This window comes from Eucalyptus grandis, chromosome 6 (assembly GCF_016545825.1).
Source record: "Eucalyptus grandis isolate ANBG69807.140 chromosome 6, ASM1654582v1, whole genome shotgun sequence".
NCBI lineage: Eukaryota > Viridiplantae > Streptophyta > Magnoliopsida > Myrtales > Myrtaceae > Eucalyptus > Eucalyptus grandis.
Genome location: NC_052617.1, coordinates 57,510,916 through 57,571,863, shown reverse-complemented (window position 1 = coordinate 57,571,863; position 60,948 = coordinate 57,510,916). Strand labels below are relative to the sequence as shown.

At 39.8% G+C, this 60,948-nt stretch overlaps 8 protein-coding genes across 10 annotated transcripts in view; 4 read left to right on the top strand and 4 right to left on the bottom strand.

Moving 5' to 3' along the window:
* The first annotated feature begins 423 nt into the window (after positions 1-423).
* On the top strand, positions 424-7,744 carry LOC104451055 (ABC transporter D family member 2, chloroplastic). Of its 2 annotated transcripts, XR_005552161.1 has the most exons (11): positions 424-940; positions 1,030-1,225; positions 1,390-1,457; positions 1,861-2,187; positions 2,294-2,458; positions 3,309-3,537; positions 4,107-4,342; positions 4,429-4,753; positions 5,968-6,239; positions 6,628-6,920; positions 7,077-7,744. XR_005552161.1 is itself a non-coding variant. In XM_018876406.2 (10 exons), the coding sequence occupies exons 1-10, from the start codon at positions 614-616 to the stop codon at positions 6,814-6,816; spliced, it is 2,334 nt and encodes a 777-aa protein (XP_018731951.2). In that variant the 5' UTR covers positions 424-613; the 3' UTR covers positions 6,817-7,744. The 2 variants fall into 2 exon arrangements, 1 of the variants encoding a protein (XP_018731951.2); XM_018876406.2 differs by having other exon boundaries at positions 6,628-7,744.
* A 2,503-nt stretch (positions 7,745-10,247) lies between these two features.
* Positions 10,248-13,383, top strand: LOC104451054 (NAC domain-containing protein 76). The gene is made up of 4 exons (XM_010065807.3): positions 10,248-10,404; positions 11,315-11,496; positions 12,190-12,464; positions 12,637-13,383. The coding sequence occupies exons 2-4, from the start codon at positions 11,328-11,330 to the stop codon at positions 13,234-13,236; spliced, it is 1,044 nt and encodes a 347-aa protein (XP_010064109.2). The 5' UTR covers positions 10,248-10,404; positions 11,315-11,327; the 3' UTR covers positions 13,237-13,383.
* Positions 13,384-15,816: 2,433 nt separating this feature from the next.
* On the bottom strand, positions 15,817-16,587 carry LOC120294942. The gene has a single exon (XM_039316060.1). It carries the CDS (start codon positions 16,304-16,306, stop codon positions 16,037-16,039), a length of 270 nt encoding a protein of 89 aa, XP_039171994.1. The 5' UTR covers positions 16,307-16,587; the 3' UTR covers positions 15,817-16,036.
* Positions 16,588-16,710: 123 nt separating this feature from the next.
* On the bottom strand, positions 16,711-20,881 carry LOC104451052 (uncharacterized membrane protein YuiD). Its single transcript, XM_010065805.3, has 5 exons — positions 20,442-20,881; positions 20,221-20,355; positions 20,086-20,123; positions 19,702-19,768; positions 16,711-17,217 (listed from the first exon to the last, which is right to left on the bottom strand). The coding sequence occupies exons 1-5, from the start codon at positions 20,577-20,579 to the stop codon at positions 16,903-16,905; spliced, it is 693 nt and encodes a 230-aa protein (XP_010064107.1). The 5' UTR covers positions 20,580-20,881; the 3' UTR covers positions 16,711-16,902.
* A 949-nt stretch (positions 20,882-21,830) lies between these two features.
* LOC104451051 (serine/threonine-protein kinase RHS3) lies at positions 21,831-25,044 on the bottom strand. Its single transcript, XM_039316059.1, has 3 exons — positions 24,192-25,044; positions 23,232-24,074; positions 21,831-22,837 (listed from the first exon to the last, which is right to left on the bottom strand). The coding sequence occupies exons 2-3, from the start codon at positions 24,041-24,043 to the stop codon at positions 21,913-21,915; spliced, it is 1,737 nt and encodes a 578-aa protein (XP_039171993.1). The 5' UTR covers positions 24,044-24,074; positions 24,192-25,044; the 3' UTR covers positions 21,831-21,912.
* A 1,193-nt stretch (positions 25,045-26,237) lies between these two features.
* On the top strand, positions 26,238-27,397 carry LOC104451050 (UPF0678 fatty acid-binding protein-like protein At1g79260). Its single transcript, XM_010065803.3, has 3 exons — positions 26,238-26,626; positions 26,716-26,784; positions 27,046-27,397. Exons 1-3 carry the CDS (start codon positions 26,354-26,356, stop codon positions 27,163-27,165), a joined length of 462 nt encoding a protein of 153 aa, XP_010064105.1. The 5' UTR covers positions 26,238-26,353; the 3' UTR covers positions 27,166-27,397.
* Positions 27,398-34,950: 7,553 nt separating this feature from the next.
* On the top strand, positions 34,951-37,022 carry LOC104451049 (aspartic proteinase NANA, chloroplast). 2 transcript variants are annotated; one of them, XM_018875250.2, is made up of 3 exons: positions 34,966-34,981; positions 35,127-35,740; positions 35,879-37,022. In XM_018875250.2, the coding sequence occupies exons 2-3, from the start codon at positions 35,163-35,165 to the stop codon at positions 36,732-36,734; spliced, it is 1,434 nt and encodes a 477-aa protein (XP_018730795.2). In that variant the 5' UTR covers positions 34,966-34,981; positions 35,127-35,162; the 3' UTR covers positions 36,735-37,022. The 2 variants fall into 2 exon arrangements, with proteins under 2 accessions (XP_039170713.1, XP_018730795.2); XM_039314779.1 differs by having other exon boundaries at positions 34,951-35,740.
* A 2,705-nt stretch (positions 37,023-39,727) lies between these two features.
* Positions 39,728-60,948, bottom strand: part of LOC104451048 (nuclear-pore anchor) — a 22,480-nt gene continuing 1,259 nt past the window's right edge. Inside the window, exons 4-49 of the mRNA XM_010065799.3 lie at positions 60,873-60,948; positions 60,695-60,787; positions 60,526-60,591; positions 59,717-59,806; positions 59,561-59,638; positions 59,014-59,123; positions 58,486-58,606; positions 58,315-58,407; positions 57,946-57,994; positions 56,633-56,736; positions 56,489-56,557; positions 55,849-55,992; positions 55,638-55,742; positions 55,430-55,543; positions 55,254-55,332; positions 54,107-54,150; positions 53,950-54,023; positions 53,608-53,710; positions 53,106-53,240; positions 52,918-53,016; positions 52,424-52,465; positions 52,281-52,334; positions 51,191-51,370; positions 51,049-51,096; positions 50,790-50,840; positions 50,583-50,666; positions 50,425-50,499; positions 50,152-50,336; positions 49,743-49,845; positions 48,842-48,958; positions 46,616-46,708; positions 46,228-46,365; positions 46,092-46,145; positions 45,651-45,764; positions 45,280-45,357; positions 45,022-45,171; positions 44,877-44,948; positions 44,651-44,806; positions 44,528-44,560; positions 44,263-44,350; positions 44,115-44,185; positions 43,935-44,042; positions 42,530-42,634; positions 42,086-42,251; positions 40,434-41,765; positions 39,728-40,248 (exon numbers count right to left, since the gene is read on the bottom strand). The exon at positions 60,873-60,948 is cut by the window's right edge and continues 53 nt beyond it. Coding sequence (XP_010064101.2) covers positions 40,435-41,765; positions 42,086-42,251; positions 42,530-42,634; positions 43,935-44,042; positions 44,115-44,185; positions 44,263-44,350; positions 44,528-44,560; positions 44,651-44,806; positions 44,877-44,948; positions 45,022-45,171; positions 45,280-45,357; positions 45,651-45,764; positions 46,092-46,145; positions 46,228-46,365; positions 46,616-46,708; positions 48,842-48,958; positions 49,743-49,845; positions 50,152-50,336; positions 50,425-50,499; positions 50,583-50,666; positions 50,790-50,840; positions 51,049-51,096; positions 51,191-51,370; positions 52,281-52,334; positions 52,424-52,465; positions 52,918-53,016; positions 53,106-53,240; positions 53,608-53,710; positions 53,950-54,023; positions 54,107-54,150; positions 55,254-55,332; positions 55,430-55,543; positions 55,638-55,742; positions 55,849-55,992; positions 56,489-56,557; positions 56,633-56,736; positions 57,946-57,994; positions 58,315-58,407; positions 58,486-58,606; positions 59,014-59,123; positions 59,561-59,638; positions 59,717-59,806; positions 60,526-60,591; positions 60,695-60,787; positions 60,873-60,948 — 5,542 coding nt within the window. The 3' untranslated portion in view covers positions 39,728-40,248; position 40,434. The remainder of the gene's footprint in view (positions 40,249-40,433; positions 41,766-42,085; positions 42,252-42,529; positions 42,635-43,934; positions 44,043-44,114; positions 44,186-44,262; positions 44,351-44,527; positions 44,561-44,650; positions 44,807-44,876; positions 44,949-45,021; positions 45,172-45,279; positions 45,358-45,650; positions 45,765-46,091; positions 46,146-46,227; positions 46,366-46,615; positions 46,709-48,841; positions 48,959-49,742; positions 49,846-50,151; positions 50,337-50,424; positions 50,500-50,582; positions 50,667-50,789; positions 50,841-51,048; positions 51,097-51,190; positions 51,371-52,280; positions 52,335-52,423; positions 52,466-52,917; positions 53,017-53,105; positions 53,241-53,607; positions 53,711-53,949; positions 54,024-54,106; positions 54,151-55,253; positions 55,333-55,429; positions 55,544-55,637; positions 55,743-55,848; positions 55,993-56,488; positions 56,558-56,632; positions 56,737-57,945; positions 57,995-58,314; positions 58,408-58,485; positions 58,607-59,013; positions 59,124-59,560; positions 59,639-59,716; positions 59,807-60,525; positions 60,592-60,694; positions 60,788-60,872) is intronic.

Below are 60,948 nucleotides of genomic sequence, written 5' to 3'. Positions count from 1 at the left end.
TAACTTGTTGTGTCATAGAATTTCACAGAGGTGAGAAGATCATTCAATAAAATCTAACCAGAATTGCTAATGTTGCTTGTTTGCTCAATAATAATCACGTCATTCATAATTAAATGATTGGATAACGAGGAGAAAGAGATCGGTGGTTTAGACAATCCTAATCGTGACGTGACATTAATATCCACATTGGCACTTTCTAGTCCACGTTTTCACAGAATAATTTTGATGAGTCGTTTAAAGAAGTAAAGGGTATTTGGTTAGAGGGAAAAAAAGAAGAAGATGGTTTGGAAGCTCCTCGATGATAAAATTATGTAAAAAGCCGTACAAAAAAAAAAAGAAAAAGAAAAAATGTATGGCGATAGCGACTCGACTGGGAGTGGTGGTGGCAACCGGAAGATTTTGTGGGGAGGCTCGGCCTAAGCTAAGCGGATAATGTTGTCCCCAACTCCAACCGTGGGTGGAGCTTTGGCGAGCGAGAGCTTTTGTGGGGGGGGTGGGCAAACGAGAGATCCTCCGTCGCCGCCGCTCGCGTGCCCCCCTGAGATTTGGGAGAATTGGGATGGTGGGTTTGGACAGCAAATTCGTTTCTTGGTAATTTGGTGAGGAGGGGAATATGCAAGCGCACACCCTATCCTCCACCGTGGGCACTCGGCGCTACTTGAGTTGTCATGATGGAGGAGGAGGAGGAGCAGGAGGAGGAGGCCATAAGGATACCCCACTCCTTCATATTCTTCGCTTCCCGAGTGCCTTCCTCGGTGATTCGCTCTCCATGGCCTCCATCGGATATCCAACAAGAAGAAGAAGAACCGCCACCAACAACACGAATGCCACCCCACCACCACGACCCTCCTCTTCCAACAGCAAGTCCCTCTCCAAATCTTCCCCAGTAGCAGCGGCAGCATCCTCCTCCACCTCCTCGCCCCAATCAGATGATGACCAGGTTACTTTCTTCTTCTTCTTCTTCTTCTTCTTCTTCTTCTTCTTGTCGTATATGAAGTTTATAACAGGGTGTGGGGTTTGGCTTCGTAGGAGGGACAGAGCAAGGGACTCGGTCCCCGGAGGCTATGGAAGAGATTCTGGAAGGTGGCCGCTCCCTATTGGCGGTCCGAGGACAAAACCCAAGCCCGACTTCAGCTGGCCGCTGTTTTCGCACTCACTCTGGGCACCACTGGCATCAGCGTCGGCTTCAACTTTCTTGGCCGCGACTTCTACAACGCTCTAGCCAGTAGGGACATACGCCCCCCCACCACGCATTCATCGCATACCTCGTCTCACTTCTCTTCTCCTCTCTTCTCTTCTCTGAATGCGCTGACTTTGAATATGTGACGATCGCTAATTTTGCTGATCTCGATCTGCTTCTGTCCTCCCTCTTCCCCACCTAAACGCAAGACAAGGACGCCGAGCAGTTCACCAAGCAACTCCTCTATTATCTCGGCGCTTTCGCTTTTGGCATTCCGGTGAGCACCATCGCCATCTTGCATTGCTCTCAATCTTACAAATTTCTCAGGCTTAGTATAGCACCACTCTCTCTTCTTGTCGCCCCCGCACTAATAAGCTTTCTTCCCCTCTGCGTTTATAGTCCTGTATAAGCCGATGGGGAGGATTGGCTTCAACTCGTTATCTTTGAATGGCCTCTGTCCGTATCTCCTCCTTCCTTACTTACCCTTTTGTCACTTGGGCCAAAAAGTCGACTCAGTCGAGTGGCCTCTTTTTAAACAAGGATATTAGGACCCAGTGAACTGAGGTCGCTATCTCCTTTCTGTAGTATTTTCTTTTGTTATCGACTTGAATTAAGAGACGAAAAAGCTCCTAGTTCGCCAATTTCTGGACATAACTGCTCCTACCTACTCATTTTTGCAGTTCTTTGTGCTAAGAGATTATGCAAGAGAAACTCTCTCTCTTAGATGGAGATCTTGGATGACCAAATACTACATGGAGCGCTATCTGAAGGACAGAACCTTCTACAAAATCCAATCCCAGTCAATCATTGATAATCCAGACCAGCGAATTGTTGATGATCTAAGTTCGTTCACAGGCACAGCCCTTTCTTTCTCTTTGACATTTTTCAATGCTGCAGTTGACTTAATATCATTCAGCAATATCCTGTATGGTATCTATCCTCCTCTCTTTGTTGTTCTTCTGGTATATTCAATTGGTGGAACAGCCATCAGTGTGCTTCTCGGGAAGGTAACCTCCTGAGTCCTGGCTACTTCCTTTTCTCAAGTGATTTATAGAGGTGATAGAAGATGGTGTAAGTTTCTGTAAATAATAGCTCTCTTAATGTTTGACATAGGGTCTGGCGTCTCTAAATTTCCTGCAAGAGAAGAAAGAAGCCGATTTCCGTTATGGGCTTGTACGAGTTCGAGAAAATGCCGAATCCATTGCTTTCTATGGTGGTGAGGAAAATGAATTGCACCTTCTGCTGCAGCGCTTCAGTAGCGCTTTTGAGAATTTAACTGTATGGAGACTTCCAATTGACTCTCATTTCTCTTTTCATGAAACTGCATCAACCAAATTCTTGAACTCTCTGCCACTTTGCCCTTCCTCTGTTTTTAACAACGAATCATCTAACTACTTGAGCTTCCATAAAATCATTTACTTGTTAAATGTATTGGCAGATAGTGACTGATATAGCTATGTGAGATTGAACAAGATCGAGAGTTGATTGTTGTTGGGCCGGATTATCTCTTTTAATCATATCAGGCGGTAAGAAAAATGCATAAGGTGAAATATGGCTGAATTAGGATGCTTCATTGACCAATCACTATTAAGTCTTGAAAAGAAAGACTGACAATTGACTGTATCAGGATGAGGTGGAGTGTGTATCGTAGGATAAAGGAGAGAAATCTCATTAAGATGATCTGCTGATCTTGTAGAGGTTGTAAGTGTACAAGCATAATAGCTGAGATAATGTGGACTGGTAGCATGCAGTTTTAGTCTCCATATATGTTGTTGATGTATTTGACTCATTGTAGATCATATATAGGGCTTATGTATTAAATTGGGGGATGATGTCCTAAAAGAACCGCCAAACCTCAAAGCTGTGGCAATTCATCGGCTACCATATGGGATTTTTTTTTTTTTTTTTTTTTGGTCAGATACCACATGGGAGTTGAAAGCTCCTGAATTGTAACTAGGATTGACTTCAGTAACTTTGGAAAAAAAAAGAAGAAAAAACCATCCTCAAATGTCTGTATTTTCAATAAGAGAATGTTTTGGTCATTTTTCTATAGTGATATGAACAACTGCTCGAATTATTTGCTGGATCATTTTCCCGCTTCCGACCTTTACCTTTTTGCCTTTTGCAGCAATTGTTGATATCATCTCGTAACCTGGAGTTCTTTACAAGTGGCTACAGATACCTCATCCAGATTCTTCCAGCTGCTGTAGTTGCTCCTATGTACTTTTCTGGGAAAATTGAGTTTGGAGTTATAAATCAGTCTGTATCTGCTTTTAATCATATCCTTGGAGATTTCTCTCTGATCGTGTACCAATTTCAAGCTATTAGTGCGTTTTCAGCTGTCATTGACCGACTAGGTACTCCACTAGCACTTTCTCCTGCCTACTTCCTTGTCGTGGATTTACAATTTCAAATGAATCTCAAATACTAAGTCTTGGTCCATTAACATTGAGGACCGACTATTACAACGCAAAGTCATTTTTGGAATATCAGATCATTTTGAGAAAATAGTATCATTCTCATCTATTCACACTTCACCAGTCTAGACTCTATACCATTGATGATTTAGTGAAGCTCCTCTTTCTCTGGGCCATTCTTAAACCAAGTTTCAGGTCTGACTAATGATGCAATCTCTTTGTGTCCCACATCTTCTAATACAGACCAGATATTGTTATTCACGTTTCTTGTTAAAACCTGATTTTTGCTGCTTCTCTTGTATTCCCTTGGGAATATCTAAATTATGATCTCATGTAAAATGCAGCATGTTCTGAAAACAAGCTCCTTCTGTTGTTTTCTGGGCTAGACTCCTAGTCATCTGCCTTGATGTTTAACAACTATATTGAAAAGATCAGAGACTCTTTGCAGGATATATTTTCTTAGTTGCTTTCTGGATAGTGTTATCCTGAGGTGTGAATTTCTGTGATAGGTGAATTTGATGATATCCTGGATAGAAGTACTAGTAAATATCCTGATGACTCCACTCAGCACATACATCTCATTTGTTGCAATGTGTGTCCTGGTTTTGAGGGCAACGGGCCTGTAACTATGCACAAGTTCCAAAAGTTATTACACATTGAAAATTTGACCCTGCAGACGCCTACTAGTAAAACAACTCTAATCAAGGAGTTATCGTTACAGATCAACTGCAACGACAGTTTGTTGGTAAGTTCACATTTTCTTATCTAATTATTTGAGTTCATATACTGTGTTATGATACAGGTGCACTAAAATTCTATGGGTAAAACCAGGTAACGGGACCTAGTGGCTGTGGCAAGACTTCATTTTTAAGAGCTATAGCTGGCCTATGGAATAGCGGGAGTGGAACAATCACATTCTATGTTCATGATGTGGAATTTACCCAGTCACTCATTTCAAAGGATGTGACTTCTCTCGAAGTAAACACAGCAATTTCAAATCTTAGGGAACTTGAGGAGACACCTAGTCAGATTCCTAGAGGCGTATTTTTCCTCCCTCAGAGGCCATATATGAATCTGGGAACGTTACGTGAACAGTTGCTGTATCCAACATGGGTTGAAGGAGCAACTCCTGATTCAAGTGGCAATTCATCAACTGGTATGTAATGTGAAGTACTTGTATCTTTACATCTTAAAATTATTACTGCACACCCTTCTCCATGAATTTGGCACCTCCTTGTGGCTTGTGTTAGATAAGTGTGAGGGCATAATATTAATGGTTTTTCTTAATAATGAGCCCGTTCAGGGTGTAAAACTTGACCATGACCAGAGAAAGAATGGGTACCGCCATTGATGAACTGATTCCACCAATATACATTTTCCAACTACGTCTCATAATTTCACAAGAACAAATTCTTCATGAGCACCCAACAAATGAAGTTGCAATTTTTGTTGGAAGTATTTCGAAAAATCTTAGTTGACATTAGTTTGTGCTGCATTAAAAGTGAAACTTCTATCTGACTTGAACTCATAAATGTTGAAAGAAATAGGAACGGATAAGACAATCATTCAGGTTAGTTTATGGTAAAATGAAAAAATTTAGAAGTCCCTTAAGTAGGCTATTTACTGAATCAGTGAATATATTAGTTTTATATGATGCCTGTATGATTATACCGAGTTTTATGTGGATGGCAAGTGCAGTGGCTCATATTGGCTTCGCTCCTCTACATCACTTCAGGAGTTCACAGTGCTTTTCTTGTGTAGTCTATTTTTTCGTTTTTCTTTCATCTTCCTATTTTTCTACACTCAAGCGGAGCTTCAGTGAAAGTTCTGGTGATAAGGGGTGTAATATCTGATCATCACATACTGATACAAAGAAATTATGCAATCATGTGGCCAGCTTGCTTTATTAACAAATTTTCTTTTTAAGCATAAGGAATGCATCCTCCTGTGGGCAAAAGATATTGTTTACATTTTGGAATGCAACAGACTTGACTGTCTGGTCTGTCCAGAGCAATTCAGCGCTGCTTGGCAAGATGTCGGTTTTTACTTTATTAACTAGAAGACTTTCTCCTTCTCCCTAGAAAAATACTTCCATACCTGTTTCCTTTGATTCTGTCGATGTTGTTTTAGTCGAGTTTGTAATTTTCTCATCTGCAAATGATAGATAATAAAACAAATACTTAGTTTTCTCTGTGTATTTTGTATTACCTGTTCAGAGATGTGATACATATGATCGCTATCCTCTGCTTGAGTCAAGGCAAACCGACTTACTTTTCTTCTGCTGACATCTAATATGTATTGTTATCAGCTACCTTAAAATACGACCGTTGAACTTTTAATTGACTTAGAGAGTTTATGATTTCCTGTCAGGTATGCCACAATTCTTGGTACAGACACCGATTTCAGGAGATGGGAGTAAAAGGTCTAGGATGCCCTCAACTGATGATCTGGTAAAGGTTTTGGAAGATGTTCGTCTGGATTATTTGTTAGCTCGTTTTAACAGTCTGGACTTAACATATGAATGGTCAAGTGTTCTTTCCCTTGGCGAGCAGCAACGCCTTGCTTTTGCTCGTCTATTGCTTTCAAAACCAAAGTTGGCTTTACTGGATGAGTCAACGAGTGCCTTGGATGAGGACAATGAGGTACTTAAATCGTAGTTCATTTTAAATTCCTTTACTCTGTGAAGTCTAGTATCCTGGGGAAGGAAAAAGTGTTATGGAGTCATGGACGCTACTGTTTCTTCACAACAAGCTGTAGGTGATAGTCAGCTGCTTGATTTCGGAATTTTATTGCCCCAGGGCTTAATTTTTTAGCAAATAAGTTCGAAAAGTATCGCATGTTCAATAGCTAGATGGGTTTAGATATCAGTTCTGGTGCTTTGTTATTTATAGCTAGATGGGAAAACGCGCGTGTGTGTGAGAGAGAGGGAGTGAGGGGGGGGGGGGGAGAGAGAGAGAGAGAGAGAGAGCTTGCATCAACATGAGGGTGGTTCCTCTGATGCTAGTTTGTTATTCTTTGCTATTTTGCCAGGCTCATTTGTACCAGCTTATTAAAGCTGCTGGCATCACATATGTGAGCATTGGTCATCGGCAAACCCTATTCAACCACCATAATGCGGTTCTGCATATATCAAAGATGGATGCTGATAGTACTCTTTGCAACTGGCGCTTAGGATCCATTGATGAAAACTCTCCGTCTCATTTGTCAAAGCTACAATAGTAGCTCTACCAAGTCTAGAATGTCGAAAGGTGCCTTCTTTTCTTGAAGATTGTTATTTCAGAGGAGAAAAAATCAAGATGGAAATCATGCTTCATTTTCTTCAGGTATGCACCATATATTTTTGGGCAACGAGCAAAGTACTGTTGATGGGATTTATTTTAACACTCGGACGTCCTTACCTGGATTGACTGACTGATAAGCACAGATATCTTGCATGCTTCTTTACAACTAAAGAAGTTCCCTCTGACCGAGATTCCCAGGTGGAAATTTGACTGGACAAATGCAATATCCAATATCGTGTCACTCCTTCGAAGCAATTGTCTCTTACCATTCATTGCCCCTATTGAGACCCATGCAGCATTCTGCTGTACATGTGCAGGGACATCTGCTTGCCTGCGTGTGAGCACAAGGCAATTCGTGCATTATAAGATGTGCATGATTGGAAATTTGTGTTAAAGGGGCAAGGACTTCTACTACAGCTTTTAGCCATTTCAATTTGCACAATGAAGGCCTTATCAATGAGGATCAGGTGGTCAGCCATATGTATTAAATGGCACTGGAATTGCTAAATGTAGTAGCCATTTAGATTAGCTCTTTGCAAGTAGGGCCTTACCGATGGAGGACTAGTGGATAGCCATATGGATCAACAAGATATGCCGGCTCCATGGGGCAAGAGTGGAATTCTGCTGGTTTTGCTTCTTAGCTGCTATTATTCTGGTTATCTGATTGGGTACCTTACTGAGGTCTTATTTTGCGCATTGTAAAGGGGTCGGTGGAATCGCGTCCAGTGTTGTGTATCTGACATTTACTCTGTCAACCAAACTTCTGTTCATTTCAAAATTATTTCTACCAAAGCCAAATTGCCCCACGCACTTCGTCGACCCCTGTACAGATGTTTGAAAGGCATAATAAATCAGGTCCACTTTCATGCCAGCGAGTGAAATTGAACTTTAATTTGTTACGTTGGTGATCAAATAGACATATTTAGCTAAAAAATTTGTCACTTGTTAAATATTTTCTAGCATATTCAAATAATTACAATCAAGTGCCATATTTTACCAAGATTGAGCATTTTAGATCATAATAGCTCAGATCGGATCATTGGGATTTGGCATTGCACTAAATCCATTGAAGGTGAACATCTGCACTGAAGTGATGTACAATAACGTCATGTAGAGAAAGACTGATTTATAAAAGAGATGTACAGAGTGATGACTAGAAAATCTTATTTAGTGTTAATAAAGGATATATTTGTTTGAATGCCTACTTTCAATTTGTTGCATCATTTTGAACATTTTTATAAATCGGTGTGAGTATGGTGTTAGCATTATAATTCTGTAAATTTGGATAGCAATCAATCTCTGCAAGGGAAAAAAAAGGAAACAAAATTGAACTTTGTTTTTGAGATAGTCCCCTTTTTCCTCGTAAATGAAAGGATGAGAAAAGGTAATTAGCATAAAATTCCATGGGTGCTAATAAACGTTTAGATACAATTATGACTACAAAGGAAATGGGCTTTTTCACCGTGTTGATACTTAATAGAGCGCATGAGCCGTACAAAAATTCGCCCGTGAAATGGATCATGATCTCGGAAGAGACAGGCGAGCACTTTAGCTCTAAACCGTCATGATCCGTAGCTAAATTATCCATATTTTTTTTTTTCACGGGGGTTTCCCATGAAACAATTAAAGGTAACATGCCGGTCTGGTAGGATTGTAAGCGGGGAAGCAGTACGACCACCTAAGATTCGAAGCTTGCAAGAGAAATGAGTGGAGATGGCCCTAGGATTCCCATTGATAACTCATTTGCTAAGACTATTAATGGCGTTATGCAGTGTTCGTGAAGGCAACGGCACACGGTCACGCAGGTTTAAAAGAGTTTGTGGCCTGGCGACGGTGTTGAAGTTGCGGGGCTTTGATTAATCAAATGGGGAAATGATGGGTAATGACCATAATAATGGCAAAAGGTTCAGCCCTTATTCTGGGGTGGTCTCCGTAATTGACCGGGAATTGGTGTAGAGAGAGAGAGAGAGAGAGGTAGCGTGGGAATCCCTTTGGTGGTAGTCTAGCGAAGAGATGAATGAATGAAGCCAATCCCAACAACAACCACAAAACTACACATAAATTAATCAAACCGAGACATTGGTTTGTGTAGTATGTGTTGGATCAGCACGTGTATATTCCACGGACTTTCAGGGGATTTGCTTTCTCACCCTTGTACCCCTCCTCACGTGCCCATCTCCCCTCAACCTTTTTGCTTTTTCTTTTGTGGAAAAAGGGCAAATCCGACATAAGTTAGCCATGAAAATGTCGAGGCGTGATGCATCCGGATCGACGTCCCTGCATCTCTACCGATTCAGTGCCAGGGGCATTTGCGTAAAAACGCCCTGTGACCCTCCCCATCTGCACAACTAGCTCCCTCTCTCCTCAATTTGCACTGAATTTGAGGTGCCATTTAAGCTTGACCTGGAATTGGTGATATACAATAATGGTACTCTTTTTCTTTTATTCATTCGACGACCAGCTGTTAATTAATGCTGGACATGCAGATTAGTCCCTTCTATTCTTCTTCCATTCCCTTCCGGACGGGATCCAAGGATCGAGTTTGTTCCCATGATCTTATAAACTATGTATATATACACATAAAACCTAGACCAGAGTCTCTCAGGTTCTTGAATATTGATCATTTGAAATATGAAACATCTTTATCTATTTCCTAATCAATAGACCTGCTTCAGTCTGCTCATGCTATTGGGACCCTCAAACTTTCGAAAAACTTTTATTCCAAGAAATAATGTTAAAAGGCGTGGTAATGTTTAGTGGGTCTTGTGATATTATATATTGCGATAAACAGAAAAGAAGAAATAAGGTGGCATTCTCCATGTTTATTAGAAGGGATAAACTATTTGTCGTCATTTCCAAAAGGTTTGACCGGAAAAAATGGAAAACTGAGACCAGTAGGGTTTTTCAACATGGCGGTTGGGACAAATTATGGGAGACCCTTATAAAAATGAACAGAAGATGGTTAGCTGTCCATAATGTGAACAAAAAGGAAGAGCTAAGATTATCAGACAAACTGTGGAGATGGTAAATGACAGTAGCGCAGAATTTCTTCATTGTAATGAGGCGATAGCCAGGACAAGGTTTCCCGTTCAGCGGACATCCATTGCCTCATTTTTGCTTTTTAGTCAATAGTAATACACACTCCCGTGACAAAATTGAGGCTGGTCAAGCCCATCTTTCCTCTCATCACCGTCTCTATTCAAGGTTATTGGATTATTTATTGAAAAAGTAGAGACTATCCTGATCATCTCTCCTTTTCTTTCAAATTCCCTTGCTTCCTTGTTTGAGAGTCCCTCTATAAAATTGTTTAATAATAACCCCTCTCTCTCTCTCCCTCTCTCTCTCTCTCTCTCTCTCGCTCTCTCGCTCGCTCGCTCTCTTTAGCCCCACCCTTAACATCTCTTCTTCATCAGCAGCTTCTCTCCCCTCATCTCTTCCGGATAAAAAGTTTGGCCCCTCTTCAAAAGTTCACTTCTTGTCATTGGGAAAAAAGAACGAAAACGAAACAGAATTATTGACATCAGAGGTCTGCTCTTTTTCTTCTCCTCTGACCTATTTTCTCTTTTAATTCTGTGATATGTTCCTTAATATCTGTTTAGTGCTGCTGAAAAGGTAGCCACGGCTACGTCCGACTGCGTACTTCCAGTTCCAGGGTTGATCAGTTCATCTTTCATTTTTTGTTTGTCTTCTTCATTTTCAGTGCATGCTTCGCAATGGTGAAGCTGATCAATTCACTCGTTTATTTATTTATTTTTATTTCTTTGGATCGGAGGTCATACAACAGAGATTGGATGCATCAGATGTTGTGTGCATGCTCATTTCAGCTAACTTTTAGAGCAGCATTCTCTCTTCTGCGTTCCATGATGAGCAGTGTAGATCACACGTAAAGCGCGTGCTTAGTTTCACTACTCGAGCTACTCCCACAATATATTTACCATAGTTGACTAGCTTCACAAAAATCCATCCTTTTCATCCGAGGGTTCCAAGACATCATCTATATTTCTCCTGAATTTTTTTCTTACCCTTCTGACCGGGTGTCACTTACGATGCAATGTTTTGACAGAAGTGTGTACGTCCATCTAGGGTTGTTGCGGTGGAGGACTTACTAAGTATCTTCTATCCTTGAAGATATGAATGAAAACCATCACTTGAATTTTGAAGGCAGTATTGTTTGCCAGACACACTAATATATTTCCTTGTTTTTGTTTGATTTTGTTCTTATCCACTCTTTTGAATTTTCTTAGGTCTTTCTGAAGCTTGCAGTCTGTTAAATGTTATACATGCTAGGGTTTGCTTCAGCGCATGAAATATATAATATGACTATGGAGAGCATTTGTTGTATGGAGCCAGCCCCCCTACCTTTTCTTAATTTGCTCGTAGAATCAGCTAATAAAACCTGCTTCATTTCTCTCTGTTCTTTGTTTTCCCCCCTTAAGGAAGTAAAAGAAGATGATGGCAAGCAATGGACAACCGTCAGTTCCACCCGGCTTCCGATTTCATCCCACAGATGAGGAGCTTCTCTATTACTATCTGAGGAAGAAGGTGTCTTATGAAGCCATCGATCTTGACGTTATTAGAGAGATTGATCTCAACAAGCTCGAACCTTGGGATCTTAAAGGTCATTATGCCCACTTGCTTCATACGTTCCTTCTATAATTCCATGTGCCCCGCACTTTTCATTCCATTCTTTAATATTTGCATAACTCAGTATCTATGAACCAAGGTAAGGAAAACTGACAGTATCTGCTAACACATCAACTTGAACCAAAGAGGGGCCATAGAGATTTTTCTTTCCGCAGATTACATAAATCTCACTTGGGAACATAATGAGATCCATCTTTTTAGTTTCCAGAAAAGAAAGAATGAACTGAACCTGCATTAGTCCATGTATAAAAAAGTTTCAGTTACATAACTCACCCAAAAAAAGAAAAAACAAATAACAAAAACAAAAATAAATCCCAGACTTTTTTACACATGAATTGGCTTGACTGCATGGAAGACCTGTATTGAATCAAAGTGATGTAGCAAAAGACGCGGTTACTTAAATTAGCGGTCACATTTAAGCACCCAACAGTTTTCTGCTTTATTCACTTTGTAAATCGATTTTGTATATAAGTCTCAGTATCTCTGGTATTATTCATAATTTAGTACGCACCAGATCCTATTAATTATGTGCTGGTGTGGCATTATATCTTCTTGCCTTTTGACAAAATATACATACGAATGGATGTGGTACAAGTCAAAACTTTAATTACTGACACCGACATTAGCAATGTATTTAATGAGGGCTTCCTGTTGTAAACTAATGCAGACAAGTGCAAGATTGGAACGGGTCCTCAAAATGAGTGGTACTTCTTCAGCCACAAGGACAAGAAATATCCAACCGGAACTCGAACAAATCGGGCAACGGCAGCTGGATTTTGGAAGGCAACAGGGAGGGACAAGGCCATCCACCTAAGCAACTCAAAGAGGATAGGGATGAGGAAGACCCTAGTCTTCTACATTGGACGAGCTCCTCATGGCCAGAAGACTGACTGGATCATGCATGAGTATCGGCTTGAAGAAGAATCTGCCCCAGACCTCCAGGTATATATCCATACATACAAGTTCGCTTGTATATGAGTCCCGCAGCTTGATAGTGGAGTTGGATTTATGTGTTGACATAACAAAAGGATATTAAATGGATGAGAACTGAGGAACTGCTGTGGCACGACTTGAAAAAGTAGCTAGTAAATGTTCAATATCGATCTCTTTGCAGGAGGATGGGTGGGTGGTATGCAGGGTGTTCAAGAAAAAGAACCATAGAGTTGGGTTCCAAGCAGAAATGGGTCAAGAACGTCAAGATCATCATCAGGAGTCACATGACCACATCAGTCAGTGCATGAAGTCAGGTGGTGGTGGGGGTTTCTGTATGACATCACAAATGGAGCCCAAGCAACATCGCCATCATCAGCATCATCATCACTTACAACTACAATCCCTCCTGTGCAACAATTACAACATGGAGTGCTCCATGCACCTCCCGCAGCTGTTGAGCCCAGAGGTCGCCTCCTCCTCCTTTGGTGATGTGCAGGAGATGCTGAGGCTCACCGCTGCTTCCACTTGCACCAGTTCCAGCGGCGGTGGAGGAGATTGGTCGTTCTTGGACAAACTTCTCGCAGCCACGTCTCACCAGCAGCAGCAGCAGCAGCAGCAGCAGTGCCTGCCCCTGCAGCAGGCTGATCCATGCCAGTCGCTGCCTAAAGCCTATCCATCCTCCCAAGTGCAAGTCGTGGCGGATGCCGGAGCTTCATCTCACCACAAGTTCCCTTTCCACTATTTGGGTTGTGATCCAGACATGTTCAAGTTCCCCAAATAGCTCGCTAGCTACCTAGGGTCCAACGATTTCATTTTGCTTGCCAAGATACACATGGCCAGGATCTTAAGACAGACTTGATGATCTGCTTGTCGACTACCTTCTATTTTTCTCGGGGGGTTAGTTAATTCCAAGTTGTAGAATTACCTCCTTCGAGCTGCCGGAGAGGACGAATTGCGGGCAAATTGTCCTTGGATAATGACTTTCTTGTGGTTTTGAGTTATCACCGCGTAGAAACTATAATGGCACGTTTCGTAGAAGAGAATCGCCGGGGATGGGACGCCCATTCCATCTCTAAAATTACCCATCCCTTCCGTCGTTATGTGGAGAAGAAAGGAATGCCCATTTGATACCCTCACTAAATGAATAGCCACGTGGAATGGGCCATTACAAGACTAGTCAAATTGAAAATTAGAATGAATTAATTATAATAAATTAGTTATGGAAAAACTATCGATGATTTATATCAAATAACTAATTTGCCATGCTCAAATCAGTTAGGGTTGAGCAACTCGAACGAAGGTCATTCTCGGTTTGGCCACACAAGAAAATATTAAATCGTGATGATGTTCACCTTTGTCTTGGATTTGTTGAAACGAATCTGAGCCACACATGCTCTCCATTACGAGTTTCAGCTCTTAATTTTAGTATTCCAAATTAGGGTTTGAGGAATTTGTGGAAATTGTCTGACTTGGGCTGAGTAGAGTTTATATTTAAGACAAAACATGTAGCCGACGTTATTCGGGGCTATTAGTGTTGATGGGCATGCGGGCAACCCACATCGGTTAAGGAAAATGATAAAGCATTACCATTTCGCATTTCTAACATTCCCAATTGGAATTGAGACTTAAATTATTGTTAATTTTGTTCTAAGTAGCACTTAAGTAATCTGTCGAAATTTTATAACATTAAAGTGAGCATTATATAAAAATCACGACTCGTCTCTTACTCGGAGAAAGACGATTCAAAAATTCCCAATCATGATCTTGTAGATCGGATCATCCATATAATATACAAAAAAGAAACTCCAGATATTTGATAATTCCACATATTTTGACCAATTCAATGTAAAAAATGGGATTGCTCCCTCGGTAAAATTGGGATAAAGTTGAGCCAAAAGATCCCATGACAGAAATATACAAACACCAGGTCTTTTGACCCTGCAGCTCCCGTTAAAAGCTCCTCCCCGTAACCAGGAGAACCGACATAGTCGCAAGATTTTGGTTGACCAAACTTGAAATTCGCCGAAACAAAACTCAGCAAAAATAGAATAAAAATCTCGATCACTTTCCTTTGGACAGTTCATCTGTTGACTAACATGCCCCGTGCATACACTGTCGGTGCTCCCATAGGCCCGTTTGCAGATGACTTCATCCCGTTATTGTTTGTTTCAGAGATAAGGTCTCCCATGGAGCATTGTTCAAAAGAAATCTGAAGCTAATCCAAAAGAAAAAAAAAAAAATGAACGCGGTACGTGTGGCAGCGGTTGTGTGAAGATCTGGTTGAAATACCAAGGGTCGAGAATTGAGTAACAGAACATTCCCGATTCTTTATTTGAGCTGAAAATGATTACTAAGATACGTACGAATCATAAAGGTTTCCGTCTCTTATATGTCGAATACAAGGAGAGACTATTCGAGGACTGTGGAAGTAAGTAAAGGAGAAGAGTTACGCGTCGTTGGCCGTCGTGTTCATTTCAAGTTGCTATGGGATGCTTATATTGAAGATTTAACTAAAGGGTTTTTCTTCTTCTTTTTTTGGATTTGATCGTCTGTGATTTAAGAGGTACTACTCCACGATAGGATATTGAATCTCGCAATGTGTCGAGATTGTCAGCAGACAGAAGATGTCGTTGGATGACAACTGGAGTTTCTAAACTAAAGACAGAGAGTTTTGGAAAGTTGGTATTATAAGTTCAGGGCTTGTGGTTTTGCATTCCAAGGAAAGGAGAAAAGATTTAAATGTAGAACCAGAGGAATAGTCTTGATTTGGCCCTTGTTTTTCCCTTAATTTGGTGGACCTCTATCACTCCAATGCATTTCAATGCATCAATCAGAAAAATAAATAACTTTATGTGTTCAGTACGTTAAAAAATTACTCCCATTTTTATATTTTTGAATTAGCATAACAATTGAAATAATCAATAATATTTTGAAATATCATCAAAAGTACAGAAGACTTACCGTTTTGTCTTTAAGTTTGACTCCCTTATTTTTTCCCTTTTCTTTTTCAAATTTTTCAGCATGGTTTGAGTAATTTAGGATTGAGGTTAAGCTTTTGTTTGGCAGGGGTGAAACATGGAATTGATGTTCATAGAGTAAGTAATTAAAGAAATGTGTCTTGATTAAAAAGATCTCCCAATTCAATATTTATCTTCCGATATACTTAATAATACGATCCGTGCCGCATGAGACAATGAGTTTAACATTTAATAAAGTCTTATTACCCCTTTAAGATTGTGCGAGAGGTGATAATGAATAAAGTCTTAGTACCTCTTTAAGATTGTGCGGATAATGATGGCGTTATTGTCGATTCAAAGCGATTACATTGAAATAAAGCACAAAATGATTAGCTAGGTGGCAGAAGAGCGGAAGAAAATCAAAAGGAGACGACATCAAATTGCCAACAATACACCAACCCCCTTTACTTCTCTCTTTTTGCATATATATATATATATATATATAGTTTCCTTCTTCGAATATATAGAAATGCATACAGCCCCAGTGGAGATATAAGAGAGAGAGAGAGAGAGAGGCTACAGGCTACAGCTACGAAGTTAAGAGAGTTCGCGTGATTCTCAACATCATCCGGTGCCAGTGACGCCTAAGTCGAGCTTCTGCTTGTCCTCCGCCTCCTCATCCTTGGTTTTACTGGCGGCAGCACCAGCACCAAAGACGGGGCCGCCGTACCCGGTGGCATCGGGGACCTTCTCCTGCAGCATGTCCACCTGAATGCCGCCCTGGTCCTGAGGCATGCGAATGTCCGTCCTCGTCCTGTTCTCCCCTCCCTCCACCGACTCGTACGTCGTCGCCGTCTTCGACTCCTTGGGCTCTGCCCCCTGCGCTCCTGACATCTTTTCCTTCTTACCCACAGATCGATCCTTCTTCCCTCAGCGGATCAGCACTGAAATAGGAAGGACCAGAGGAGCGGGGACACCCGAGGAGTCGTCCACGTGGAAGCCGAGGCGCCCTAAGCTTCCCCAATTGCAACCACGTGCCCCCCCATCCCGACAGCTCAGCACCTCATCCACCGCCACGTCACAAGCTCACGCTTTGAACGGGAAAAGGGATCGGTGATGGCAATCTGGGCTGGCTGGGCCCGCTACAGTGGGGCTCCTCCACTTTACTGGGCCCTGCCCCCCTGAGGAAGGGGCCTATGGAAGTTCGTTATTCTGTACACCGTCATGCTCGGCCATGGGGTTTGAGATGGGAATTTTGTTGCTGGGAAATGGAGAAGCAAAACAATACTCTGTTGCCATAAAGAAAAGGGTGATCCATTACTTATTTTCTTATCGTATTATTCCCGCAATTGTTTTGCAATCACTAAGAAGAATAACGAATTAAAGGAGTCGCCAAGGAAACACATGATCCTGGGACTCAAATCTCGTTTCCAGTCCAAACTTAAGGAGGAAGGACGAAAAAAATGCAGGCATAGTAGAAAAAACTAATACTACATCAAGGTATTTACAACCATGCTGACCACAAAGCCCAATACAGCACCGGCTAAAACTTCCACCTCCGTGTGCCCAACCGATTCTTTCAGCCTGGTTCCACCCTCTCCAACTATACCAGATATATTTTCCCCATCATCACCCATTCGTAATTGTAGTTTGCTCGGGAACTGGCTGCTTTGACCCGAATTGATGGGTAACGAAGATGGCTTTCCCACTGTGTCACTCTCCACGGATGGAGATTTCACCCGTGCTTTCTTGAGCAGAGCTCCATTCATCACCTTGGCATGTTTCCCCACTTCTCTCCTTACGCCCTGCACATACAACACGAGAAAACCCAGTGGAAGATTCCCCAATTTAGCCAACCAAACCACAGAATATTTGATCTACATTGCTACAACGTATGCAGCTGATTACAGATACCTACCATAAACAATCGTCACAAGAATTATCATCCCCAGCCTTTACAAGGAAACACAAGACTAATAATTACTGTACTCTTACAAGTGGGTCACCGGTCTAAAAAAACAGTGGTGCCTCCTTACTTCCTTGTCATAAATTTTCAAATGTCATGAACCCTAAAAGGGTTTAGACCACGAACAGGTTGACCTCTATGATATTAAGAAGTTCCGCAGTCCAAAACCATTAAGTCATGCAGCAAATACAAAAGCAACGAGACTACAATTGACAAGAGTTGGACAACTCCAGCTTTTTCCTGGGAATCCGAAGTCCTTCAATGTCTAAATCTAGGCATCCTGTGAGTCTGATCCTCTGATTCCTCTCTATAGTCTTATATCACTTCATGGCAACTCAATCCCAAGACAACCACGAGCGGGAACTAAAAATTATTTTTAGTAGACAAATCATGAACTTTGACTTCACTGTCACATTGAATCTGTGTCCATTGGCAGACAAGTATTCTCAAATTCACTGGCTTTGCTTTTAGACAGGACGTTGTTTCTGCAGCATTCTTTTGAGGGGCTTAGTCCAATAGACTAACATATAAAGCTATAATATATGCCTAGTTGCTATTCATTCCCATCCTTTTTAATAGCCACTGATGACAATTTTTATTTCTTGCCGATAAATGAGTTATGATATATGATGTCCATATTGCTGAACTAACAAATACAGGGCAGAGATAATTGCTAAATTATAGACAAGGCTAATGTGACGGAAGTAAAGAAATGCTTTTAGAAGATGTGGGGACAGAAATAGAACAGCACACAGCAATGGAGTTCCTATCTGCTTGTTGTCTGGATGTAGAGTGGCACAGTGAATTCTGCTGAGGTCTAGGGGAGAATCATTAAGAATAGCATCAAAATTCCAAGTGATATCTCATATAAAAAAAAAAAAAAAGGCTGCATGCCATAACAATTAAATTACTAAAATCTTCGTCAAGTGAAAATTTGATAAGTGCAATTCCGGGGCCACCCATTTTATTCCTCTTATTAGGTGTTGAAGAGGGGAATGCAGCTAGTAATTATAATAAGGGCTGCTGAATGAAAAACTGCGAGCTTCTTGATGGAGAATTGGGGCAATGGCATTTGAATTAGGATATTAGTCTTTCTAATTAAGATTTTCCTACTTTAACTTGGATTAGGACTAAGAAAAGTTCTCAATTATATGCATTTCAAATGGATAACTCATTGGTTGAGTCATTAAATTCCATTATTGAGCAACTTTTTGCTATTGAGTTACATGCTGCAATTTCTTTCTTGCAACCCTAAGTTTGGAAGCTTCTGTCTGATGAATAGAGATTTTTAATCTTTTCTTTGAAAATCCTTTGATTCCTTGGCTACATTTTTACAGCCTAAGTCTCAAGCTACTGCTCAGATATACTTGTTAGGCGTACAGTTCACAGGCATTGTTCCTAGCCAGGTACTTACAGACCTGAATAGCATCTGATCAGATCATCCTCTACCCCACCTCTCTGTCAGCTAGGATACCAAAGGAGGTGAGGAGGTGCTTAAGGCTTCTGATATGACAACCAATCAAGTGATCAATATTCAGCTATTGAGCTAATCAACTGTAGGGAAGTTTCATAGGAGCAATAGTCTTTTAAACAGGCGACGGAGTCAGCGCATGATTAGCATTCAGAGGCATTAAGCACATGATCAAGCAATGAATGTCTCAGATGGAAGATAGAACCACCAAATTGAGTTTTCTTTTTCTTTTTTGGTCAGAACCACCAAATTGAGTTAGAAAGGAGAAAAGGCTGGAGGAAGCCAAACCAGACCATGCAGTCCTTTTAAGGAGACCACTTAAGTAAAAAGATGAACAGAAATACACTCTAGTTTGTGCAAGAAGTGGGAGCAGAAAGAAGCTACAACTATACAGGGACAATTCCTCTCAACCTTTCAGCCGTCAGTGGATAAATCACATTAACAAAGGAAGGTGAGGTAACGATTTTATTTGTGTGCCAAATCTGAAGGTTGTCTACCTTAATAGAATACATGATGAAAATACATACAGGGTGGTAATTTTTCACAAAAGCATAATAAGCCACCTCGCAAGAAACAGTTAAAACTGGAACAGAGGACCAACATACAGTTTGCTACCAAATGCCACACATCCTTAATTCTTCTTATTATGAATCCTCAGAGAACTAACAAAAGGAGGTATTCTCTTCAAATGGAACAGTTATATGCGAGGTGTACAAAATAGGCCAGATTAAAGGAGTTAGTAGCCCGCTTTGAAACATCAATCTGGAAGGATAAGAAGAATTCAGAAGCACCAAGGCAAGAATGATATGAAAAAACAAAAACTAGATAAAGAAATAAAAAGAAGAAGATTACCTGGGAATCATACATGACAAGTGCAGCATACACAACCGAGAGTCCAAAGATTGAATCTGAGAACCCCCTGCCAAAAGGGAAGGTAGAAAAGAATGTGAACCTCACGAAAAAAAGCAGAAAACGCCCGAGAAGAAAAGACACGCGCTACACATTCCCTCGAGACCAGACATCAGCTAATCTTATCCGGACAGTCAATACCCAAACTAGGTGGAGAGCGAAGGGAGATGGGAAATTGCCGTCACGAGGCTCAAGTTAAGGTTTTTGTTATGGGGAAACACCAGGCGCCGCCTGAAATCAGGAAGGGCGACGCAGGGGGCTTTAGGGAAAACATTCAAACCATCAATCATATCCCGAGAATCTGAATGGAGAAAGCGGGGGGGTTACCTCTCGAAAGAAAGGGAGGTAGCGGTGGCCACAACTGCCTATGGAAGACAAATCAAAGAGACGGAATGAGGGGAGTCGACGCCACATATGATATACTACCAATTCACAAGGGAAAGGGAAAGGGAAAGGACTCACGGCGGAGTGGGAGGAAGGGAAACCACCGGAACGAAAGGCGACTCTGAAATCGAAATGCTTGGCATCTCCCTCCGGCGATGTGAAGGGCTTGGACAGCTGCCCGATGGCCGTCGATACACCAGCTGCGATGAGCACCTACCAAGTCGCAGTAAGCCTCGATCAGACTTATTAGCCAGAGAGAGAGAGAGAGAGAGAGAGAAGGGTGAGGGGTGAGGGCTGACTTTGTTGTGGGCGATTTCGGCGATATCTTGGAAGAATCCGACTTTGGAGCGGACGACCAAGTTGCGAGAAGGAGAAGGAGAGGGAGAGGCGCAGGGGCAGGCGTACCAGATGGTCGAGTTCCAGCACCTCCCCGCCATTTCGATTGTATTTGAAGTCAAACTTCTTTAACTCGATTGACTGATTCTCCTGCCTCGGGTGCCCCCTCTTCCTTATCCCGTCCCTGTCGCACGCTGTAGAAAGCCTTGCAGCTGATCCTATAATGAAATGCAGGTATGCTGGCATGTATTGCAATTCGACATTTGGCTTTTCTGTGTTGGAATATTTCACCTACCTCCGTGGATGGTATTGTGGTATTGGTGTGTATGTAGCATGTACATCCCCAGTAGCTGATCCTACATCAAAATGTAGGCACAATCTTGTGTACCTGGGAGCCGGCTGTCTAGGGTAGAACCGCACCTCTCTGAAGCTCTAGACGAACTTTATAAGAGATACAGGGTGCATCGAGGAGTCAATCTAGTTTAGTTGGCAATGCAGCGGACACATGCTCAACCCAATCTTTTAAAAGCACCTACATTGATCTTAAAGAAAAAAAAAGAAAACTTCTTTTTTATCTCCATCTTAGTAGTCCCTGACAACATGGATGGATAGCCGTGGCAAGTAGCGAAAGATGGGATAAAGAAGAGTAGGGAAAACACAAGGCATTTTTATCTCCTCTATTGACAAAAACACTCCCTGGCCGAAGATATTCAGGAGCTTGTATATGGCTTTTCTCAATACTCAATACCATCAACAAGAGCGTCAAATGATTGCCTACGCAAATCCAAGTGAGTAGAGGAAATTTATCATTTTGTAAGAATTAGTTGAGATGTTAACTCGGCCAGTTCCTAAATTAAACCTAAAACCAATGCGGAAACCAATCCTAACTGGTTAGGCTCTAGATTTCAAGGTGGGAGCTGGCTCACCATAAAATCCATCACCCCTACATTGTACAACCTTAGATTATTGGAGAGAAGAAGCCTTCAAAAAAGAAAGCTACATAAACTGAGCTCATAAAGCTGCCTTAATAATTCCTATAAAACTCTGCCCAAGACATCACTTCAGGTCGTTACTAGACGTCCTTTCCGGTAACCTGACCGGAAAATTTCCCAGTCAGTAGGACTGCTACGGCCACACACCGTTGTCCTTATGTCGGCAGTTCCCTGCTGTTGGGGGCAACTGAACTGAGGAATTCAAATCCCAAACAACACAAGTTAAACATATCACATGACCAGGGGAACATGGTGTCAAGCTTTCTCTAGCTGCAGAGCAAAGCGCACTGGTGACTCAGCCCAATTCCACCCTCGCACCTTCCTTCTAGTGCGAGAGAGAGAGAGAGAGAGGTGCCACGGTACTCAAACTGCAAAACCTTTAGTTCTATTCATGTATACATCAAACGTTGGCGATAAATTTATCCACCATTGTCCATGATTGTTAGAAGTATTCGAACTCTATGTAAGAAGAGTCACTAGGATTGTCGTCTTTCTGATAAAGAGTAGTATTGTTATCAGTGATCGTCTTCTTCTTGGCGTGTTCTACCTTTGGATCTTTAACAGCAAACTGGGAGAAGTCAACGGGATCAGGTACGTGGGGAGGGGGTGCACTCCTCACCAGGGCCCAATTCACTCCTTCGAAGAACGGGTGTTGCTTGATCTCAGTGGCACCTCTTTTGTAGGCAATGCGCTTGTGGGGCTCCTTGACTAGGAGGCCTCGTATCAAGTCCCGCGCCATGAAGCTCACCTGTGGGGTCTCTGGGAATCTCAAGGGTTGCCCCACCACGTTGAAGAGAGTGGCCCGGTTGCCCGAGCCCTTGAAAGGAGTGGTGCCATGCAGCAGCTCATACAAGAATATGCCGAACGTCCACCAATCTACCGCACTCCCATGTCCTTCTCCACGGACGATCTCCGGAGCCAGATACTCATGGGTCCCCACGAAGGACATGGACCTCACGTTGGTTGGCTCCGCCATCAGCTCGGGCAATTGGGACTGCGGCCCTCCTCCACCCATCATCACCCCGAAGTCCGATTTAGACTTGCGGTTCTTCTTCCCGGGCAATATCCGAGGCAGAAAGTTGGATGGCTGCATGCAACCGTGCACCGCAAACTCATCATCCAAAATGGCCCCAGACGAAAGACCGTTGCTGCTGCTGCTGCTGCTGCTGCCGCCGCCGCCACCTACATGTACCGATGAGGACTTCACTAGTGTTGGGCTGACCGAGCACCGTAGCGATAAGTCAAAGTCTGAAAGCATTATATGCCCTTCGTCTCTCACCAGCACGTTCTCTGGCTTCAGATCCCTGTATACAATACCTAGCATGTGCAGGTACTCCAGCGCCAACAGCACCTCCGACGCATAAAACCTGTTACAATTAACCAGTTAATCGATTGACACACATTACTAACTTTAGAAGTATGCTGGGGTCCATTGATCACCCTTCAGATTTCCATCTTCCTAAAAATATGTCTAGATATCCTAGAATTTAGGTACAGCAGATTTTCTGAGCCACAAAACCTTAATCTATCTATTTGGTTTATCACAGTTTAGAGAAAAGATGGATCGTTATCCTGAAATTAGGATGTTTCTTATGAGTAATTCGTTAGGTGCTCGCTCATGGAGATCTGATAAATTGATGATCTATCACAGAATGGTAAGCACTGCTTGTTGAATTAAAGATAAGATTTTGGAGAAAGGAAGCAGCATTTAGTCACAAAGCTGGTTAATTAACTTGAATGAAGGAAAGAAATGTACCGAACCTCGCAGCTTCTTCCGTGAAACGCTTGTTTTGTTGCTTTTGACGGAGGGAATGCAGATTTCCTCCGCTGCAGAACTCCATGACCAAGCAATAGAACTTTTCGGTCTCGAAGTAAGAATAAAGAGTGGGCAGGAATGGGTGGTCGAGGAGCCCGAGTATCTCCCTTTCGGTCTGAGCTCGCTGGAGTTTGTTTCTGCTGGCAAGGGATGACTTGTCCATCACTTTCATTGCAAAGTGAGTGTTGGATCCTCGGAGCTCCACGAGATACACGCTTCCTATGTCCCCATATCCTATGCGTTTCAGGAGCCGAAAGTTGCTCATACCAAGTTTAGGACCTCCCTTGGGCACCATATTGATGGCCTCCCATCGAACATCCCCACCTGTGTGGGGCCTCAGCATCACACCCGAGCTCTCCAAGCTGTTAGAACGGCTCGATCCCTGCTGGCTATTGCAGTTCTTTGTATTTGGTTGCGGTTGCAGCGTCATCAGTGTGAGTGGTCTACTTGTCAATGTCGCTGCAGATGAAGCTGTTGGAATTTCATTGTGGTCATGATTATTGGCATGCATTCTTGTTAGGCCTGGAATCTGCTGCCGGCAAATGGGGAGTCCATCAACGGTTGCATTGTTCTTGTTATCCCGTTCAACTTTTCTCAATCCAACTTCACAATCTTTGGGAAATGGATCAGACTTTGCAGGTTTAGCAGGCGAATCAGCTGTAGACTTGGAGACATCTTTGGCTGTTTGATCTGGCTTTTTGGGGTCGCCGGGCATGCCGTACCATCCGTTTGTATCATTCTTGGGGATTGAGTCCATAACTTCAGGTTTGCTTGGCTTATGTGCGCTCCTTATCAATCATATAGGATGCACATTCATCTTTAGAGATACAATCGCTACAATTCATATTAAATTGGAACAAAGTGGATCGAAATCAGATTGGGAGATGAGATCAGGCATGCCTCACCTTTTCACGATTCATGCACCAACGGGAATCTGGCGATCGAAACTCTATCCATCACAACATTTCTGCACTAAAAGGAGGGAAAACAGAGCCTGTGAACTCGTGCTGAAATGATGTCGAATTCACTTGAGGAGGGCAGGTTTTATTTGGACAAAATCACATTTTTCGTCTTTGAAAAAAGAAAAGGAAGCTTCTGATCGTTATTCCAGGAATGCTTGGAATTGCAAACTATGACTCGCATTTGCCATGGTATCAAATCAAAATTTATTGGATGCATCTCTGTCTCAAATAAAGGAGAGACCAACATCTACAGCGGTCTCCATCAACGGGGAGGATTGGGTGGCAGGCACGTCTATTGACGCAGGGTGGGGACATGGGAGTCGGGCAAAACTTGTTCAATTAAGATAATCCGTGAATGCTGATATAGGCCTGCCGCATATAAAATACTTAAGCACGTGGATCAGGTTCCAAAACAAGCGTATGATGCACGGAGCAATAACATAACCAATGAAGGAAGCGCATGGGAAACACTGACCAATGAATAGAAAGGCCATCCGAGGAACGCACTGGCTCCAGCATCTCTATGTTTCTCAATCTCGACAGACACGAACACGCTGACCCGAGTAACATGATGATTATGGGGGCGCAAACTGAGGGTCAAATTTTTTGGAGGGATGGATTATTGGAAGAGAGAGATGTTGGTTTGTAACCGAAAGGACAATGTCAGGTGCATGTTTATCGTCCATGAGCTGTTTCTAATGCTAGTTCTCTGAATGGTACATCGAGGAGGATCATCCTGCGCTTTTCAATGATCAAGGACAACACCAGGCATTGTTGGAAGAGGAGGGGGGGAGAGAGAGCTATAATTTGACAAATCAGAAGAATAAATGGCAGAGAGAGAGAGAGAGAGAGAGAGAGAGAGAGAGAGATGCCAAAGAGTAAAGGAAGTTGTCACGACGTTGTTCAAGGAAATGGTCAAAGGGGTCTTCCGGGCATAAATAAACACAGGGACACTTGGCCGTTTGATCCTCTGTCTCTCTCTCTCTCTCTCTCTCAGATCGATTGGTGGGTTATGCCTGGAAGACCCCTTTGCACGCACACACCATCAACAGTAGCCTCAGCTCATCACCATTTATGGCAATCTCTTTATCATTTCGAATGCTTTTTATAAGTAATATCCACATAACAGTGTCATGATTATTATTAATCGATGAACAATGAACACTCTGCTTGATTTGTACACCATAAATCATGTAAATGTATAATACGCGACGAGATATTATAAATATATTTAATAATTAAACAGGAGTCAATATCCATAAATTGCCTAGTTATTTATGTTTTATACAAATACTTTCATTCATTAAATATTTTTAAACTACAACGAACGATATTATCTCACATCTATATGAAAGGAGTACATTAAATTAGTAAAAAAGAATTATCACCGTATTACTTAATCATAAACAACTTTGTAGAAATTTTAATCTCTATCCCTCTTTTGCTTGAAAATTTTACTCTCTTTTTTTTTTTTTTTTTAATTTCACTCAATTAGTACTTTAGAAAAGAGAAGATCAAAGAGTTCCATCAAATTTTTAAAAAAAAAAAATAAGAACCCTTCTTTCAACTATATTGACAGACCAATTGAAACTAGCACAAATCTAATATGGAGAAGCTCGAGCAATGTGTTTATGCTGAGAAATGTCTTATCAAAATTCTGCTATCATCTTGATCTCAGGGTTTTTAGTTACATATATCAGTGGATAAAAGTTTTTTTAATATCATACTTGAATCAACTATGTCATATTTAATTAATCGAAATTGAAATATGAGGGATTGGTTAGAGGAGTTATGCAAGTTAAAAGGGATTGATAAGGGAAATGAAAAGGTTGAAGGGTTTGATGCACTAATTCAGGGATCAAAATAACGGAATAAACGGTCAATAGCGAAGAGCAAATGTTAAACTCGAGCTGAGGAAATAACAGATTTTTAAAAGAGGGAATATCTCCTCGGTGGACCCCGGCAGTCATTGGGCCCGAAAGGGAGCCCGATGGTCCTAGGGATCGGATGAAGACGACGGAATTCCAGAGGAGAGGGACGACCGAGAGCAGCGAGCCAAGGACGGCGGAGAAAACCAGACGGCAACACGAGGAGGAGGAGGAAGAATGCAGGGAGCGGTGGAAGGGATTGGGTACCTGGTGGGGACGTGGAGAGGGGAAGGGCGAGGCCTGTATCCCACCATCGACTCCTTCGCCTACACGGAGGAGCTCACCTTCTGTCATCCCGACCCTCGCAAGCCCGTCCTCGCCTACTCCCAGCGGACCTGGAACCCCCTCACCTCCCTCCCCATGCATTCCGAGTCCGGCTTCTGGCGCCCCAAGCTCGACGGCTCTCTCGAGGTCGTCCTTGCTCAGAGCACCGGCCTCGTTGAAGTCCAGGTCCTCCTTCCCTCCCGCGCCCATCTTTTTTCTGCTTCTTCCTCGGTCCCTATTTTTCTTCGCCCTTTTTATTCTTCTCGTCATTGCAGAAGGGGACCTTCGACGCGGACCACAAAGTCATCTGCCTTAAGAGTGATCTCGTGGGCAACGCCTCCAAGGTTCGACTTAGATTCTCCTTTCCTTATATAATCCTAGTATTGCAACTCTTCCTTTTCCTGCTTGGTTTGTTTGGACCGAATACAAGGTAGATTTCCTCTCTGAAGAATGAAAGGCTACCGAAATGTTGTCTTTTGGCTAATAGACTAGTAAGCATCGATGATCTTTAACTACTGAACTGCTGCTGCCGCCGCCCCCCATTGCTGGGAACAACTTAATTTTTTTTTTTTCACAACTACCGACCTCTTTCTTCTTGTTGGCAGGTGAAAGACATCACTCGAGTGTTCAAGCTGGTCAATGGGGAATTGTCTTATGTTGTTGAAATGGCCACTGCCATGACTGGTCTTCAGCCCCACCTTAAGGCTGTGCTCAGAAAAGTTTGAAACCACCATCTTCTGATTGTGTGGGCGAATTCGCAACTGACATGCCATTGGAATGCATGAACAAAAATCAGAATACTCAGGAATAGAATAAGAGGTCAGTCTTGTGTCGAATTTGTTAAGACTTACTGATGTATTGTGCTGTATGCCCATGGACAAGGAATTTGAATTGAGGGTTTATTTTTAAGCCCTCTATGCTTTACTTAATTTTTCACCCCTTTCACTTATTGACATATATCTCTTTATTGTTTATGATCGTGACTGTCTTGTGCTGCATTCAATCATCTCTGTAATCCATTGAGAATGAGACCTTTTCAGGTGACGAGAAAAAAAAACTTAATTCACGTGGATACTGCTTGGTTCAGGATTAGGCCTGTCCCTCTCTTTTGTATTGATACTATCAGGTGAAGCAATAGGAATTGTTGGGGCTAGGAATTAATAGAAAATACAATCTGGGCAGACTGAATTTAACCACATAGCTATATCCTGCTCAATTAAATCTATCAAGGAGACAAAGAAGTTGCTAGCTCAAGCACCGGATTTCTTTTAGCTCCATCCTAACCAAAGCATGTTACCTTTCTAGCCAGTTAAGAGGGGTTGTAACAGGTAAATCTATCAAGGAGACAAAGAAGTTGCTCTCTCGAGCATCAGATTATTTTTGAGTTAATCCTAAACAAAGCATGTTACCTTTCTAGCCACTTAAGAGGGGTTGTAACGAGTAAAATGAGCACACCTTTCCTCGACTCCCCTCACTTCTAAAGATTAAAAAGGAAGGACAACAAAAGGAACTTTCTAATAGTTATAATTTTACCGTTCAAAGCTCATTTCAGGGCACATCTTTCTGACTATCTACCTTGGGGAATCCGAACTATAATGATTGAGTGCTGAATTGTTCCATTCCATTGAATAAGCTATAATCTTTCTTCTCTCACTCTCCGAATTGGAAATGGGTCCCCTAGCAAATGAAATAGAAATATTGAAGAACTGTTACTCTTTATTTTCTCCTTCCTTGCTCCTTCACCAGCACTTGTGTTTTGGGATATTTGTGTTTGTAAACAATTTCGTCCCTCAACCCAAGAAAGAGTTGAATGAGATGAAGAACAATATACAGAGGTGATAAATATTATAAGATACTGATACAGGTGGAAGTTGATGGGAGCTGATATAGCCGTGCCTCGATAGTTGCAATTGGAGGTGAATCTGAGAAAATGTATACTTGAGAGCATATGCATTTCAGAAATGATACGCTAGTTTCGTGGAGGATAGCTGGTAGAATGCTGTTCAGTGGATTGCTAGATTGTTAATATCAGGTGATGTTGTGGATGGTTCAACCACCGAAAGGGGAAATAGGTGCGGCTTAACTTTGTACTTCCAGTTCCTCGGATTTGTTATTGGGATTTTCTTTTGTGGTAACTGTTGTTTGGGATTAGCTAGTTGACAGAACATCCAGATACAATTATCTAAAGGCATGTGTTCTGAGTAATTGTTTTTACCTGAAGAGTGATATTTCCTCATCTGTTCATTAGCTGGGTTGGGGATAATGTCATACCTTGATTGTGCTCTAAGTGACCACTGCTTCAAGGAAATATCTGATATCATTGTTAATAAGGAAATTATACAAGACACGGCCAGTGAAACGTTTGTTTTACGCGCTTGGTTATACAGTCTATCTTCAGAGTAGGACATGTATCTGCTCCAGTGGTTACTTGACATGAAAAGGGACGAGTCTATGATGTTCCACCGGCTGTATATTCAACGAGTTTCTTACAAAACTAGTGACACATGTGAATTAACTCACTTGAGATATTATCTATTTTTACCCGTTTTACATCGAGCCTTACTCTTTTGTTCTTTGGTGTACAAGTAAATAATTTCCTAAGAGATCACTTATTTGGTAGATTACCGTTTCAATGCTAATGTTATCAGTATGTTGAAGCTAATTTCACTTTTACATATATTATTAAGAAATGCTCTCCCCTTGTTCAGTGCGTAATTTAATTCATTCTTGTCCTACTTGTTATCCTAAAAGCGCGCCAAGAATCATTCCTTGTCCGAACATCTCACATCGAGAATCACTCCTGGCTCTCATTGAGCCTATTTATGATAGGCCCACTAGCTTTCACATTGTTCTTCCCCAAATCACACACCTATCGAAGGGAGTCTCATTCTGATACTCACAGACATGTCATCAACACCATTTTTATCAAATCATGTGATGTCTCTCTCATAACATATCTAATTCCTATGTTTTTCAAGATATGGAGTTTACAAAATCATGGAAGATCTGGGAAGAAAAATAGCAAAAGTGTCATAACTTTCATACGAGTGTCGTTTTTTATTTTTTTTTTTTTTTAACTTTCATCCTAAATGGATTTTTTTCTTTATTTTTATTTTCTATTTTTTTTTGGTTTTTCTTTTGTTTTTTTTTTTCATTTTTTTTAAGTCAGTGAGGGTCACAAGTGACCTTCACCGGCCATGGAACCCTCACCCAAACTGGGGGAGGATCGCCTCGCCTTTGGCCACAAAGGCCCTGGGCACAACAGCCATCACAGTCTCGCCTGTGACCGATGAGGTAGTGATGCCCTTGTCTAAGGCCTTTGCAGCCAAATCTAAGCAAGGCAACCCTCGCCATCGACTGCTAGCAAGGCCCCTTGCCCAAATCTAGTGAGGGCGTTTGTGGCCTTGCCGACCCTTAAAAAAAAAAAAAAAAAAGGGAAAATAAAGGAAAATAAAAATACAAATTCAAAAAATAATAATTAAAAATATTAAAATATTATCCACATTAACATTGATAAAGCCATGTAAGACGACCGATGTTCACATCGGATTATCCAATGAGGCAAATCACCAATGGTACTTAAGTAATCAATTTTTCAAATTTGTGGTACTCAAATAAACAAAAAAAAAAAAAAAATGTTAAGCGTCGTACAAAAGTTATGGTATTCATGTTATTTATAATCCGAAGACACGAATACCATTAATTTTAGAACGCAAAACCAAATGATGAGAGAGCTATCTCAAATCGATGAACTTGAAGTCCTTTTAATTGAGTGAAAAGCGAATATCAAAATCAAGTAGATATCTATCTTAAGTAGGATTCACTTAACTAAGTTTATTCCGTGACAAAATGACTCACATGCGAATCAAAAGCTCAGTCATAGCAGAACATTAATTGTTGTATGTCGTATCAAGGCAGCTCACGCGCCGACTTTGGTCGCATCATATATATATATATCTGTACCGTACACTTGTTCTAGCGAGCTTACTGTAAGAAAAAATAAAATAAAATCACTCCAATCACCATTACTCCAAATCGATTTCCATATATTCCCACCACTTCACAACACCCTAAAATTTCATTATAGAATGATTTCGCAACTGAACAACTCTTATGATCCAACAACTCAATTTACAATGTATGAAATTGCTTTAATTAGATGAACAAGGACTTGGAATCTTTACCAAGTGCTACAAACGAAATTAATCCAGCTCATTGAGACCTTCATAGCATGGATGTAAATGTTGATGGGGCCACCTATCAGTTTAAGCTTCCAACATGATATTTGATTCAGTGTCATCTTTTCACATATGTGCATCCACCCTCCAAGTCCAATTTCACATGTCGCTCTTAATTCAATTGGCACGTGAGATGAGATATTGAAATATTATCATACATCGCTTGATAATGCAATTAACGAAAATTTAAGCTGATAGGTGGAGGAAGATCACATATTTATGAAGAGTAAATGGACCCATTATCAAGCGATGTGATACAATATTCAAACACATTCTCTCATGTGCAAGCCGAATTAGGAGCGGTGACGGGAATAGACACATTTATGCGAAAGAAAAATCATTGGCTCAGATACAACGTCGGAGTGAGGACTATTATTATAATATAATTCCTATAGAAGTAAGTGTTCATCCAAGAGCTGCCAAAGTAAAACCTGTAGAATCTCCACACATCCTTAACGTTTGAATTATTTTTATGGGTTGTTCACCTGTCTGCGAGTGAAATTTTATTGTAGTTGCATTTGATGCCCAACCCTTATTGTAAACTTCTCAAATAATTTGACACACATCTAAAAATATCTATAAAAAGACGATACTGGAACTTCGTAGAACTCCACTATCTCATTCACATATTGTTTTGCCATATCTCTAGTGAAAAGTGAAATTGATGAAACAAAAACTGTGCAGATTTGGCCAATTAATCAACAACCATACATATAACATTCTTACCACTTAGTGCACTTGGTAAACCGATCATAAAATTCATGGTATTGTGCTCTCATTTCTATTTAGGTATCTCAAGAGGTTGCAACTGCCCACCTTTTATTTTTATTTTTAATGTTTATTGGTTTTTAAACCATATACTAATTGACATTTTACAATATCATTCTTTATATTAATCAATCTGTTGAAATATTATTCCAAATTGCTTGACAATGCAAGAGAATATGAAAATGTTGTCTAGCATCTCTTGACAACAAGTCCGTGCACTCTTCGCATTAATATAGTCTCCCTTCACCTAATAGCTTAAACTATTAAGCATGCTCAAGTGAGAGCACTATTAGGATGGATGACCTCTTAGGAAAGTGTCGACTTATGCATCAAATGACAAAACCATAAGATTCGGTAAGAGATGGGTCAAACCGGACAACGCCTCAAGTGTGTTAATCGGGGAGTGTATGGAAAAATTATAAAAAAAAGACATGAACCTATTTGTAAGGATGCTGAATCTTTCAATTTGGCCAATTCAATTATAAATCTTTTGACAATTTGCCAACAATAGTCCTCCTAGCCAAAATTGGCCAACAATTGATGAATATTATCACTTGATGATGCAACCAACCGAAAAATTTAAGCTGATAAGTAGAGAAATATCATATGTTTATAAAGGGTATATAGGAGCTGACATCAAGTGATGCGGAACAATATTCAAACACCTTCTCTTACGAGCAACCCAAATTAGGAGCAGTACTTGGAATTTGATTGATGGGGAATGGACACACATACATGAAAGAAAGATCATTAGCTCTAATACCATATTAGAAAATCTAACCTAAAAGTTTAAGTTATTAGGTAAAGAGAGACCATATGAATGTGAAAAGCACGTGGACTCGTTGTCAAGCGATATGAGACGGCATTTTTATATCCCCTGGCATTGTCAAGCAATGTGATATTGTAAAATTTGTTGATTAGTGTATGCTTTGCCAACCAATAAACATTGAGCATAAAAAGGTAGGCAGTTGTAGCCTCTTGAAATACCTAAATGGAAAAGAGAACATAATACCATGAAATTTATGATCGGTCTACCAAGTGCACTAAGTGGTAAGAATGTTATATGGGCGGATGTTGATTGATTGACTAAGAGTTTTTGTCTTATCAATTTTGCTTTTCACTAGAGATCAAAATGTGAATGAGATAGGAAGCTTCGTGGAATTCCGGTGACTATCGTCTTTTTATAGATATCCTAGATGTGTGTCAAATTATTGGAGAAGATTACAACAAGGGCTGGGCATCAAATGCAACTACAATAAAATTTCACTCACAGATATATGAACAGTCGATAAAAATAATTCAAACGTTAAGGATGTGTGGAGATCCTGCAGGTTTTACTTTGGCGGAACACTTACTTCTAGAGGAATTATCTTATAATAATAGTCCTCATTCCAACATTTAGATGTGCTTTTTGAGGTACTAAAAATATTTAGCATTGGAATTGTAATGTTAAGCGTGCTCAAGTGAGAGCATTAATAGGATGGATGATTTCCTAAGGACATATTTATCATACATCAAATGACAAAATGTAAGGTTCGACACGAGATAGGTCAATTGAGTAAGTTAATCAAGGGATATATGGGAAAATTACTAAAAAAAAAGTCATAAACTTATTTGTAAAGATGTTAAACCCTTCAATTTTGGCCAATTCAATCTTAAATCTTTTGACAATTTACCAACAGTAGTCTTCTTGGCCAATTTTGGTTAATAATCAATGACATGAATGCCGATTAGCACTAACGTGAATAATTTTTTTTTAATTTTACATTTTTAAATAATTTTTATGATCTGTACCCAATGCTTGCGTGGATGGATGCACCTTTAGGTCAAACCAACGTGGGGATTACGAATGCCATGATGTAACCGGGTCAGAGGGGAGAAATTTGAGTGAAGAGAAAATGGGGGAAGGAGGCATGGTAATGTGCACGTCGCACGGCGCGATTGGTGCTACCAACTCCCCTGCTTCAACATGGCTTAGCTGGGTGGCTCAAGTTGGGAGGACGACGCGGTGATTAAATTATCCTAAATGAAAATGGTAAAATCGCTTTTGACTCTCCCACCAGCTTGTTATATTTGTCATTATTTTTAGTAATGAGGTGAGGAAACGACGATGAATGTAATTGAAAAACTCTATCCATGCGATGCGGAGGACAGAGGGATACACGGATTATACGGAGGACCGTCTCTTTCGTTTACAGATTGATATCTCTCCCCGCCACCCGGGGCTTAGCTACTCCCCACATCCCTATGTTGGAAGAATGTCGTTCTTTAATCCCCCCGTTCTTCTCCTCTCCTTCGCAGCTCCCGCTCCTTTTCCCTCGCGCAAAGCTGGCAGGAGGAGAATGCACGGCCCTACCGACACCCCTTCGAAAGCAATCTGGCTACTCCCACCGCTAATGTTGACGATGCTTCAAGAAAATTTATTAAGAAATACATAGTCATTTTCTATCGTATCAATTTCCGTGACTCTTGTACACTCGAATAAGCTGGAGCGTTATAACGACTTATGACATGTTTATGATGATTTGTACTTAATTATGACATACCGTAACGTTGTAAGATACCATAGGAGTGGTCTATGCTATCGTCATTTATTGAGAATTTTCACAAAAATTATGAACTCCTGACATGAATATCCAATATCAGATAAGGGACGTATCAACGACATAATGGAATGTTTTGGCCACACCAGCAACGGCAACCTCCATTTTTGATGTTAAAAAGGAGGACCGAATTGAAAAAACAAAAAGAAGAGTGACCCAAGAGGATTAAAGAAAGAAAATATTGAGGATATAATAAAAAATGGATAAAAGTTTAGGAAACGCTAACGTGATTATATCTTTAAAAAAAGTGAAAATGCCGAAGGCCACATTTCTTCTCCTCGGGTGTTTTGACTCTGGATCCAAGAGGTTCTTCTCGATGGACAGGGGAGAGCGCACATGCACCTCCCCCATGGACAGCTGGAGTGCGGCCGGCCAAAGTCAACCCGCCGAAAACAGCCTGCACCCCAACTTCTCGGCCGCCGCCCTGCTTCGCCAGCACAGTCGTCCGGATGATTTCATTGCCATTGAATTTATGAATTGAATTGTTTAATTAGATTCAACTTCTCTTCTCTCGTGGAAATTCACCTCTCTTCCTCTTCCTTTACGCAGAATGCTGACAAAAGCGTAGTTCCCGCGAGGTCAGGAGGACCGAAAGCCTAATCATAGAGAGGGGGTGGCCAGAGGTCTCATCCCATTCCCTCCATTCACTTATCTTAATTAACACAATCTACAGAGGAAAAACACACCCAAAAGAATATATTAATCTCCAACAGGAGATGGGGTCCACAATCAATCATGCAACCCCATTTTACGTTTTAAAAAAAAAGAAAGGGAAGAAAATCCCTAATCAAGGAGGGTCCAAGCAGCAACGTCTGGCCATTTGATTGGTCCAGCAAGTAACGTGGATCTCTTAGCTATTTAAGAAGCAGAAGAAAGAAGAAACGTCTCTCGTCTTGTGAAGCTTTAGGGAGTCCGCTTTCTGTTGCTTCAAAGTAAAGATTTTTCATTTTATACTCCTTGTTTGTTGTTGGTTTCCAGGATAGCTCCTTCGCCCGTCTACGAACTATGCTGCTGCTTCTACTTGCCTAGTCCTGCTTCTTTTTTGGCTTATTTATTTATAGCCTCCCTCTCTTGCAGTAGTTGTTCCATTGGAACATTCATGATCAAGCAATCATGAACAAACTAATGCTGCCCATCACCTACGTTTTACTCCTGTTGATGATCCAGACCGATGATAAGTCATTTTCTAGCTACGCTTCCCCTGCCGGTGGGAACGTGCGATTGAAATTAATACATTCGCAAGCATATGCTCCGAAGTCTAATTATGATCAGATGAAGCGCATCAGGGAGCTTGTTCATAGCGACATTCTCCGTCGGGGTATCATGTTCAGTAAGCACCACCAGAGCACGAGGAGGAAGGTATGGGAAAAGCCAAGACGCCGAACCAATTGCAGCGACATCTCCATAGGGATGCCCATTTCCTCCGGTCGGGACTATGGAACAGGCCAGTACTTCGTGGAAGTGAATGTCGGGACACCCCCTCAGAAGATGTTGCTGATTGCAGATACGGGAAGCGAATTGACCTGGATGAACTGCAAGCGCCACGGCCGGAGAAGAGGATTTCAGTCAACTCGATCCTCAACCTTCAAAACTGTTCCTTGCTCGTCTCGCACTTGTAAGATTGACTTCATGGATCTCTTCTCGCTTGCTCGGTGCCCCACCCCATCTACACCCTGTTCCTATGATTACAGGTACCTTGATTCTCTCCTTGCCATGACTGTATTACAGTAAATGTGCACAGGCACACAAACGTGCACTTCACTACTTACGAGAAGCAGTAACATTAGGCCATTAGAGTAAGTAACACCCTTCCGTGTTTGGTGAAATAGATACTCGGATGGGTCAGGCGCGCTGGGGATCTTTGCGCGAGAGACAGTCACGGCGGAAATCACAAATGAGAAGGGGAGAGCGACCAAGGTGGAAGATGTGGTGGTTGGATGTACCCTGACTCTCCAAGGTCAGGGCTTCCAGGGAGCCGACGGGGTGTTGGGCTTGGCGTACAGCAACTACTCCTTTGCCACCAGGGCTTCTCACACGTTCGGCGGAACCTTCTCTTATTGCCTTGTTGATCATCTGAGCCACAAGTACCTCTCCAATTACCTCACTTTTGGATATGCGGGCGCCACGAGCCATTCGGGGTTGCTTTCACGTATGCATTACACCAAGCTTGATCTGGCCAGCCTCATCCCCTTCTATGCAGTGAATGTAGAGGGCATCTCCATCAACGGAGAATTGCTAAAGATTCCGTCCCTAATATGGGCAGCCGATCGGGGCGGCGGGACGATCATTGATTCTGGCACAAGCCTGACGATTCTAACGGAGCTGGCTTACAGGCCTGTCGTGGGTGCTCTAGGAGAAGCACTGTCCAAGAGACTCGAGAGGACGAAGTTGGACGGAGGAGGGCCTCTGGAGTACTGCTACAACAGCACAAACCCCTGGTCTAGGTTCGAGGACTCGTGGGTACCGAGACTGGCGTTTCATTTCAGTGATGGCGCTCGGTTTGAGCCTCCCGTGAGAAGCTACGTGATCGACGCAGCTCCAGGGGTGAAGTGTCTGGGGTTCCTGTCGGCGACATGGCCCGGCGTCTCAGTGATTGGCAACATCATACAACAGAAGCATGTTTGGGAGTTTAACTTGGTCCAAGGCGTGTTGGGTTATGCACCCTCCACTTGCGCCTCCGGATGAACGTGATTCGGGATTTCGTACTACTCAGCCCCCACCCTCCTCTGCCGCTCCTCTGTTTTGCACACTTCTGTTTCACACATCACAAACAACTCAATGACTTCGACGATTTGTCGTATTATTGTAAATGTTGTCATCAAATAGAAAATCATAACAAAATAAGTATTTACATACAATCAGTTTCTTTTTTTTTTTCTTTTTTTTTTTTTTTGTTTTGGGAAGAGTTAGATGGACATTTCATCGTCCATGAGATAACCATGATTGTTATATATCACAAAAAGAATTGTTAGATATCTTTTGGAGATATGCAATATTCCTTTCTTTTTTTTATATTTATTTTGTAAGAAATTAGCAATATTTCTTTCCCAAGAATGCATGCTTAGAAATCTCTTGATTTATTTTCCAATTTCTTTCCCAACAGTTGGTCGTTAATATGTTTTGCATTTATTATACTTGAAGTGAATTTTATTCCAAACTTAGTAATGTGAACTTGGTTGTATAATTGATTAATATTTTTTTTACTTATGTTACTATATTTAACATGTTATATAAATATTAATGTCACGATGGTCAAATATTGGAGATTCAGTATTTTATATTTCTAGAGAAAAAAATTCATATTAAATCAAAAGGAGCAGGAAATATTATGTAGAAGCTCCAAGTAATTATTATTAAGATATATTTTAAGGTGTGACGCAAACTATGCTTTGAATTTGTCGCTGCTACAATGTCTTAGAATAGTTGTTATATTAGTTAAACAATACCGATAGATTAATGTGAATTTTGTCAAGATTTATTGAAATACATTTAGTATTGAACTCCTTCAAAAGCTCATTTAAGAACTTGCTATAAAATAATGGATATCAATATTTATTCTCAAGTGATAGAAATTTTTTTCATCAAATATGAATTAAAAGCAATTATCTTTGATAATTCATTTTAATCATAGCTGAATAATATAAAGACTTACACTAATTGGCCCTTAATTTTTGTCTTTGTGCTTTTTAACGTGTTTCAAATTTAAATATTTAAATCTATCCATAATCACACATATAATCATAAGAGTCCTCACAACTATGCATTTAGTCATATATATATTTATGAAATGCGGGAAATTATGTAATAGTTAAAATATATTCTTTTCCTTTGTAAATATTGTGCAATTTATTCTTATCAGATGAAATTTATTCTTCTTGATTTTCAGATTTCCGTTTTTTCATAATAAATGACGTGTAATTTTGCTGATAATTTTCTAAAGTATACTTTATCTATTTAATAATCATTTATCAATATTGTAATACTCATCAATTGGGCAAATGAGGTATAATTCTTTATTGATCCATCTTGTTATTGATCTTTTAATGTGATTTATTTATCAAAAAAAGTGTTTGGAGAGTCAACTGGGGAGATCGCCAAGAGGTCCTAGTCTATCAACATATTTAGTTAGACTTATATCGAATTACATTCACTTAAGCAAATAAGTTATGAATATCCAATTGGAACTACCTAAGTCAACAAGTTATGGACTTAAGCCAATAAATTATAGGTCCAATTTAAATTATATTAACTGCTGCATACTACACAAGTATATGTCCAATACCTTAACCTAAGGAGTTTGTCTAGAAGGAGTTCAAATCCAAGTTCGTTAACATAATCAGTTAAACTCATTTGTACTCAAGAGTATGAGACAATGAGTTATATAGTAACTCGAATATATTAATTATTTCATACCACACTAATTTTTCGATGTAGGATTTTTTTTTATAATCCTTTAGCATCATATATTTATGAAATATTCATTATCATGTCATAGAGTCCTTTTGAAGTATTCTGTTTTCTTCCATAAATATTTGCGTTTGATGGATAATTTATCAATTCAATTTGCTAATGTTCATTTGTATGTAAAATTCGTGTAGCAATCTAATTGATTTGTCACGTCATGTAAGGCAAAATGCTCTGAGGTTTGAAATACCGATTAGATCACGTTGGCTACTCAAATTTGCCTCATCCTGCGAAGGGGCCAACGTTTCAAGTCCCCATTAATTCGCATTATTATACTCAAAGGTTTTGATATTTTATCTTTGCAACATCCATTCACCGCCGAGAAAATGACACAAATGATTTTATATTTTGGGTCAATATGAAATGTTGTTCTTAAATCTTTAATTTGTTCAATGCAATTTTTGAGCTATTACTTAATATGCAATGTAGTCATTCTATTTACTTAAAAAGATTGCAATTTTTAAAATGATGAATCAACTTATGCTTATTTTTATCCATCTATTTTAGAAATAGGAAAAGAAATTAGAGCATTAGCATATCATCATTATTTGATAACGTGGATTATTATATCCTTATTTTGGAAGTTAATATCCACATATAACTTCTTTTTTTGTCCACCGTTCAAACTTCATTAATTGAAAGTCACATTACAAATTCCATTAACTTGAATTAACAAAAAATGACAATGACTATGAAAACATCTTGATATGGTTTAGGAATTAGATTAAATTTTACTAATAGCTCAGGCCCCGCATAGTCCAAATAAAAAATTTAAGGACGACACAACGCATTTAACCAAAGTTTAATAATCATTTATGCTATTTTCCCTTTGCCTTTTCCCCTGTTCGAAAGTGGACCTTATTTGTGGCGGGGTCAAGTTAATCTGGGTCGAGCTCAAGGGCGCTGTTATTACCATGTCTAGGCCCAGCAGCTGAGCCTAATGTTTTTCTACCTGGCCATCCCTTTCAGACCCGTTCAATTAAGCCTATCTGAGAAGAGAATTTTTGTAGATTTTTCTTGGGTCAGATCTTCAAACCATCTGCTTCAAATATCCAATGTTTTTCTCTTCGGAATATTGTGGGCTGAATATAATTACAAAGTTCACCCTTACGCACACCATTAACTTTGACAAACTGAAGATACGGCATTACACATTTACACTCTCCTTGAACAGTAAGGCCAAGAAACTCCAGTTTACTTCAGGGAATCCAATATTTAATTAGTTCAAACTTCATTTTCATTATTCAAGTCGAATCATATTGAGTCGAACCAATCCAGTCCCGATCCAAGTTTGGGCTTGAATTTTCAAGCTCGATCAAACTAGTCGAATTCTAGCCGTAACCAATCTAGACGAGTTCAAATGACTCAGATCCACCACAGCCCTACTATTTGCAAAAAGTCATGGGCAAGAGCATACTTGTCTCTGGTCCGCCAACCTCTCAACTCGTCAGTTTCTAGAGACAACAGGACAAAGAAAAAGCGATCTCAACCCACAATTAGGCTACACAAAAGCTATCATACACAGGAGGTTCTACAATCAAATTAGGAAAGGAAAAAGAAGGGCACGGACAAGGAAGGGTTGAGTCGAGTGGAAGAGTTGCGACCTGCATTTCAGAAAATCTGGTAACTAGTATATCCTGAACTCATCTTGTAATGTGAGGCTGAGAGTTGACACAACCGTTTGTGCAAAGCACATCTTCAAGCTATTAATGACTACTCCACAGAATTGTTGTCCCTAGTATATCAAGACATCAAAACATTAATGAACAACCACACGAAGAAATTGTCATATATATGTTGATGAACTTGACGGTGTCAGGCTCAGGCTCTCTCCCTTGTCTGACAAGAGACCAATTGCGAACAATGCAGCTCCAATTGCAAAATGCAAACCTAAACAAAAACAAAAAAGGGAGCTTGAACCTTATTTGGAGCTTTGTCCTGGTTCACCCTGGCCACGCCCAGTACGGCCACCACGTCCACGAGCACCTCGGCCACGTACTGCTCTAGCACGGCCCCTGTTGGATGGGGGAGTCACAACTCCAGCCTGTCTCAGGGCAGCTCGCTCCCTGGCTCTCTCCAACAAATTAATGGTAGTTGAGGTGCCACTGGCTGGTGAAGCCCGTTTGCTCTCTTCCACTTCAGCATTAATACTGGAACTACTATGTACCAAGCTAGCAACTTCTGCGGAAGCACCAGCATTTTCACTGCCTGCAGCACCTTCAGAAGTCTGCTCAATCTCCACCGTCACCGCATCACTCCCCTCATTCACTTTATCAGAACCTTCAGCAGTTTCCTCAGTTATCTCACCATCTTCAACCTTTTCAAGCTGTGGAACTTCAGAAGAGTTGATCTCACTCGGGTCCGTTACAGTAGCTCCGACATCCACATCATCAGCCCTACATGGCGAAGTTGTGGGAGTTAATGCCTGCTCAGGCTTGCCTTCTTCTACTTCTGGACTCTCAAGAAGATTAGACACATCACCACCGCTCTCAACATCTGCAGCATCTGGAATAAGCTCTCCTTCTTCTTTATCGCTAATGAACTCTACAACTGAGTTAATATGGTCTTGATCAGTGGGTTCCTTTGACCCATCATGTGAAATGATTCCTGTATCGCCTGACTTATCCAGAATCTCCTCAGAGGAAATACTTTTAGCATTCTTCCTTTCAGGATCACTAGCCTCCTCTAATTGCTGTGATTCCCTTTCCTCAGCCTTCTCCTCAGGGACCTGAGCGTCTTCCTTCTCATCAACAGCTTCCTCACTAGGAGCTTGGGGTAGATCATGAAGTGCATCAAAAGATTCCTCAATCGTTAGTCCCACATTAAGATTCTCCAGAGCAGACCCGTCTTTTTCTTGAGCAGCATCATGTGATACATCTACTCCTTTGGACTTCTTCAGCAAAGGCGTTGGAGTGTCACCTTCTCCTTGGGTCTGGGACTGCTCATACAGCTCAGAAGCAGGTGATGCCAGACGTTTACGAAGCGGATGCTGCAATGATGCCGTGATATTACTTTCAGTGTCGGCAGGAGGTCCAAGCTTTCCACCATTGTTAGAACCTTCAGCATCAGTCATCTCAACATCCTGAGGCTCATCAATTTTCAGACGTGGCCGAACCAACTTCCTCCCTGTTTTACGAGTTTCAATATTGGGTTTAGGATGAATGGATCTTCTTTCCTTTTCTTCCACAGCTTTAGGTGCCATGTTGCTTGTTTCAGGAGCACTTATGGTGGCTTGAGCAGAAGCAGCAGAAACTGAAAGAACGTTCCATTCATTATCAACACTTCAACACTAATATCATTTGATTTCTTTTTCTTAACATGCACAACTTATCTTTGGCGCAACAAGTACACAAGTGACCCAGATGTACCATACACTTAGGAAAAGGAACCCAGATCTGCCCAAGTTGCTTATTCCTCCAAGAGCTAGGCGATCTTTAAATGATTGTCACTAGAACTCGAATATTGAATCATAGGAGATATTACAACATTCAAAGCAGTAAAAGGGAAAAGAAAAAGGCCTTGACATGTTATTCCTACGCTGGAAATACCATGAGAGAAGTAAATCAAGCTACCTGCAGCAGCAGCCAAGGCAGTCTCCACTTCCGGAGTAGAAGCACGAGCACCAAGCTCAGTGGCATGGGTATTTGCAACTCGTTCAAAATTTTCAATGGCCAACACATAGCCAGAGGCGAGATCATCTAGTAAGTTCCCAGAAAGAAGCTGAATGACCGAGGTTCCCTAAAAATAACAGCAAATCAGGTTTGAATTATACAGCAAGGAGAGAGAAAAGAAAATTCATGTCCAAGCATTTAAACTGAGTAGAATTATTGCGGAGATTTGCAAAATTTCATCATTAATAGCCAAACGAACTTTGGGTAAAATATTCTGGGATCAAGACTGCAGGCAATAGATAGAGCAAATGATACCACAGGACACCTGCACAATACTCCTAATGGCCTGAATTACTCAAGTACAAATTACTTACTAGCCAGATATAATGCAGATGACATTTTTACCTCAGGAAGACTGTCTTTGGCATGCTTCAGCCTTTCCAGCTCATCGGAAACCTGCCTCAAAACTTGCTTATGTTTCTCAAGTTCCCTTGCAACTTTTGTTTTCTCCTATGGATAATATCAGTCATTGTAAGCAGAGCAAGGCAATAAATCTATGCAAAATGAACCAGTTGCGTTGTGCATAAGTGCTTGTTTAATAGTGCTCATTTATTGAATAAAAGATTCCTCTCCCGGACACATAGGGTGCGTTTGTTTGTGTTTCTGTTCAAAAATTGTTTCAGGAAATAGAAATAGAAAAAACTAGTTCTGTTCCGAAGAATAATTTTTTACCAGAAAAACATGTTTGGTAAACTTGTTCCGGAAAAAAAAAAAAAAAAAAGAACTTAAACACGTTTGGTACATTTATGTTCTTCTTTTGTTTCTTTTAATTTTTTAATATTTTTATTTTATTTTTCCTTTTTTTCTTTCTTTTTTTCTTTTTCTTTTTTCTTCTTTTGGCCGGTCGCCGGCCTCAGCCATGGCCGGTGACCAGCCGACGAGGCCGAGCTCGCCTAGCCACCGGTCCCTGGCGGTGGCCTAGCGAGGCCTCGCCAGGGCCGGCGACGCTCGGCCTCACCAAGGGTCAGCGACGCTCCGACGAGGTCGCTGGCCCTCGACAGCCGGTCGCCGGCCATGGCCGAGGCGGGCGACCAGCCAAAGGAAAAAGAAGAAAAGCAGAAGAAAAAAAAAAAGAGAAGAAAAAGATAGAAAAGAGAAAATTGTTCTTAAAAATTATTCCAGAAACAATAAAAAGTTTTTTTGTTTCTTGTTTATGTTCGAATGTATTCCAAATGTGTTCCCAGGAACAAAAAACAAATTTAGAACAAAAACGCAAACAAACACGATTCTGTTCTTTTTTTTGTTCCCAGGAACAAAAAAACAGAATTTTTGTTCATAAACAGAAAAAAAGAACACAACCATGCACGCCCACACATTTCCACTGGAAGTATGCTTGGAGGAGGCAAGCCTTGACCATAACGCTTGTTAAACACAGACATGAGAGTGAAGGATAGTGATTCATCTTAAAAACAGAAAAAAGGGTATCTTGAAACATCAGCTGGCTTGTGATTAGGCATAAGTCATGAACAGCCAACGAGCAACTACATAGGGATCATCACTAGGATCTTGAAACATCAGCTGACTTGTGATTAAGCAAAAATCATGAACAGCCAACAAGCAACTACAAAGGGATCATTACTAGGACATGATTCATTGTTGGAGAAACAAAAGGTATTGACCTTGCTGCATGATGCCAAAAGGCAATTTTGAATTGGATAAAAGGATTAAAGCTAATCCAAGGCGCCGATAACAAAAAAATTTGTCCTCATCTAATTATGTGCATATAATTTATAAGGGAGAAGAAAATTACCTCATCAGCTCTTTTAATGGAGTTCACAATCGTTTCCTCAATTTTTTGGCGCCTTTCTCTCTCTTTCTTCAATCCATCCCTCTGTCTCTCGACAGTTTTCTCCAAAATCTAGATTGCACCAAGGAGAAGTTAGCTGCTGCTTAAAGCTAGCAAACAAATTTAAGAAGTCTGAAAGCAGACCTGTATCCTGGCCTCTTTTTCCTCCTTCTCCTTCATGACCTGCTCCAAGTTATCTCCAATAGGCCTTCTCCCTATAGCAGACCAAGAAGACTTATACAACCCATAGAAAGAAGAAGCCACCATCTCAGATGAAAAAACTGAATCTTACCTTGTTTAGATTCCTCCAACTGCTTTGAAAGAGCTTGACTTTCTTTAATCAGCTCCTCTTTTTCCTTTGTCAGTGTCTCAGCCTTTCTCTTCATAGACAAGATAACAAAAGGAAGGTGGACAAATTTATTGGAAAGAGTCAGGAAGTATAGAAAACAAGAACCAATGCAAGTATCCAAGCTATCAAACGTATCAACAAATCAAGGAATCAATATATCGGCTATAGAATTTTCACATTAAAAGGAAAGGAAAGGAAAGCAAAGAACCTTTAATTGAGCTATTAGCCTTTTGTGCTTTTCCTGCATGGCAACCAGTTAACAGATAAACAATGAAGAAAATAACCTAGTGGTTCTTCACCTATTTATCATTTTGAAGGATCATAGAGTTACCTCTGTCTGCAATATATCATGAACTCTCTTTTCTTTCTCGTTCAGTTGCAACCTACTATGCTCAAGGTCCTGCTCCAACTGCGAAACTCTATCTTGCTTTTGAGACAGCAGCCTACTAATTTCTTCAATCTGAGTATCCCGCTCTTTCAACTTCCCCTGCCCAGGAAGAACAGATAAGTTCCAAGCATTGTTTACAGTAGTATTTGACATTAAAAGTATGTAATACCTGCATTTGTTGAACATCATTCTTCAAGCGATCATAATGCTCTACATCTATGTTCTTGCACCGTTCAATTAACTACATAAAACCAGAGGTCTCAGAATGGTGAAAACATCTATCTCATTCACCAAATTGTCTGAGTATGCAATACCTCAGTGACCCTCTTCTCCAGGCCGTCTTTTTCTGTTCTCTGTGTTTCAATTTCTTTCTTAAGGGCTTCCAACTCAATCTGTTTCTCCATCAAAACATTCTCCAGCTTTGCACACTCAGTTGCAGCCCTCTGAGTTTCCTCTCGCAATTTCTAAGTCACATAAAAACCTCCATCGTAAATGGAAGTGTGGAAACAGAACATAGTTGAACACAAAATTATTATACTCGATAAAAATATCTGATTTCCTTCTTTATGTACCTGGCATTCCTCGAAATTGTATTTGTTTTCCTCTCTGAGTTGCAGATTGCTCTCACGAAGCAAACTGATTTCCCTAACCTGAACAGGAATTCACATAAAATAAACATGGAAAAATGAGACTCATACTGAACAGGCCAAAAAAGATCCTACACACAATGATATGTGGGTGTGGGTGTGGGTGTGGGTGTGGGGGAAAGAGAGACAGACAGAGACAGAGATGAAGACAGAGAAAATGGAGTCTATACTGCAAAAAGCTTTCTCAATAACAGAAATAAATGTTCAGCACATCTAAAGTGAAGCAGACACCTTAATACAACCTCAATAAGGCTCAGAAAACAATAATAGAAAAAAGAAAACAGCAGAACCATCACCTGAAGCTGTAGGGATTTGAACTCATCTTCTGAGAACAACAATGACCTTGAGCTTGCACGCTCAACACGAAGTGACTCCTGGGCACCTTCTGCTGCCTTTAGGGCACTCTCGAGCTGCATAATCACCATATTTAGATAAGAGAACAAAGAAAGGGATAGCCTATAAATGGTAAAGAAAAGATCAATGAGACGCAACCATTTAATAAATGCTAAATTAGAAGCTCTTGCTCATATGCAAACACATGGATAGAGGAACAAACATAACAAGTAGCTTTTTAGAGAAAGAAGAGGAAAATGCCAAACGATTTGTCCAAGAGGGTAAAGTTTAATATAATTATAGCCGCACAGCATCGAACCAAGAGAGAGAACATATGGTAAAAGGGCATTAAGGTAATCAAGAGCAAAGAAGCGCTGTTCTATGTAAGGTACAGAATCACTTACTTGTGATTGTAGCCGCAACTTTTCCTGTTTTAACAAAGAGATCTCCGTTTCCGCCTGTACAAGATAAAGCTCCCAACTGAGCGAGAAAGTGGAGTGGCAGGACACTTGGGTGAGTGAGAGACCGAGAGACACTTACTATTTCCTTTGACCGTCGGAGATAGTTTATTACATTCTGCAAGCCAGTATCATCATCCGCAGAGATTCCAGCAGAAGTACGATCTCTCTCGGCCAGTTGAATGTGCAGAGCTCCAAGTCTATCATGCAGTATTTTATTCTGCATAAGATATGTAAAGTTCAACATGGACTGTTTTAATTGGAGATGGAGATGCTAAGCAGATTTATGTTTTGAATGCTACATCACGAATTAGATTATATAGAAATGACCGATAGATGCGGACATCAGTAACGTAAACTAAAACTGTTCTTATGTTAATCACTTTTAACTATCTTTCCAGATATAGCTCTCAAACTAGCATAATTCCAGAGAGTATAATCATGTAAAACAGCAAATACAGTTTAACAACCTGTTCATTCAATTCGTTGTACTTTTTCTCAGCTTCTGCTTTGGATTCCACTAGCATCGACTTCTCGGCTTCCCACCTGGCCTTCAATTCATCCTACACAATTTAGCAACAATTAAGTCATTGACAGCTGCTAAGACTAATTCAATAATACAGTTCTGTGAATTGTCAACATATTTCAGAATAAAAGGAAAATACAATGCCACAAATGAAAAATCCTATGAATATTTGCTTTTCCAGTCCTTTTTTCTGCATGTTTTTTCCTTTGCTACCCCAAGCTGCTAGGAGAGGAATAAAAAGAATAATTTACCAGTTGATCCATAAGCAATCACGAGATCAACTTCAAATTGAGACTACTAAGATTACTATAGAATAGTAAAATATTTTGATTTTATAACCAATGCTCCTCAGAATGGCAATTGCTGTTTTTGCATTCATGCAGCAATCATTCCAATTTCTCAAGAGTGTTTCTTTTTAATGAGCTTTAGACATACGTATTTCTGTGTTAACTAAGAATAAATAGGTCAACCCATTCCATCACTCTGTGAAAGTGAAATTAACTTTGCATGCAACTGGGTCCTCAATCTATTAAGGAAGAACTTTACAAATCCCATACAGATCTTAAGGCCCATATACATTGTCAAAAAGCAGTCTAACTCCGTGGGCTTGTCCCACATAATCAAACATTTGAAGCAACCTGAATAGAAAATCTAGGTTTTTTAGCTCTAAAATTCAACTAATCCTACGATGCAGTAGTGCTACTCTGTGTATCTACCATAGGTAGGGAGGTATTGGCATCAAATATTCACTAATAAATTACAAATCCACATCGCAACCAACAATTTCTTTAAGCTCCTTTCCCCTTCCTACTTCAGCTCACTCACAAAAACAATAACCAAGCAAGTGTTATTTCACTGCAAACCTTCCAGTTCAAGGAGCTTCAATAATGGATGGCCATCTATCTGGGAATAAGCATACTAGTAGAAAGTAAAAGAACCGACTCACCCCATTGCAATAAGTAAAATAACATGTCTAAAATGTAAAGTGATGATATTTCTTTTTAAGTTCTTGCCAAAGTACCACTATACTTGTCGTTACTCTTCTAAGACATTGCCACAACTGCACAGAAGCATCTTCATCTTGGTTGGTTGAGAACCATAGAAGATGCGGAATTCACTTCTTGATTCATGAATCCCACCTATATTATACGAGTCAAGTCTCCATCAAATCCCCATGATTTTGTGAAAATTATTCCCAAATAGTAGAATCCACAGTGATTTGCTACTAAATAGGATGCCAATTTTTCTCTCAATCAGAACTTTTGAATTCCATGCTTCCCATCCTTACTACTGAGTTGAAGGAGCTAAGGTTCATTAATCATTCCAACCCATATTCAAACATATCCAGTCTGATACACGAGCACTATAACATCTGTAGAAAGGACACTAAGATACGTCTTGCATGCGCCTAATAAGCACTTATATGTCTCAGCAAAAAGATAGGGTAAGAGCCAAAACTTGGCATAGATCTCTATTGTTGTAGCTAGCCCTCCGTAACTCCTTATAATGTCCCGTCACATATATCGTGCATGCACATCGCAGCTAGCAATGACATAACATAAGGCCTTTTTATTCTACAATTCTCTCAAAATGACTTCTCACCGGACTTTTTTGTGCACTTACTCCAGTTCCCTAAAGACATATCTCCTCTCCACTATCACAAAAAATCTTTATCAAACTCTTCAAGGGATCTTCTTTTCAGCCATGGACCTTGTCAACAGATAAATGATCACACAAGTTAAATCTCCTGGCCAAATACAAACTGGTTCTCCAGAGTATGACCCTTTTTGCCTCATCTATTGCTCAAATACTCTTTCCCACATGGTACGGAGAGGCAGAGAGATATTTACATCACGATGATTGTTAGAATGTCCAACTCAAAAACTGATGCAAGGAGGGAGACCACGTGAATGTAAGGCCCATCGAAACCCTATGGACAAGCAATTTAGGATACACTTAACATTGATCCTTTATTTTCTAGGAACAATGAATATCTCTTATTTTACAATTTCACTGTATTCTACTTTATTTCAACAAAGCATGCAGTAACTTAATGCTCCTACTCTCAGTTGTAAGGAAAAGTATGAGGTAAGATTACACGGCACACTTACAACATGGAATATTCATGTGATATAATTTAGCAACACTAAAGCTGCGATGAAGTACATACATTCTCACTTTTCTGGGAATTTGCCAGCCTGCGTAATTCATCTGTCTCCTGTTGCAATGAAGCCAAAGTTTCTGATGTTTTTGTCAACTCTTGGATTGTCTCAGATTGCAGAATAACCTGCCAAAGGTAGATAGTTAACATCTAGCCTTAGAAACAGAAATTTCAAAAACCCAAAGCAGATTGTCTCAACACATGAAATAAATCAAAAAAATGTATTTTTGTTCATAAATTAAATCTTATTGAAACTGTCCATATCCAATTCGTTCTTTGGAACCATATCACATCCTGGATCTGATGATATAGGATGCAATCACAAACCTTCAAAACCAAAAGATAAAATAAACAAACACAATTAAAGCTTGTTTCTTTTGCATCAAGTGAAAGTAAAAAGTATTTTTGCCCTCCCACCAAATTTAAAATAAGTATTTCAAGGTGTTAAAAAAAAAAAGATCAAAAGTAAAAAATGAAAGTCAATCAAGACAGACCCTAAGATAGTCTGAACGAGTGAAGCTATTTTAGCTCTCAAGGACAAGAAGATTAGGGCAGGGATAGAAAACCCTAAGTTCTCTTGAACAGGATTAGAGAGATTTCAACCAGTCTTTCCAAGCTTAATTACTGAAATTATTACACGTATCTTGTCCAATTCATTTGATTTGACAGAAATATATGGTTAAAAAATGAAGGCTATACGGGTGTTTTCTTTTAGCTTTTTCTTTATGAGATTATAAATATTTGACCCCTATTTAAGATTCAATACCTTAAATTAATAAATTTAAGTAGATTTTAACATTTGATGTCATCTTAGATTTCCATAACCTTTGGTGAGAAAGCAAACCAGAGATCTAGATGAGTTTAAGATTGAACCAGACAGGCACAAACTTCAATTATGTCATTGAAGTACCTGTCGTTCGTAGTTAGCCTGAGCAGAACGCCAGCGCTCATGCTCACTCTTCCACTTATCTTCCAACAGAGAAATCTTTGTTTCCAATGTGTCAACTATGGAACTGCACAAAAAAGTGGTATCTGAGAAAAGAAATTCCACATTTATTCACATAAGAGAGACAATTAAACTTGTCAGATCATCATCTAGCACCCCTGCATAACGTCACCACAACTTTTAAAACAGCGACATGGGCATTGCATTCAAACTTGCACATTAATCATGCAATTGGATACTACTAAAATTAGAGGGTAAAAGTAGTTCTTTACAGATATACAAAATGGAAAGGATATTTTAAACTGAGCTCAACCCCTGCAAAAGAAAAGGAAAACATTATGTGTTCCATGTTACTAAGGAAAAAAATACCCACCCTTTAAGCGTGTTTCCTTCTTTCAAACTAGTAATTTCTGCTAACAAAGATGCAAGGGCCTCTTCCTTCTCAACATTCATAGAAACCACTTGCTGTGATTTATTGTTGACTTCAGTTTCCATTTGAGAAAGCCTCTCTCTTAGTGAAACTACTTCAGCTTCCAAAGATTGCTTTAATTTCTCTGCCTACAGAATATTTAAGGAACAAAATGCATCCATGAACGTGTCAGTATAGGTATAAACATGTCAAGATCAAACAGACTACCGAAGCTACCTCTGTTTTGAAGTTTTCATGAGCGCATTCCATCTGCTTCAATGCTGATTCGTTCACTTGTGCTATGCTTTTGTACTGCAGACTCATAAAACAATTTTTAACTCCTCAAACAAAATTGAAACTGCACTAGTATGTCCTTTCAAGTGCTATGTGGATACCTGTAGCATGTGATCCCTGTTTGCCTGTGCTTCTTCTCTTAGTTTCTCTATTTCTTCTTTTGCATTTTGCAGTTCTGAAATAACCTGAGAAAACAAAAACCAGTGATGGGACCATTTTATAATCTTCCTCTTATTCCAAGTCACCAGTTAACTTGCAAAATGACAACAGATAAATAGAAAGAACATTTGTTTCTTTTGGAAGCTAACCTCATTAGTTGAAATAGAGAGACTTCCACCAGCATTAGCCACCTCTAATATCTGCATCAATGAAAGGGTTTACCATACAGGGAACATTTCTTTTCAAAGCAGAAAGATCTCCATCTCATTCAACCAGGACCAGAATTAATTGATTATACAAGCATAGGCACCAGAATTAACAAACAAAAACGCATATGAAAAGCAAGTCTAGCATCATCCTAGTCAATTAATCATGATAATGTTCAACAGGGACGGTAAAATAATGCACCTTTGAATCTGAAGATCTGATCCTTTTCTCCAGATCAGATAGTTTAGCCTGTAAAACAGCAAGAAATGTTACTTGCGAAATTCATTTTTGAACATAGTACCTCACAGAGGAAATGTGACACTGAAAAGAAATGTCAAAGTACCTCAGCCACAGCTGCCCTACTCTCGGCACCTGCAACAGCATGCAAGGCACTGGCCAACTCCTTTCCCATCTCTTCAACTTGTTTCATTGAATTTTTTAAAGTCTGGTCCCGATCAAGCGTTAACTTTCGAACATTATCATGTTCATCTTGTAGCTCCTTCTTAGCCTCAGCCCATTCCTTCTGCAATGTACAGTTTTCAGCAGCAGTTTAAGAAAATTTCTGTTGCGTTTCGAGCGACTAAATCAGGAGACCGTAACAGAACTTCAATTCAGGAAGATGAATCCCTTCATCATCAAAATACATTTTCAAGCATCCAAGGACGAGAAATTATTCTCTTCAAACAGGCAAAAGCAAAAATTTCAATGAGGAAAGCATGAACTTCTTATCCAAAATCTACAAATACCATGACCATTTAAGTGCAACTTTTATCCTATCAATGGTCTGGCTAGCATGATGCTTATCATACACTGAACAAATGCACCCCTTTATATGTTGGTTTTTGCCCTGTCTCTGATAAAATTGAAACTGAATCTTATTATAAACCCTTTTCTGCAGTTCGAAGTTATTCACTGAGATACCACATGCTTCATACGAGAGTCATCAGCTTTTTCTTCATGGCAATCCATATAGCTCACTCTAATTTTAAGTCTTACAACCCCTAATCAGGAAAAGCAGCACATTGCGGCAATTTATATACACCATGATCATTCCCACAATTTCTGAAGTCAACAAACATTACACACGTTTGTGGAGTAAAGGTTGTGTGAGATTATGTAATCCCACTGCCACCTATTCTAAAAGCTTAAGTTGTTAGATGAAGGCGTGATGTAAAATTTAATTATTCTAACACTTCCCCCTCATGCTTAGTCCAGACTTCTTGCCTAGTACTAAGCGTGAACATATTTAATTGAAGAGGCAAAAGGAGCCCAGAAAGATTGAACTCAGGACCTCTAGCTCTGATACCATGTGAGATTTTATAGGACCACTACTAACTATTCTAAAAGTTTAAGCTAGTAGATGAAGGCGTGGTTAAATTTTTAGCAGGTTGCACCACTTAAAATATAAGCAGGACAAGGACACAAAAATTCACCTGAATACGCTGGATATATTCCTCCTGCCTTTTCTTCTCTGCAGCCCGTGCTTCCTAAGAATCCCAGAGTATGAGTTAGATTAGAAAACAGCACTGCAGCATCACTCCATAAGAAGTAAAGAGCTAATTCTAGGGAAATGCACCTCACGGACTTCCTCAGTGCTCTGAATGGTGTCCAATGTAGCCTATATTCAAAGAAAACAAATAAAAAATGTACACATAATTTCTATTTAAGGAAAAAAAAAAGTGTAATAAAAGTTATCACTTGTTCTCAAGAATGTCAAATTCAAAGTACAGCAGTTATGACAAAGTGTGACTCTTCCAAAGTGCCGTATACGATGAAAATGGTGTCTACAGTATATTGCTGGTGATATGCCATTCGTACTCGGTCAAAACGATTAATATGGTACAAATGAGTATTCAAAAACTGTTATAATGTATGAGACACTTCACAAAAATAGCAGTGTTGCTAAATGATGAGCACTACATGAAACAAGAGACCCAATTAGAGTAATCATCATAAATAATAAGGAACTAGGTCACCAGTAGTTAATCTATACATGACCTTCAATAGAGATCTCTTTAAGCCAACACAAATTGTGACATTGAAATTGTGCTAATAAGAGTGATATTTTACCTGAAGACGATAAAGTCTTTCTGACAAACTCTGAACTTCAGCACAAGCCCTCCTTTCAGCAGATGACAATATGTCTTTTTCTTGCTTCAGAACAGCAACCTAAGGTAACAGATAAAGAGTCAGCACCAAGGACAAGGGAAAGAAGAAAAGAGAAGAGGCGTCCAGTTTATCCACTTCATAGTCCTTACCTCCATATTCAACTTCCGAGTAAGCTCCTCAGCAGAATGCGAAGACTCTGAACTTTCACGAATCTTCCGCTGGTAGTCAACTATCAACTGAGAAAACTCCACATTTCTTGCTAGAACTCCATTAATTTCCTCTCTCTAAAATTGTTACATCATTAGCAAATTAGATTACAGAAAGCACAATTCACGTAAACTGAGTAATAATAAATATGCTGCAAATCATATTTATGCCTCAAGGTGGTACATTTCTAGGAGAACGATAAACACATGTACACGTCTTCATAGAGCTAAACTAAACAATGATTAAATCTTCAGAATACTTCGTAGAGAAGGACTCTGTAAGACAGTATCGTCTATACAGAAGGGATAAAATATGCCTGCCCACGAGGGGAGCAGCTACCGTGAAACTAGCGTGTCATTTGACTGAAACTCTCTGCAGTAATAGAAGTAACTTCAGATCATGTGCACAAAGACTTAAAACAAAAATTTGGAGGACATATATTACCTTGTGTTCGGATTCATTCATCAGCCTATCAAGTTTCTCCCTCGTAAAATCTGCTTCCAGGGCCATCTTGTCCCGCTCTGACTGCAATAATATAATCTTGCTCCTGAAAATATGAACATGCACTCAGGTAGGACAATGAAACTGGTAGCAGAAAGGATGGCATCTCTATGAAGATATAACAGCCCATCAAACCCAAACGCATGGCGATGTTCATCCAACAATAACAACCTCCATCCACTTCAACCAAGTTACACTGCGAAGAGAATAGGGGGGAAAAGGACCCACAGAAGTCTGGCCTTTCCTAGAAAGTTGGCTTGGAACAGCTACCAAAGAAAAGATTACCTAGACTTTGCCAACTCTTCTTCAAGACATCTCACTCGTTCCACAGCATGTTCTTGTGCCTTTTTAGCAGCTTCCTATAGTTTGGACATCCGAACATCATAAAGCAATACAGAGAAAATGCAACTATTAGATATCAAAACATCAGGCTTAGTTATACCTGAGAACCCTCAATAAGCAACTGGAAGCCCGACCTTCCCTCTTCTGCAATAAAAAAGTCATAAGTATGTACAGAAGCATAGAGCAGGACCACAAAGAAAACAAACCGATAAAATAACATTGCTGGTAATGAGGTGAACCCTACTTTACAATTGCAAAGAGGATAAAGAAGAGCCAAGAGAATTTTAATTATACCAACTGATAAAATAACATTGCTCGTAATGAGGTGAACCCTACATTACGATTGCAAAGAGGAAAAAGAAGAGACAAGAGAATTTTATTTATACAAAAAAGAAGCCCCAAAACCTGTTGATATCAACAGAGGGAGCAATGAATTTATAAATGAGAATGCACAATTACCAAGTATGACAAAACTGATGATTCACATACAATGAGTAAGGCACAAGAGTTACACCCTCCTTTAACCAATTCTAGGTTTTCACATTTAACCCATTTTGGCCTCTCAACAAAAAAGTTTCGCATCACTCGTAGCAAGTTAAACTTAGTAGACTGCTCGAATTAACCACAAAAGCACAATCGGAAATTGAATAAAATATATTTTCAGATTAACTATGCAACCTGCAGACTCTCTCTCTCTCTCTCACCCCCAACCCCTTCCTTCCTTTTTTTAGATCAATTATAACAACCCACAGACCCTCCCTCTGTCCACACCAACTCCCACCACCCCTTCACCTTTCCCCCTCACCACCCCCCCCCCCAAAAAAAAAAAAAAAAAAAAGAAAAAAACTCTTCCCTTTTTTTCCTTTTCCCCTTACTTAGAGGTAGATCTGAGTTGAGAAGGCTGTTAACATAGGTTTCTGACTGAAAGAGATGTTGATGACTTTATTCTCGATCCTGGATATCATGACTCGTTGCTCAACAACACTGTTTGCCAATAAAATTCCATAGATCCTGGAGGGACTACACTAATGCTTAAAAAGAAGCAAACCTTAAGGATCTAGGAAAGTACTATCAGGCTTATCCTACTAAAGTACTCCACAGGTCAGAATCAACTATCACATTATCAATGCCAATCCATCTCCATAGATAGCAGCCCGAAAAGTAAACAAACCATACTCCAAGGCATATCTTAAACAAATAAGGCGCATAGCAGATGGTCCTGCATGTAAAGCAACAAAAAGAACAACCTGCAACTGCAACAGTGGTGTGGGCATTGGATGAATTATGTTTTTGCTCCTCTTCATATAGCCTTTTGTACATTGAAACCTGTCCCAAAATGGATAAGGATCATGATTATTAATTTATACATGTCTAATATACAAAGGAGGAGAAAAGCAAACTACAGAAATAACAAAGAACATACTGAGGTGTGCAATGACTCAATCATAACAGTTTGCTCCTCCGCTCTACGTAAAACAGCCGCAACCTTAGAAGCAGCTTCCTCAGTTTGCTTTTTGAGCTCCATTTCTAACTTGTCCTACAATGAACAAATTGATACTCCTAAGCCAATAAAGCAATCGCCACATAATATCGACGAGGTGAACAGGGAACAACCACAACCACATTGATACCTTAAATTCCAACTCTTTATTCTCTATCTGATCAGACAGGCTGCGAACAAGGGTTCTAAGCTGAACATTCTGCTCAACCAATCCATTTATATCCTTGAAGGTCAACTGTCAACAATCATGTAGCAAAGGAAAAGGCATCAGAAGTTCTGATGAAAAATCTTAGTACTCGCTTTAATAGTTTATCGATCATGAAAAAATCCAAGGAACTCACAAGCCGATCTGAAATAACTTTCTCAGTGTCATATTCAGCAATCATCTCCACTGCACCATCAGTTCCCTTATCATCAGAATAATTATGCAGACTGGATCCATAACGTAATTGTATATCACGGCATTCCTTCAAAAGGACTGTAACCTGAACATCACAAATCCAACACCCATTCCATCCACCCCCAGTAAAAAAGGAAAAAGAAAAGAAAAGAGAGTCAAAACACAAAGATGCTTCAATCAATCCCATCCGATTTCATAGCAGATATCTAAGATATGGACCAACACTCAGAAAATTTAATAACATAATCTAGAAGATGCATTTATTATAGCTAAATTTTTGCAACTACACTATGTTCAGCCACAAATGCAACACCTAGTACATTCTTGCACTCCAATATTCGACTAGGCTTTCATCCTAAATGACTTCAAGGTTAAAAAAAAAAAAAAATGATGTCTTTGAGGGACAATAACAGTACCTCAGAAACAACAGATAACACTAGCCTATAAGAAAGTTAAAAAGGCAACACACACATGCACGCTCTTTGTCCTTCCTGGCCCTTTCCTTCCCTCCCTCTCAACAAGGAAAAAGCTGTAGAGAACACATGCAATTAAAACCATCAGCGAGAAGCTCTTCAAAATACCTGCTTTTGAAGGTCAACAACCTCATGCTGAGCAAGCACATATTCCCGTTCACGCTTCTTCAGATCAGCCTGAGAATCACGCATGAACACCAGTATAAAATTATGAACTAAAGACACGCTAAGCAAGCATGTTAAACTGCTAACCTTTAACTCCCCAATAGCTCTCTCTAGGTTCAACTGTTCAGATGTGGCCTGCTGTAACCTTTGGTTGATCATGGAGTATGCCTCAACCATCCTCTCATGTTCAGCTGCAAGACAACAATACTGCGTAAGAAGAAAGCTCGCGAGAGGTTTAGCCACGTTTTACCCAGCAATTTTTTTTTTATGGCCAATTTAGAAAATCTATAATTCTTGTGCATGTAAGGTTCATGTATATAGATATTTTATTTGAATACTTATGCATATGAAGATTCGCTTTTATAATATTGATATATAATTAAATAAAATAAAGTTATAATCCATGATAAGATATCCCATGGCCGCAGACAATTTCGTAGTAAATGTTTTAAACTAATTGCTCATGAATATAAATATATAGACTTCATTTTGAAATATTTATGTAAATATAAGGTTGATTGTGCATGTTCTATAATATGAACATTAGCAAATTAAAAATAAATCACTCATTAACACAAATATCTTATTGAAGAAAACAATCACCTATGACATGATAGCGCATATGGATTTTCGATAGGTCTTTAAGAAATTCTCCAATATAGTATATTTTAGTTAGCAAATATTTACAGACAAATGAATATCTTAAAATGATAGAAATGAATCGAAATTCAACAGAAGAAATTTACCTATTATTTCAGCAAATGTTATAAAGGAAAAAATATGTGCTTAAATGTTATTTCACCAAGAAAGATGAGATCAATAAATAAGAGATCTACATCGCCTCAACCTAGCTACATTTGGTACTGTAAACTAAAATGCCATGTTGTTAATATTCAACAGGTGTTGCTTATTTAAAAATTATAAGATAAATGGGGAATGTGTTTAGACTCATTGAAGAAGGAAAAAAAAGAAGGCGGCAATTCTGCCTAAGTTTGTGAAGTGATCAAGACAATACCGATCAACATTCAGAGTATCCATCAGGATGCATCAACACACTATTAATACTTTTAATCATCTATTGGCATTCTTGAGATTTTTTTATACTTTCAATTTTTTTTAACTAATACCATTATTCCAAAGCATATTTAAGATACCTGTTATTGAAAAATTTAAACAATATCTCGCACTCCTTTTAATTTAATATCAATTTTTTCTTTTTGAGACATTCAAGTATGGAAACACCAATATTTCACAATTGTGAGATGGATGGATGTCAATATAACATACTTCGAAAGAAAAAACAAGCCAATACACCAAGTTTCTGGAAATTCAATAGAAGTAAACCAAAGACAAGAATCATGGTGCACGATGGCAAATTACATTTAACTATTAGAACAAACCTCTTTCATCCAAAATAGCTTCAGCTTTCTCCTCTATTTCATATAAAACCTGAAACAGCGAGAGTAAAGCAAAAACCTCCTTGTCATATCCATTGAGCGCAGAGAGAAGTCATGCAAGCCAACATAAATGTAAATGTAGCACTGAATGCACAGCAATCAGTTTTTCAGATATACATGCCATGATCTTTTATTGATTGCACAAACTAAACTGCCCCACGCATCCAACCTATACAATATGCCCTTTGCTATACATTGAACATCATAAGTAATATTAAGAAACAGATTATTAACTGAGTCAATAACAAGCAGAGACATGTCGTGATATATTCCAGTGACATTTTTTCAAGTGAAGTGATGAAGCAAGCCTACCCTTTGTAATACAGCTTCAGCTTCTTTTCTTCCCATCTGCTCGTGTCTCATCGCATCAACTGCCTCTTGGTACTTTGCATACATCTTTGCAAGCTGTACAAAGCACATAAATAAGAAATTCTTGCAAATAAAGGCATACATATTTAAGAAAATACAGATTAAGAAACTTACACTCCAACCATCACGCAGAAGGGAAGCAGCTAATGCTGTCCCTGATACACCTATTGGTACCCTAGGGACAATTGCCCGATCATCCTGAACCATGCCGTAAGGATCAGAAGAACCCTTCCAACTGCATAACAGAATATAAGCATAAGCCACGTTTTTCAAACCTAAACTAGAAGCATATAAATTGATCAAAATAACATGAGGCGATGGCTAACGATATTGACAATTCAATGAAAGCAAATGGCATCAAACAAACATATAGAAATAGATCAGAGCAGAAGGTTTCTATTAAAACCCATCTGGAATCCTAGCTCTCACCACAAGGCATGTCAGAAAAAGTTCAGAGAGTACAATATAATTTGGAAGTAGAAAAGATTGTTGAAATCTTCTGGAAGATGAGATAAGACTTTCCAGCAGGGATCTCAATACTTCATGGTGAATATACAGATCATGACCATGGAAAACATGCCATTATGATAAGTTACACGATGGTACAACAAACCAAAAGACCTCATAGATGATGTGACGCACCTTTCTAAACTGAAACTACTAAGAGGAAGAAGATTTGACTCATTATTTTTCCTCAGAGATTCCATTTCAGCTTCACATTTTTCCAGTTTCGCCTTCAGATCTTCAGCTTCCTATAGAAAAGAGTGAAAAGAAAAGAAAAAAAAAAGCCAATAAATCATAATGAAATGACTAACTATTATAAATAATTCAATTAGGACCCAAGGTTTGCCTCAGTACTATAATCACCGATAAGTTAAATGGGGTTGCCACCTCACAAACTACATTAATTAGCAAATTGATCAATATACCCAGATGCATAGTAATTATTCAGCCTCACAAATGGTAGCAAACACACGGAAGTATTACTAGGAGTTGATTCAATCAAAAGATATGAAATAACTAATTACCACTGACATCTTTTCATCCATGATCAAAGTTCTACAACCTAAAATGAAACAAAAACATAAACATGAAATTCTTTAAATTCGCTAATGAATAATGACAACCAGATACAAGGAACAATTATCAAGTTAAGCTGCTCTTAAAAAGAAGAGACAGAATAGAACACCTTCTCTAGTTGCCTTCTGGTGGATAACTCCTCTTCGAGTTTTTCTTTGTTGTTATTTTCCACTTGAGTTAAATGTGTCTGTCAATGTTGGGGGAAAAGGAAATTAAAAATTGAACAATCAAGTTTTGAAACATTAGGTACCCGCTAAAACCTCACTTCTAAAGCTTTAATAACACCCTCAAGCTCGCCAGCCTTTCTGGACCATTCTTCGCTACTTTCTTTATACAATTCAACAAGTCTATTCACCTACACAAGGAGAGGCATATAAGAAGCATTTGTTAGCAACAATCACGAAAGGTTTAATGAAAAATATTTAAGAAAGAAAAGAAAAAGTGTACAATGATACTCATTATAGAACACTTCTCAAAATGATCGGAATGGTATTAGAAATACAACTTGGGTTCCCGGCATTTTGTAGACATGGTTCATTCGATGGATTGAAAGCACAGAGACAGAGAAGAGCACATAGAGTTGTGAAGTGATTGAAATTGACTCGCAACAGAGACTTTTAAGTTAGGAACCTCAGAGAGTGACACAAATCTTTAATCTAAAGATATGGCCTACCATATAAAGAGAATTTTGCAAACAGAGAATAAAAACCTATAAGGCTCCAAATTTGACCCGATGCTTAAGCACAAAAGGCTTCAATCATTGGAATCATCAAACACCCCCTGCATAGATTAGAGGCCGGAGCCCCTCAAAATTCTTCGCCAACAATGGAAAATAATCTACTTCTTTCCCAAGTAATACAGAGTTTGATGATACGGAATTGCTAAACTTCTAATTGACTGTGCAATATTCCTTTGCCAGCATCATTTCCATGGCAATGCACCATATGTCTATGCAGGGGATTATGCCATTAAGAGTTTGCTAATTTATATTTGCAAGATTATCAAATTTAGCAAATGTAGAATAATTAAGTTCATGTTACAAAGAGGCAAATAATTTTCTTTTTTATCACTTACAGTAGAGATTTCTGCTTGAAATCGCTCCTCATTGGCTGCTGCAGAATCTTTAGTCGAGCATAGCTCCTTTTCAGTTGAACAAACCATTATTATAACTTGTTTGCACATGTAACCTAGAAATCAAATACAATCACAGAAAAATAAAATATAAAAATTAGCATCATCATACCTCTTGCATGGCTACTAGTTTCGTTTCTAGCTCCCTCACTCTTTCCTTGTTCCAATTTAAAGAAGAAGAGGAATTGGCTAATTGTCTGTCTACCTGCAAAGGACGAAAAGGTCAACCAGAAATCTACATTCTATACCGACTAGGATGAAGACAAGTTCTTGCAAGTTTAAACACTTACATCCGCAAGCTTAGCAGACAGATCTGATTCGAGATCGGCGTGGACTCTGCGCAACTCAGTGGCACTGTCAACTTTG

Bases quoted from the DNA above. Each gene is read 5' to 3' on its own strand.
- LOC104451055 (XM_018876406.2), top strand. From the start codon at position 614: ATGCAAGCGCACACCCTATCCTCCACCGTGGGCACTCGGCGCTACTTG. The intron at 1,458-1,860 runs GTGAGCACCATC...TCATTTTTGCAG, and splicing joins CTTTCGCTTTTGGCATTCCG to TTCTTTGTGCTAAGAGATTA. The intron at 2,459-3,308 runs GTATGGAGACTT...TGCCTTTTGCAG, and splicing joins GCGCTTTTGAGAATTTAACT to CAATTGTTGATATCATCTCG.
- LOC104451051 (XM_039316059.1), bottom strand. From the start codon at position 24,043: ATGGACTCAATCCCCAAGAATGATACAAACGGATGGTACGGCATGCCC. The intron at 22,838-23,231 runs GTTCGGTACATT...TAATTGTAACAG, and splicing joins TTCACGGAAGAAGCTGCGAG to GTTTTATGCGTCGGAGGTGC.
- LOC104451052 (XM_010065805.3), bottom strand. From the start codon at position 20,579: ATGGCGGGGAGGTGCTGGAACTCGACCATCTGGTACGCCTGCCCCTGC. The intron at 20,356-20,441 runs GTCAGCCCTCAC...GCGACTTGGTAG, and splicing joins CCGAAATCGCCCACAACAAA to GTGCTCATCGCAGCTGGTGT. The intron at 19,769-20,085 runs GTAACCCCCCCG...CCCTTTTGGCAG, and splicing joins ACCTCCCTTTCTTTCGAGAG to GGGGTTCTCAGATTCAATCT.
- LOC120294942 (XM_039316060.1), bottom strand. From the start codon at position 16,306: ATGTCAGGAGCGCAGGGGGCAGAGCCCAAGGAGTCGAAGACGGCGACG.
- LOC104451049 (XM_039314779.1), top strand. From the start codon at position 35,163: ATGAACAAACTAATGCTGCCCATCACCTACGTTTTACTCCTGTTGATG. The intron at 35,741-35,878 runs GTACCTTGATTC...TTGGTGAAATAG, and splicing joins CCCTGTTCCTATGATTACAG to ATACTCGGATGGGTCAGGCG.
- LOC104451054 (XM_010065807.3), top strand. From the start codon at position 11,328: ATGATGGCAAGCAATGGACAACCGTCAGTTCCACCCGGCTTCCGATTT. The intron at 11,497-12,189 runs GTCATTATGCCC...AAACTAATGCAG, and splicing joins CGAACCTTGGGATCTTAAAG to ACAAGTGCAAGATTGGAACG. The intron at 12,465-12,636 runs GTATATATCCAT...ATCTCTTTGCAG, and splicing joins AATCTGCCCCAGACCTCCAG to GAGGATGGGTGGGTGGTATG.
- LOC104451050 (XM_010065803.3), top strand. From the start codon at position 26,354: ATGCAGGGAGCGGTGGAAGGGATTGGGTACCTGGTGGGGACGTGGAGA. The intron at 26,627-26,715 runs GTCCTCCTTCCC...TCGTCATTGCAG, and splicing joins CCGGCCTCGTTGAAGTCCAG to AAGGGGACCTTCGACGCGGA. The intron at 26,785-27,045 runs GTTCGACTTAGA...TCTTGTTGGCAG, and splicing joins TCGTGGGCAACGCCTCCAAG to GTGAAAGACATCACTCGAGT.